Consider the following 72,089-nt stretch of genomic DNA (forward strand, 5'->3'; position numbering starts at 1 on the left):
TTTTGCTCACTGGTCCAATCTCCAGTGCCAAGAGAAGCATGCTGATTCAGATAGGGACTTACAGAATGAAGGAGTCAGGCAAGATCTCAAGAATGACTTGCCACTGTCACATGACCTCAAAGCATAGGATGAAGCACTTATGAGGTCTTGCCAAAAGACATACTTCAGTGATCATGTTATGCAGCCTGGGGGGAAAATGAAAAGCAGCCCACAAGCAATAAGCTGGTTCGGATCGAGCAAAACCAGAGGTTTCCGAGGCTTCCTGTGCACACTCCCTTCCCCAGGCACATTCAGTCTCACAGCAGTGATCTCGGGCTGTTCAGAACAGTCTCTGCATTGCCCAGATGTTAGAGTATAGTTGTCGTAAGGCCAGACCTGAACTTAGGCTCCTTAGGTGATGGAGGAAGGTCATTGGTTAAAAAAGAAAGAAACTGCCTTGGCCCATTTTATTGGTTAGAACATAGGTGGGTGGAGTAAACAGAACAGAATGCTGGGAGGAGGAAGAAGTGAGCTGAGAGATGCCATGCTCCCCTCTCCCAGGCAGATGCGATAGCTCTGCTCTCTGAGGCACACGCAATGAAGCTCCGACCCAGGATGGACATAGGCTAGAATCTTCCCGGTAAGCACACCTTGGGATGCTACACACTTTATTAGAAATGGGCTAGTCCAGGTGCGAGAGTTAGCCAAGAAGAGGCTAGATATAATGGGCCAAGCAATGTTTAAAAGAATACAGTGTCCATGTAATTATTTCGGGGCATAAGCTAGCAGGTGGCCGGGGTGCTGGGGATGCAGCCCCGCCACTCCTATTACAACACTTAGGTGCTGTACCAGTCACTGCCTATAACAGCTGAGATCAGTTCTCCACGTGTTCATCCTAGCAAACTACACATCCTAGTAATAGAGCTTGCACACGCCAAAGTCAATCGCTTGAATGTAGCTCCCATTTATTAATCATGTCACCTTGGTAAATCTCTGCCTCCATTACCCTTTCTCTGGTTTCTCTGGTTTTACCAGGGACTGGTGATTCCTGTTCTTCAATATTGGCCTGTACATGCAAATACCCAGCCATGCACAGATATGCACACACCAACATTGACCGTGCTCTCTGGATCACCAATCCCAGCCTGCTAGACCTTTGTTAAATGCTGTATGAGAAGAACTCATTGCTAACGGTCACTTTCCATGGGAATAGAATGCTACTGTATGAGAAAAAACTTTGGACAAGTTTAATTGAAGTGTTTAACCCTGGGAAGAAGGAGACATGATCAGGTACTCTAAGAAACAGAGCAAGGTCAAAGGTCTCTGGCTTATCTTGTGGTAAAAAGATGTTTATGGACAGAAAATTGGAAGTGAGGTAAGGCTGTGAGGTAAAGAGAGAGCCAAATAGCTGTGACTTGGAGGTTGCCTTATTTGGACCCCATTTAGACATATGATAGCCCGTGGTTAACTGAAGCTTGACTGCAGCTCAACCATGGTTACATTTGTGTATTCCTGGTTCAACTTCAGTTGGTTTGAAGGCTAAATTAGGTTTCAGTTTAGTGTGTAAAAGCTTGTATGGAGGCCCCCTAAGGCCAAATTTGGTTTACTACCACCAAACATCTAACCAAACGTAACACCTAGCATGGCTCTGACATGAACTTCCTTCTCTAAGTAGAATTTTTACTGCAATAACGAAACGTGGTTTATCTGAAGTATTTTCAGTAGTGAAGAACAGGAGTCACCAGTAGAATCTAAGACCTCTGTGCGTAGGTGAAACCAGTCAAGGGGCGTGGAGGAAGAGATTTGCCAAGGTGACATAATAACAGGGATTCGAGCCCAAGCCATTGACTTAAGAGTGTACCAGCTCCATTGCTAGGATGCAAGAAGAAGACAAAAGAAGGTGGTGTGTGCAGTGGTGGAGATGCCAATCAGCTCGTTGTGGGCATTGCCGTTGCCTCACATGTGCATTCCAGAACACACTGAGTTATATATTGCTCCACTGTATACCTTAAATATATACACTTTTATTTATCAATTATACTTCCATAAAACCGAGCAGAATGATGTCTCAAAATGCTAAGGTAGGATGCTGTGTGTTGAAACAAGAAAGGGGAGATCTCGTGCACTATGAATTCCCTCCGTGCCCCTCAAGCTGCCTTCTTTTCCTCTACGACACCCCACCCTGTTGTGTAAGAGAACATGTGCCCAGTAAAGGGCCATCTGCCATGTCTATGTGCAGTCCCATTGGCTAGGAGAGTCAGCAAATGCCTCCTGGCATCTCCATTGTTGGCAATGAGGTAAGAGCATGACCAAGAGATGCGTCCAAGCACCCAGGAGCTGCAACACCAGTGATGGTATCTGTTTGATTTTCCTATGGCCAATTAGCTTTGCTTTCCAAACAGTCTGGGGTCACAGCCTTCCATCGGGGGGCCTTTCCATGCCCTGCCTGCTGTCTTCAAGACAATGATAGACTTAATGAAGATTGACGGCCTGCTAAGACCCCGCTGGGCTGCCTTCTGCACGGTGGGGAGATGAAGCTAGGAGGAGCCTTAGGGGAGTGCAGATGCTACTGGGGGCTGTCACAACATGGCTGTTCCTCCCACACAATCGTCAGCAAACCCCAGGCCTCCCTGCTGGCCTGTATAACCAAGTTGAAAATAAGTCCCGAATGAATATGTCTGGTGACTTCAGCCTTGCAGCCCTTGGGCATCTTCTGAGCACCAAACAAATTCTAAAATGCAATGCAGCTCCCAGCCTGGATAACTTCTGTGCCAGCCTTCAGGATAGAAGCCGAAACTGTCCCACATTACTTCCAGGGGCAGGCTCCAATCTCTTTTTCTTTCCTTCTTTTTCTGACTCCTTGAGCACTTTCAACTACTCAGAGTCAACATTAGTTTCTAGGCTGTTCTGTCCTCCCGTCTCTTTATGGGGACCCATACTTTCTATGCCCAGATGCCCATGACGAAGCGCTCTCCTCCAAACTGCTTGACAACCCTACCCCGGTAGCTACCAACATCCTCTTTCCCTCAGCCTTTGCGGACCTGAGTCAATTCCCTCACTCCACAACCAAACCGCTCCAAACTCTGCCTGCACACATGCTATTTTAATTTCCCTTTGCCTTGTTAGCAAAGGGCTGGACATTCATTCTAAAATACATAGTGCAGCCATACATAAATTAAAGAATGGCCCTTCCCTGCACCTCCATTAGCACCAGCATGCCCCGAGTTACTCTGTGTCTGCATCACTCTCTGATAAGCAAAGATATCCATGGTGGGGTGATTTACTTCTCCTTTCGGAAGCGCCACCTGGCAGCAATCTGTAGGGGAGAGCTAGGAGTAGAGACTGGAGGCCACCACTCATTCTCCAGATTCCCATCTAAAGCCCGTAATCCTCCTTCTAATATCCCAGACTTGCGTGTCTTCCCTTAGCCCCGTCTCCTGATAAACCCCCGGAAAAAGGCAACATGAGATAAATTCCATGCCACGGTTCGAGCGCGGAGTAGCCTTCCTGCTGTGGTCGCTTGGCTGGGATGAGGTGAGAACTCTGATTTTAAATCTGTGAGCTCACGGGAAATGAGTAAACCCAGACCTCTGACCCAGGAGACCAGTAAAGTTGATCAGACCTTTTGGAGCCACTGGAGTCAAGGAAAGGACACAGCCAGAATCCCAAAGTTGGAAGAGCAGCTGAACTGTGCAAGACCAGGCAGGTCGGGTACCCTCCTGCCACTAGAGCTGCTTCTCATGGAGGAACGAAAGGAGCCAGATTATCCTGAGGGAGCTCTGTGTCTGGTCAGAGATGGACACGCAGACGATGATTGGACATCAGGGTGAGTCACACAATTATGGCCTCAGCGAGGAGCTCTCAGTTCTTGGATAAGTCGGGAGAGTTGTCAGAGATTATCTTCAGTGTGCTTTCCATGCGTCTCATGATTCTCCTGGCCTTTTGGAGACCAGATGGTCATTAACCTTAAACATATGGGATCTTGTCTTGGCCAAGTGTCAAAAGTTGACATGATCTCAAAGCACCATTTGCGGTCCACAGATCAGTGCTCACTTAGCCAACAAGGCTTCATGTTGAGTAAACAGGTGGAAAATAGCACATCATGACTCAGACACCAGCCAAGCAACAGCTCATGGCAGCACGGCCTACACATTACCAGGCCTTACAGAAATAGCCGCATGGCTCCAATATACGTGCGCTGGCCACTCCAGGACGCGAATAGTTTCTACATGATGTGCACACTCATTTGCAGGATCCATGGCCAGCCCAGAAGGAACGCAGCCTGAATCACTGAGGGACAAGCCAAAAGATCCTGGTGCAGATACCGATTTAAAGACACTTAGAGCTTTCTCCTGGACTCCATTTGTCCACATGACCGTAATCCCCAACTTTGGAGTCTTCCTTCTGAAGACCTTCTCCACACCTGTTCCCTTCCCCATCAATTCCTCATTTCCTTTCTTCCTTAACAGGTCTCCCAGGGAGGGAAATGCGAGTCTGAGCGAATGGGCCAAAGACTCTTCTGCCTAGGGAACATGTGCTGATCTTTCGATTGTTCGAAGGTCCCTAACTCCCAAATGGAGCAACCAAGCTCTTTCCCCTTCATTTCAGAGGCCCACGCACAGTTTAGAGAAAATGCACTCCATGTGTTTCTGATCCATCTCCAAGCAGCTCATCCAAACGCTGCGTTTTAATAGTTTGTAGATACACATGATCCATTTGGAGTCAGCTTTACAAGCCATCCCTGCTTTCATTTATACTGCAGGAGGAAGCTGGGCTGTGCCAAGCGTAAGTGTGCTGGCGTCTTCGAAGGGTCACATTAGGTCTGTAGCGCTGAAACCAGGTCGAGTGGAGGTGATCATTTGAGAAGAGGCTCTCTCATCTCTGCCCAGGCTCTAGGCCTCAAAAGGGACGTTTTCATGGGGGCGGGGTAAGTTCAATGTCTGCAGACTCTGCGAATTCGCCATCCTGCATTTCAGCTCTCCTCAGAGCTTAGCGTTAGAACAGAATCCAGCACACCCAGGGAGGCTCATCTGTCATTGTCTTTGGAGGTAGTTGAAATGAACTTTGAGCATAGAATCATTAATTTTGTCTTCTGGTTTGGAGGTATTGTGGGGGGTCCAGGGCAAGATGGGAAAGGGGAAACACTTCATGGTGCTAACAGGTACAATTAGCTCCCCAACTGTCAACACATAATATCCCCTGAGGGTTACAGCAGGGGACATCCTTGAGAATCAGAATCCAGCCCATTTTAACTTAGTATCAGTAGCCAAGAAGAATGGAAGGAAACAGTCTTTCCAGAGAGCTTCATCCTTGGAATAGAAAGAGGGAGGGGACACCGGCTATCCACTGTCTGCAGAAAACAGCAGGCTATGTATCCCTCTTTCATGTTGCAAGACCTCAGCCAAAGTATAAAATGTGCTGCTCAGGGCCCGCTCAGACTTTTCCTTCAGCTGTGAAACAGATGCATGAAATCTGTGTGGAGAGAGAAGAGTGTGTGTAGGCAAACCAGAATTTAAGGTGCTGGGAACCATTCTGCCTCACCCCTATCATGGAGCTGGCAGGGCAGACTGCAGGTATACAGCAAGGCTGGTAGTCTCAGGATCTAGAAGAATCCAGATTTGCCCCCAAATCTACCGTTTAGAAACTAAGTGAACTTGGTTAAACCTCTCCCTGTTCCTGCCTCTGTTACTTTAATCTTAACAAAGTAGCATCTTCAGTGATGGGAGGGGGAGGGGGAGGGGGCGACATAAATGGTGATATGTTGTGGTGACAGAGCCACCATTGGCAGGTCACAGACCATACTTCTGGAGAATTGTACTTTGATAGTTGGTTAAGGGTTCTTAGCCCATCTAAAGGGAGTCAGTGTAGGTCTTCTTCAGAACTTGTGCAGCTCAAGGAAGGGGCATTAATATGTGAGCCTAGGCCCCAGGCCCTAGGTTTATGTCTCTGCCCTGCAATGTAAGGCAATTTGCTGTCCCTCTCTAGTCCTTGGCTGTTACAACTGGATAAAAGAGGCTTATGGCAAGGATGACATGAGAAAACCAATGTAAAAGTGTCAGGTGCCACAAAGCCAGTGCTAACATGAGCCAAGCAGCTTTGGGAGCTCGGGATCACCAGTGGGAAGAAACGGTGAGCTATGGAAATAGCGTAGAAATGAGAAGAACACAGATGTCCTCCCTGTCAACACTAAGGGGAGCCTCCTCACTGTGGGGTGCAAGCAGCACAGAATGTCTGTTGTGCTTTGAATGGGAAATGTCCCCCACGAGCTCCCGCCACCGCTGGTCCACCATGGATGATGCTGTTTTAGGAAGTTGTTGAACCTTGCAGATGTGGGGTCTACATTGGTAGAACAGAGCTGTAGGCATAGAATTTGTGGGTTATTGGCCAGCCCGACTTCTGGTCTCTGCTTTCTGGTGGGCTGAGATATGAGTGAACCATACACGTTCCTGCCACCATGGAGCCGCCCACCACATGGCTTCCTTCTTGGTCTTAATGGACTTCACACCCTCAAACCATGAGCCAGATACCTTCCTTAAGTTGCTTCTTGTCAGATACTTGGCCACAGGAAAGAGGGAAGTGAGTAATAGGCCATCTCTGGGGAGCTAGAGTTCTACTCTTGGGACTTTGCCCTCTATGCTTTCAGAGAGCCACAGCCAAGGACAGATCTCCCCCTGGGCGTGCAAGCATCATCAAGTTTGGAAAACATAAGAGGATCTGTGTCTGTCAGTCAAGACATGGTCATGGTCGAGTCATTTCTTTTGATTTCCTATCCATAAAGAAGAATACCATATAAGATGAAGGAATATCACAAACCCTCAGCCTACTCCAGCTGGATTCTCGGAAGCTAACCTTTTTCTTCCTGAAAAATAAAAGTCAGACTGTCTTCCCCTTTTCCTGACGGTGATTTCTTTGTGGCCAAGTATACAAAAACCAAGCCAGGCGTGCCATGAAGCCGCCTGCCCACTGGAATAGGCCAGGAAGAAAATGAAGACCTGGCCTTGGTGGACTCAGATTGCTTTATTGATTCAATATAAAAATACATATCCGGTTGGGATAGGTAACACATCCCTGTATTTCCAGCACTCAGGAGGCCGAGGCAGGAGGATGGAGAGTTGGAGTTCAAACTGGGCTCTCTGGTGAGACCATTTGTCACCACCACCAACAAACTAAAGGGCTTTCCTCTCTCCCACTCCCCTGCTGCAGGCAGGGGCTGGAGGAGGAAGGCCCACTTCCTCACGGGAGTCAGGGTGGGGGGTTCCCTCCCTCCCTCTCCCTGGCCTGCCTTGCTTGAGAAGGCTGCCAGATGCTAACAGAGGCCCTATTCACAGCTGCCTCCGAAGAGCAACAGAGCATTTCCCTACTGCATGCTCAGGCTCACAGACACCAGGCTCACAAGGAGTTATTTTCTTAAGGGCAGATTTCTTCAAATTCCATTTCCTTCTCTCTTGTTGGTGCCCAACCCCCATATCCTCATGACTGAATGGGAGGCTCTGTGGCCAAGCTTTTCTTGGATCGTGTGAATCAAGATCAATAAATATCTGTGCCCGAGCATGACTTGCCCTGGCGCCTCACCGTGTTCTAGAACAAGGGCTCTGGCTGTGTGCAGCAAGTTTGCCCCTGCGCAACCTAGCCTGTTGCACGTGTCTGTGTTGTATAGAGATGCTGGGCACTCAGAGGGACATGACCCTTCCTGGGTGGAAATGAACCCAGAAGGCACCCTCCCAAGGGGGATTACTGCTCTCCATTTTCAGGCCATGTGTCTGAAACTTTCACTTTAAGATTTATGGAGTGTTTCAGGTGTAGCTACACAGATGCATGCTTACAGCCCAACGTGGCTCTGTGAAAGACCAGAGGAACCTGTCCTTCCTGTCTGGTTCCTGTTCCTGGTCCAGTCTTAAACTCTTCTCGCCACCTCGTTGATCCCACAGCCTGTTTGAGTCAGGGGCTTCCTAGGCAACCCACGCTTACCTGGAACTCCTTGCGCATCCCAAGCTTGCCTTAAAGTGTCAGCCTCCCCGTTAGGATTACAGGCATGAGCCATCATCCCTGGCTCAGTGACTGATTCTGTATCCTCATTTGACTTAACTTTTCAGCAACACTTTTTGGTTGATCTATTATTTATCCTTTTCAAACACTCTCCCCTCACTGTGTTTTCAAAGGGTCATGAAGAACATGGAGATTCCTCTTTCCGTCGTCACCGGCTCCATCTTCCCCTCTTACTGGTTGACCTGGGAATGCGTGGGTGACAGAGGACCGAGCCATCTATCTCTATACCTGCCCCTAGGTGATCATGAGCAAGCAGTTGGGCTCAAAAGCCATCACTCTCCTACATTAATCATTTCAGTCCCAGCCTCTCATACTGGCCCCATCCAAATCAACATGCCGCTGCCCATCTGAAGTTTCAAACTCAACGTGACCCCCAACGCAACTGGCTCCTCCCTCCCTCTCTCATCACAGGACTCAACTCCTTCTTTCTAAAATATACTCCTCTCTGTTCTTTGTTTTATCTGAATCTCACAATCCAAACTCTTGTTTTTTTTTTTAATTTATTCACTTGTTCCTTGTCTGTCTTCTTCACCAGAATGCAAGCAATTCAAAGAATAGGCCGTAGCATCTTATGCTCAGTCCCGTAACTCAGCCGTTTAAACAGTGTAGTGGGTAAAGTAAATACAGTGACACTCACTTGCAGATTGGTTTTTCTTTGTGGTTCTTGTTAGAACAATAAAGGAGCATCTGTAACATCGCTCCAACACATGATAAGTTTTCTTTAAAAAAAAAAAAGTCACAGTTCAAAAAAACTTGGCAGAGCAGTTTTGAATAAATGTGCTTTATTTTCATTGAATTTTTAAATATAGTTCCTTTCTACTTATGTGAAGTATTAATGGTTTCCTATTTATACTTGTGGCATAAAGTTCCCTTTCAACTTTATTTGCACAGGCACCAGCAGCGGATAGATTATAAAGTCTCTATTAAATAAATAAGGCAAAGTTGAATTTCAGTACCGCGTGATCAAAAGTAGCAGCCCAAAACTGGAAGTGCCAAGAAGTTAGGGACCAGATACTCTGGTCTATTCCATGAACCCAGATGCTGTAGTCTGTTCCGTGAATCCACATGGTCTCCTCAGTTTGCAACCAGTTATACCCTTGCCTAGCCATCAGAACTTGAATGTATCACAAGCTGAAAACACATTCACCCAGGCTCCTGAGCATTCTAGCTAGTCTAGCAAATTCTCAGAACATTTGCATTAGCCTACAGTGCACAAAATCATCCAGCACAGCCTGTTTAGTAGCACAGGGTTGACTGTCTCCTGTGACTCAGTGGCGTCTGCACTGAGCGTGAAAAGTGGAGAGGCTGTAATGGATATACTTTTACACTGTTGTAAAGTCAAGAGCTCTTAAGTCATCATTGACTGCAGTGGGTCACTCGGCAAATCCGGCTCTTCCACATCATCCTAGCAACAAGAACATGGAGACTGGCCAGCTACCTCCCTAGCCTAACATCTGCATGAAGCTGTATGGACATGTCCACCATCCAAGGAGACCTGACTTGGATCTGTCCTTAGATGCACTTGCCACAGAAGGGCAGTCTGCCTCTCCTCCACCACCACACCTCACCATCACACCTCACCAGGTTGCCCTGAGAACACGGCAATCTCCAGATACCTGGGTAACTAGACTTGCCTGATGATAGTCCTACCCCGGTCCTCAAGTTGGTAATGAGGTCCACTCACCAGCAGGGAAGTCTCCCTGACAACAAGGCGTCTGATACTTTCTGGGCATCATAAATGTACCATCGAGGCCAGTGAGAGATGACAAAGGCCTCTGTCTGATTCCTAATCCATCTACTCCAGAACCTTGAGCAAAGAGCATATGTCCTCTAGGAAACCTGTCTACACTGACCCCTCACGCATCTTCCTACAGCTCCACTGAGTCCAGACATGTATAGTAGGATCACAGAATAAACCATAGACTATGGGAATTTCTCTGTAGGCTGTTTGCTTTGTCTGTCCAAGTGGTAGCTCTGGGAAACATTGACTTTCTGGGGTCACTGCAGCAAGTAAGATCTGTGGACTATAAAATCTAGCCGAAGTGTAGAATATACCACTGACACCAACGGACCATCAGCCATGAAAAAGAAGGCCTCTCCTCATAGCCAGGCAGCCAGGACCAATCAGGCACCAGCTCCAGATCAGCTCAGGCATCATCCAGATGCTCTCCAGAGGAAAGGCCATCCTGAAGAATAGCAAGGGTGAAAGTCACAGTATCTACAGAGGAGATGGCTCAGCAGAGCAGGCACCCAGTGTGGAACACCATAAGGCAGATGGAGTATAAATAGGCCAGGAGGTGCTGCCTTTCTCAAGACACAGGTGTGGGAACCAGATGAAACAGGGGTGTGGGAAGCATGCAGGGTGGTTGCCTTCTAGCCTTGCCCACAGTCCAACAGCCCAGGTCCTCCAGAATGACTAGCTCCCTCTTCATGGGCAGACAAAAGACAGATGTTTGCTAGATAGGATTTCTCCCTAGTTAGTGGCAGCTAAACTGATCCATGACACAGGGCCCTCTCCGTCCTCTTTGCATCCCCCAGTTCTAACTACTACAAACTGAAGCAAGGAGCCGACAGAAGACAGCTGCAGGGGCGCTTTGGTCTCTAGTTGCACTTGGGCTGCTGCAGGACACAGCGGATAAAGTCCAAGGTAGTGGGTCACTCCATGCTGCATTCCTCCTGGGCTTTGTTAAGCACCCCCGGGACAGGCGGTGTAACACTCCTGAGAGGCCTGGCCTGTACGGGGGCAAGGGTTGACTTTCCTGGGGCTTACTTTAAAGATAAAGAGTCATTTTTCAGACCTTATGTTTCCAAAAGCATCTTTACAAAGTACATCCGGAAAGCAAGGCCAGATTGTTGCAGAGGGTTCAGCCCCACGTTGACAACTCAGACCCCACCATGCTATGTAACATGATGTATCTGCTGTTGAATCACATTGCTACCCATATTGCCAGTTAATCCTCTTGTTGAGTAATATATTCCATTATTTGGATGCACCATTCTATACTTATCTATTTATCATGGATAGGCATTTGGGTGGATTTGAGTTTTTAGTAACTGATATCAAACATCTAACCATTTATAGTAATCAAATATCTATAAACATTTGTGAACCGGTCTTCATATGGGGTTTTACTTTGTTTTCTCGTAAGTAAATATTAGAATACTTAGAGCCATCATCACTGGGTCCCATAGCAAGTGTAGCTGTAATTTTATAATTAGCTGTTACATTGTTTTCTAGAGTGGCGCTATTCTGTATTGCTACCACCAAAGAGCATTTCGGTGTGTTACATCTTCCTCTGCCCTGGCTGTAGCTGGTATTCTTTCCAGAAAGTCTGTGGTGTGTGCTGAATATTTTAGTCTTTTTTATACTTGGTGTACCTTTTTCTCTCTGCTTATTTTTTTGAGCAAATAGAAGCCTTTTTACTTATATACCCCAGAAACAGTGTGATAAATGGCAACATAACCAAACCACTCACCTGAGCATTTTGTCTCCGTTAATTTCATGTCTAATAAGAGGACGCTCTGTAGTTAGATAGGCCCATATTAGATTCATGTCACTTCTTGGGGTTACTGCAGATGCTGGATCTGTTACTTACCCTTTCTGCCCTTTAGAGATGGTGTAATACAAGCCCAGTCTTATGGATAAATATGGACATTCTTTAATTTATAATAGGCACATACTGGTATGTTAAAAATACATTAGTTGGCCGGGCGATGGTGGTGCACGCCTTTAAGCCCAGCACTCGGGAGGCAGAGGCAGGCGGATCTCTGTGAGTTCGAGACCAGCCTGGTCTACAGAGCTAGTTCCAGGACAGGCTCCAAAGCCACAGAGAAACCCTGTCTCGAAAAAACAAAAAACAAACAAACAAACAAAAAAAACCCACATTAGTTGAAAATGTGTTTGGCACTCCAAATGCCATAGTTAGCATAGCTTACCTTAAATATGCTCTTCATTTTCTTTGGCCTGTAGCTGGACAGGATAATTTAACAATGTCTACTTTATATAAAGAATGGAGTAACTCAGATATTTTATTGAATATTGTTCAGGAAAAGTAAAGAACAGAAGGGTTGTGTAGATTTGCTTTTACATCATTGTAAAGTTAAAAATATGTTAGACTGAACCATGGCAAATTGTAAGCAGGATCCTTCCCTTGATAGCCTATTTCTGAGTGATCTGTGCAATGGGTACAGTGTCTGTGTAAGGCTCCACCATGCACACTAAGTGTGACCATGGCAGGGGCGTGCCTGTAAGTGATGAGTTAGGAGCAAATGCACATGAACTGTGGACTCTGAAAGCAGAGAGGAAACAGGCCCCTTTGGGAGATGACACCTAAGGGATAGAAGGGGTTAGAGTTGAGGGATTGCCGGGGATAGGAACCAACCCATTGGGAAACCCGAGTGCTCAACCACCCACCACCCAGTTATTCTACAGCAGAGGGTAGAAATGGGTGAAGAACCTGAAGGAGAAAGTCCCCTTCAGTTGGCAGCAGTGCAGGGTTCATTTGGCCAGAGTTCAAGAACATTTACCTTGGTCCACATTTTTGTTGACCTTTTCCTTTCCACTATACCTCACCTCCCTCCCTTTCTCTCTTTCCCCGTCCCTCTCTCCCTCTCTTGACCTCTCTCCCTTTCTAATCTATACACATATGTAAACACATACCCCAGACAATATGATCAGAGTATATAGCTCCCATACCCCAGGGAAGAGGTGGTTATCTGTCCTTCCTGTTCACAGTGGACTGCATATTCTCTCCTCTCCCTAGACTACAGATGCATGGCTTAACCTCTAACTTCACATCAGGACCCTTACTCCCTCCCCTGGCTCTCAGTAAGCTGCAGGTGCCTGCGGGAGGAAGGGAGGTGCCATGCGCATCAGCAACCTTGGTCATCTCCTGCAGGTGAGCCAAGCAATCATGCCTGCTATAGAGGGCTTGGAAACAGAAACGTTCCTAGAAAACATTTTTAGAGACATGGCTTGACTAGCCCTTTGTTCTGGTTAGTTATGTCAACTTGACACAACCTCTAATCATCTGTGAAGAGGAAACCTTGATTTAAACAATGGACCCACCAGATGGGCCCTCAGGCAAGCCTGTGGTGCATTTTCTTGATTGATGTGGAAGGGCCCATTCCACTGTGGGTGGTGCCACCTCTGGACAGGCGGTTCTGAATGCTGTAAGAAAGCAGGCTGAGCAAGCCATGAGAAGCAGACCAGCAAGGAGCACTCCGCCATAGACTCTGCTGGGAGGGGCAAAATTAGTTTTCTCCAATGGAAGGGAGTACACCGTTGGTATGCTTGGTATATCAGCTACTCCAGGGCAATTCCCAGTTCTAGTTGACCAAGATAATGGACTCCACAGATTTGGGGGGTTGTTTGTTTGTTTGTTTGTTTGGTGTGTGTGTGTGTGTATGTGTGTGTGTCTGTTTTATTTGGTTAAAATTTGGTGGTTCTTTTCCATGTTTTCTTTTTGGGTGATTTTGTTTTCTAGGTTTAGAGCATTTTGTTTTGTATTGAGCTTTTCATTTGTTTTCTGAGAAAGAACTTGAAGTTGGGTGGATAGGGAGGAGAAGAGGAAGTGGATGAGCTTGGGGGAGGGGGGAATATGATTAGAACATTTTTAAAATTAAAAACTATTTCAAATAATAAAAAAAGAAAACACTCTGAGCAAACCACGAGAAGTGAACCATGAAGCAGCGGTCCTCCTGGGTCTCTACTTCAGTTCCTGCCGTGCACTCCTGCCTGTCTTTTCTCACTGACAGACTATGACATTGAACTGTAAGATAAAATAAACCCTTTCCTCCCCACATTGCTGGTACCTTTTGGCTTCTGTCACAGCGGTAGAAACCCCGAGTCTTACTGACGCCTTCTGATGTGATGAAGGCACCAGCTGACCAGGCTGACTTTGAAGAGTTTCTTGTCAGACTCCAGACAGAGAAAGAATGAAGCCTGTGGGCTAGAGGGGAAGCCGGAGCCGCAGAAGAGGAAAGGAACAAGGGAGGGCTTTGCCGGAGAGGAGACAAACCAGTTCCCATGGAAGGGCCCCTGCTGCAAGACCTTGGAAAATAAGTACATAGGGTTACCTAGAGAAACAGCAGATAGAAAGACTATGTATGAAAGGCGTGTTTATTAGATTGGATTACCTGATATGGTCTGGGTAACTCAATGGTGGCTGTCTCTTACAATGGAGAGGCTGAGGACACAGTGTTTGCTCAGTCCACAAGGATGGGTGTCTCAGCAGTTCCAACCTGTTACTGAATGAAAGCCTAGAAGATTCCCGGAGAACCACTGGTCTTCAACCCATACTGGAAGGCCAGGGAGGTTGTGTTCCAGTATCAGCAGAGGATGGTAGGGTAGATGGGCTAATGAGTGAGACTTGAAGGCTTTTCCTGCCGACCTCCTCATGTCTGGGCTGCCTCTGCAAGCTGCAGTGCCGTTTAAGGTATGTCTTCCCCCTTTACTTGATCTAGTAAAGAAAATCTTACGGGGGTGTCCAGTGGCTTCCTCCTCAGAGATTCCAGAGCCAGCGAAGCTGACAAGCAAGGTCAACCATCACAGTGGATGACATCATCGACTGCCAGTAGCATCCGAGTTGGGGTATCACCTGCTAGGATATTACTGAAATGACTTATTTTTTTAATGACCAAAGTCTAGTGCCCCAAGCATTTTCTGTGGCAATCCCCACAGGAAGGATAAAAAGGTGTCATCCCAAAGTGCTCTTCAAATTACCATAACCCACTCAAGATGGTGGATAACACACAGATATTTGCTTTCCACACTGAGACCAGGTTGCTAATAATTCAGCAATGAGGCTAGGTATTGTCCTGACACATGAAACCTGCTTTGAGAAAGTTTCCCTCTGAGTCTGGAAACTACAACAGGACAGGGGTTTTGGAAACGTTTGCTGAATAAATTAATTAAAACCGAAGCCAGTATGCAGCTCTGAAGCTCTCCCATGTCCAGCAGCGACCTAAGATAAGCTTCAAGCTATGCTGAGTGAAAAGATGGACAGGCTGTAAGTCCATGCTGTGGGGTGAAGGCGAGGCTGGAAATCAGATAGGCGAGTGTGAGTGTCTCAGTTCTCAGGGAACACGCAAAACATTTTCTCCTTGGAGCCCATCTCTCCGCAGTAAGGAATACCCAGCACAGACTTCAGAGGGTGAAAGCTTGTGCCATTATCATGTTTCCCGTGCTGCCTCTGGAACACCTGTGTGCATATGTGCGACCATAGGGTAGCAGAGCCAGGCAGGAGGCATGGGGAGACGGTCATTGTTGATTTTGCATGGTTGCTGGTGTCCTTTATGAAAGATACTGAGCCTCAAGCTTCCGAATTGGATGGAAGAAACAATCCTCATTAGGTAGAATTATTTAATAGTTTCATATCTGATACTTATTTAAAAGACCAAAGAAAACTTTATTCAAACCTTCAAAATTATAGTAATAAAAAAGAAAGATTATAGTTGACTCAAAATTCATGGGAATGAGAAGGCAAGTGGAGATTTGTAGTCAGGGAGAGGAAGTAGGAGAAAATCATTAAGAAAGTGTTGATTAAATAGGAATGTAGAAAAACAAGTATTACTGGTTTTCTGGTATCATAAGAGAATACCTGAGACAGGGTAATTTATAAAGAAAAAGGGTCTACTTAGCTTACATGTCTGGAGTTCAAGATTGGAAGGCGGCATCTAGTTAACTTCCAGTGAGGGCTTTGTGTTGTTTTATGGAAAGCACAATGTGGCACAGTACACACGACTGGAGGGGACAAATAGTCCGTGCTTTATTTATAACAGCCTGATCTTGAGGCAATTCACCTGTTCTCATGAGCAAGTTCTTCTTAAAGACCCAACACCTCTCAATACTATGACTATGTCAAATACATTTCAGTGTTAAGTCCAGAGATCATGGGATGTATCTCAACAAAGTGATGTGGTAAGCCCTTTGCTATCAAAGGCAAAATAGAGAAAACAGGGCTCAGGAAGGCTTGTCTAATTTTTTTCCCCTTCTTAGGGGAGAAAGCTTTGCCTGAGGCACAACTGGAGCTTGGGGCAAGAAGGGAGGGCAAGAACTGTGAAAGTCAACTAATGCCTTATTCACAAGCTCACACGCTAGTCCTGGGAACAGATCTAAAAAGGATGGCAGGAAAAAGAGAGCCCCCTGAGGACCCACTTGAGGTGAGTTGGATGGGTGGTTTCATGGGCCTGGATGGAGATACCCCTCTAGCACTGTCTTCAGCTGTGTCTACCAGTAACCCTTAAATTCTACCACCTAGGGAGAGAAACAATGGCTGAGGCCAGGGCTCTGAAAAGGGGACACAGTGACATTGCAGAGGAAGCCATCAGTCAAGAATGAGAAGCAAACAGGCTTTAGAATCCACATCATAGAACCAAGGACTCTTCTGGACCACCAAGAGATTCTGCAGGCACCATGGGCCTCTATGGAGGTGTTGAGGGTTCAGTGGTGAGCCCTCAGGAATGTTGTGAGTTGGTCTGGAGCCAGACAGCACTGAGCTGTAGTTGTTAAGGTCTATTCCGTGGTCAGTCCCCCCACTCAGGTGGGCTCTGTTCTTTGGGGCTGGATCTCCGTCACTGCGGTCCTGTGGAAGGATGACCCCGAGCCAGGGAGGTGTCTGAGGGATGGTTTATCTTTTCTCATATGGTAAAAGGAATGTTCCTTCCCTGACATTAGTGAGGATGAATGCTTTGCTTTGCTTTAAAAATTTGTGCTTGAAAAAAGGCACGGTTTCATGACATTTCTGCTGGAGTATTTTATTTCTGGGAGTCCAGCCAAAGTAAATAATATCAAACAGAAAACAAGCTTTGTGCACAAAGATGTTTATGGCAGTGGCTCTTACCTAAGTGCGAAATTGCAAACAATCTCAGTGTCCCACCACGGGAGCGAGGATTAAGAACATTCTGTCATAATCCACTCCGAGTATTTATTCAGCCTCTAAAAGTGTCGCTTACACATCCCATAACAACATGGGGAAACATTTAAAATGAATGAAAAAGTGGGTAACTGTATTGCACATGGTGTATGAGTCTGTAGTCACCCTTTAGTACCCAGGAAATCTGGTTCTCAGGCCTCCCCCAAGTACCCCAGTTCAGATACTTATCTTCATATATGTGGTATAGTATTTTAAAAATAACCACATATGTTTTTCTATAGACTTTTCTATTATCTCTGGATGACTCCTAATACAATGTAAATTCTATGTAAGTCATTATTAGACTGTATTACTCAGGAAATACTAGCTCCCCAAAGCCTGCACATAGTCAATGCAGACATATTTCTAAAAAACACTTTTAATTTGAGATTGGTTCATCTTTGGATATGGCCTCCATAGAGATACAAGCCTGACAAGAAAATAAACTCATTGCCTCCAGAGTTCTATAGCTTTAGATGCACCTTACATGGCCAGAAAGCCTAGTTGCCTCCTCACCCCTAAAAAGACACATGAACACATTCCAGAAGATTCTCTATTAAGTGCCAGTGCTGAATGTCCTAAGCCAATTTGCTTGTACACCTGACCCCTTAACAGCAGAGAGAATCCAGCAAGCCCTGGCAGTCAGCATGGGACACACTAAACCATACCAACATCGGTGGCCTTGTCTCAGTAGCTTCAAACCTTGTGTATTCCCTTGCTCAGATTACATGTTCATGGAAGGGAGACCAAACATGGACTTTGGTACTCACTGTCCTCATGCATAATGCAACCTTCTGGGCCTGGAATGTTGTGGCTTTCCCCTGCAGATGGTGGGATGATGGAGATGCAGGGGTTCTCTCGCCCACATTCAAATCTCCTATCCTAGAAGAAACTTACATCGTGTCCACTCCCATTCCACTGGTCACATGACATCATTCCTGCAGAGAGACAGCCTATCTGTGATGGGAAGAAGATGGCAACTGGCCAACTCTGTTGGCCAGCGAAGGACCTTCTGAGTGCCGCATGCCACCAAGAAGGTCCCTTGGAAAGTTTTGTAGGTTCTAAAGGCTCAACTTGACACTCTCTGCTCTGACTGCCATCAAACAAAGGTAGTGCCAGTCACTGGGTCCCATAATTACCAAGACACTACAATGGCTGGCTCGCCTCTCACCCTTGTCTTTGCTATCTGACTGCAAGGTGACAGCATTTAGAAGTTGGGCAGGGTCCACACCCAGAGAGCTTCACCTGGGCCAGTTCTCCCTCTCGATCCACCCCCAGTCTTTGAGTCAAACCAATCCCTAGCAAGGGTACATCAGGGGTTATGGGGGCTGGTTTATTGAGTTTATTTCATTCCTGTTACTGCTAGGGCAGAACGTTTCATATTCAGTTAGTGAAATGAAGATGGTGACTGTTTGTGACATAGTGCTGTGCCCGATTCAGCCCGATGATCCCCCACCCTCTGTGTGCACGCATTTCTGTGTGTCGGTGGCTTTCTCTCCTGATCTTGCTACTCCTGCATGACTGATTCTGTCTCTCTTCATCGGACTCTTCCTCACCTGCCTCCTTTTCCTTCCGCTTCCATTGGTGCCACCTCTATTCCATAACTGTAAAAGCTGTGAATTTTCTTCTGCCACAATTCCATTTCAGGTGTAGGTTACGTATCATCCCGTCCCATCAAGGCCAAGGGTCAAGATTCTGAGCACAGCCTGGTGAGATCCTCATGCAGGACCAGAGTATCTCTGGGCTGAAGTCATGGGATCTGTTGGCCCAGTTCTTCTCTTACATTCACTAAAGTGGCTCGCAGAACTTAGCACATTTTGGTCAGAGCCCTAGTCCCTGTTTGCTGGGGAGCTGCAAATCAGAAGCCATTCTCGTGTGTTAGAGCATCCTCAGTCCATGGCCACATGGACCATTTTACAGGCATGGAAGTCCATGGCCATGTGGACCCTTCCACAGGCATGGAAGTCCATGGCCACATGGACCATTTTACAGGCATGGAAGTCCATGGTCACATGGACCCTGTCCATTCTTTCCAAGGAAAAAATGGGAGAGCTGCTGCTACATCTTCACTGAGAGCTCACCCATTAAGGTCAGACCTTCTCTTAACAATCTCCCCCTTTTAATAACTCAAAGCCAACACATAAGAACTTAGTATCTGCAAAGCCCCCTTTTGTAGAAAACAGAGCCCAAACCCAAGTGTGACACTGCCTTGTAGCCATGGATCTTGCCGCACTCAAATGATGCAGTTACGAAGCAGATGCATCTGGGTTCAGCTTCTCCAGACCACTTCACCATTCACCCAGTCCTAGAGCCCTTCCTTACACAATCATCAGATTCAATGTCTTCAACAAGAACAGAGTCAGATAGCCTAGGCTACTGTTTCGCTCAAGAATTCTTCTTTCTTATTTGGAGGTCTTTGGTCAGAGTACATGCTGGGCTTCAGCACCCTCTCCCCACTTCAAAGCAGACAACTGGAGTAGGTAGGGCTTCCAATTCTCAGACCCTGCCCTACCACCCTGTTTGGCTAAAAAAAAAATAGACAAAGGATAGAGGACAGGGATCAGGGCCAACAAGCCTCAGAACCCTGGGGAAGCCACACTTTTCCTCAATCATCAGGGGTAGTAGAGGGAATGGGACTGGGAAGTGGCAGCAGCTGTACATGGGGCCTTGATTGCTGATGTGAGTGTTTCAGGGATGCACCTTCACCACTTAGAACCAGACCCCGTGTCTTCCATCTAGCTGGAGCATCTCTCAGAGGCTTTTAACACTCACAACCCTGACAGCATCTCTTCTGCTTAGAGACCGGAGACCAGTAACCAGAATTCAGGTTCCGAGGCAAGCCCAAAGCTTGCCTAGCAGCTGAAATTCAGTTCCAAGTCTCAGGGACTGTGACAAGGGCAGAGCCATTTACGGTTGACCCCGAGGCACATCCCAACACCTGGCCCAGCCTTTGAGGCTGGATACAGGATAAAGAGCAAGGCTGTTGGGGGAAGCCAGGGTTCTCAACCAGCAGGGCCTGTGTCCCTAGGGAACATTTTGTGCATCTGTGTGGCAGTGGCCCACTTGATGTGGTTCTGGAGTAGCTGAGGCAGAGGCCAACTGGACTGGATATATGATTCTTCTCCACACTCTGTCTGTTCAAGTTTGCCACCCACACTCATGATCATGACAGTCTCTGCCACCTGGAATCGGGACAGTCAAGCACAACTCCAGGGCCAGCAGGTTTTGTGGCTATCCCAGGCCAGCAATCTGAGTCTAATCTGGGCTTTCATTGCCCAGCTAGTATGCATAACAATGGCAGAGGGGAATTCATAAGCTTGTGGGACCACCTTGGGAATGCCAGATATGAACTCTATCTCCTGCTTCATTGCCTGATCAATGTGTGACTTTGTACAAGTCAAACTGTGTTATTTGCCTTAGTTTTCCACCTCCAAATGGACTATTTAAACTCGTTCTAAAACCCCTGAGGTCTGGGAATGAGCCTGTCCAGATCTGGGTTAATCTACTATCATTTTAGTTCTCTGTTTTTCAGAAAGATAAACTAATGTTTCATTGCCCAGTATCCAAATACTTAGGATCCCTCCCCAATTTACCCACTGGGTTGAAAATCTCTACCTCTACAGAAAAGCATCAAGCTTTTCAACTAAGCAGGCTGGGCATGAGAAACTCCCTCACTGAAGTCTGCTTCCTTTCACTCAAGACAAGACCTCCGCTTGAGCCTCTATAGGACAGAGAGCCTAGTACCTAGACCTAGAATTTTATTTTCCATCATTTCTGCCTTCAGTGTGGACTGACTTGCTGTTACCTGTGTTAGGGCCTTTGGAATAATTTGGATGACTGTATAGCACTTGTCCAGAACCAGCCTTGGACTGTGAGTAGCTACAGTTGATTTGCAGTGCAAGATAAAGAACCACAAATTCCACCCTGACCCTGGCAGTTTTGCTGGCTTTGGGCTGAGAAACAACCTCCTGCCTCTTCAGCCTAAATCTCCCTTTGCAAAATCAAGTCAAGAGACCAGTTTCTTAAAGATAAAGTGAACCAATCTATTGGACAGGATGCTATGGGCTGAACTGTGTCCCCATAAAATTCAGATGTTGAAGGCCTAAGCCCCAGAAACACAGCATAGGGCCTTAGTGTAGTGATTTAGAATGGGGTCCTATGGGTGGGGACTTCCCCTGTATGACTGACGTCTTTCTAAGAAGAGGCCAGAACACAGACACAGGGAAGTATAACTGTGTGGACACTCATTGAGAAGTTAGCATCTACAAGCTTAGGAAAGAGACGTAGAAGACACTTGCTTTAGCAACATCTTTATCTTGAGCCTATAGCCACCAGGGCCAGCGATTGGTTTGCACAGGGAGGTATCACGCTGTCCTGCTGCTGCTCCATTGGTGGCAATTCATCTGTGGCCATGGCCTGGTAAGCTAAGGTCCACCCTCTGGCCTGCAGTGCCTGTGCCTAGCATAGGAGAGTCACTGAGCCATGGGCTGTGGCGTTGACAACGTGCCACCATGGGCTTGTTTTGGTTGTAGGTGACACTGCCGAGAGGCTGCGAGTGCCGCCAACCTGTCTAACATGATTCCGCGAGAAATGTTGACTCTAAATTACAAGGACTTAATTTTTCCGACCACAGCTAGGCAATAAAGGACTCTGAAATGACAGATGGAAAGTTCGGTTCATATGTTTATCTTCTGGCTCCAAGGGCCTGGCCCCTGAGCAGTGCTTAGCCTGGTCAATCCTGGGGCATGGAGGATGCTATTTACACTCACGCACACACATGTGCACACATGCACACACGCACACACGTGCACGCACCCCCCCCCACACACACACACCAGACTAAATTCCATGTTCCCAAGGCTGTGCTGGCTGTTTCATTCACGTGCATGAATGAAAAATTACAGAGAGCCTTGGACTCTATGCCTCGCCTCAGGATAATCAAGTGGGTTATTCTGAGGGGATAATGGCCTGGCTTTATTCTCAACGTGACAAATCTTTTGAGCTCTACCCTGTTCATCTACAGAATGGTGTTTGAAAGCTTCCCCACAAGGTGCCTAGCTAGGGAGATGCCAGAAACAGGGCTCTAATTCCAAAAGCTCAGATCCAGCTAGTTTGTCTCCGGCCCAGCCCTGAGCAGTGCAGTTTGCAGGGTCTGCAAGGCCTTCTGGACTTCCTCAGCCCAGCTCTTCATCTCCACTGTGTATCTCTGCTGAGAGCTGCTATGTAAAGATGTTGAGTAAGAAAAGTCAGTGCTGGTTCTTCTGCAAAGCCTGTTGCCACTAAGCTTGGGGTACACGACCCCTGGTAAATTCCAGATGAAAGACTTCAGCAACCCTGGAAAGACACCAGATCATACCACTTGACTGTCTCTGGAGAGCAGGGACAGTGATACATCTCAATATCTTCCTAAGAGCCTCTTAATGGTCATCAAGTAGCCATGTGGTTTAGAGTTGACTCTGCCTCTGATAGCCTGAGTCTACCAGTTCTATGGAGTGTCACAGGCCAGATGCTTGGAGCTGGGGGAGAAGTTAGTGACAACTCCCCCAGAGTTACTACTAACTCTTCAGTTAGTAGCAACTGAAGCTTATACCCCTGGTATTGTTTAAGAAGAAAACAGCATTGTTGTGAGGCCCCATCCCTTCTCCTATCTTCTTGAACAGGTAGGAGACATATAATATGCTCAAGGCCATATCCCCTTGAGATTCTGCTCCATTAAAAGTCATCATCCAAGGCCACCACTATCTAAGATGTTGCTGTTTGTGACGACAGTAGGTGCAAGGCCAGGACTTGATGTGAGGCACTGGAGCCCCATTGATAGCATGGGACAGTGCTGATCACAGAAGTCCCATGGTCGTGGAAAGGCAGATGAGGCAATGTCATTCAGTTCTTAGTAGGGAGGTGCACGAATATATCAAGCACAGAATGGAAGTCTAACCCAAGACCAGTAAAGAGTAAGTGTCCATAATGTTTAACACTGTCAACTTGTGAGGATCTACACTCACCTAGAAGACAAATCTCTGAATATCGGTGGGTGTTTCTAGATTGCGTTATGGAATGACCCACCTTAATTTGGGTGGCACCTGTACAGAGGGACAGCTCCCAGACTGAATTAAAAAGACAAAGTGAGATAAACATCAGCACTCATCTATCCCTGCTTCATGGCTGTGGATATGCTGTGACCAGCTGATTCACACCCCTGCCATCATGACTTCTGGCCATGACGGACTAAGCCCAAAACCTTGAACAATGAACACAAATAATGTAGTGATGTTTCATTTGTATTTTAATAAATAAAGTTTGCCTGAAGAGCAGAGACTAAAATAGTCACACTGGTCAACCTTACAGACCAGGCAGTGGTGGCACGCACCTTCAATCCTAGAGCCACACTAATTCACCATAAAAGAGAGAAGGTAGTGGTGCATGCTTTTAATCCCAGCACTAGAGAGGAACATAAAATGGAAGGAGACAGCTCTCAGGTTCAGCCTCATTCTGAAGATACGTGGAGCAGAATCATCATTTTAGTCTGAGGTAGAGATAAGAGCCAGTGGCTGATTGCTTTGCTTTTCTGGTCTTCAGGTTGAATCCCAATATTTGTCTCTGGGTTTTTATTTGTGCTACATTTGGCATTCAATGTTTGGGATACAAATTCATGAAAAAGCCACCAGCACAGGCTGGAGCTGCACACAGGGTTCCAGTTCTGTCTAGCTAGGCATTGTTTTCTTTTTCTCCTAAGCCTCTGAGAGAGTTTTGGATTTTTTTCTGTTGTAGCCTTCAGACAGCCTCCAAGCACACATGTTTTTTCTGGACAGCACACCCATGTGTTTTTTCAGACAGCTCTCTGTCTCTCTGTCTGTCTCTCTGTCCCTATCCCTGTCTCTGACTCTGTCTCTGTCTGTCTGTCTGTCTGTCTCTCTCTCTTTCTTTCTCTCTCTCTCTCTCTCTCTCTCTCTCTCTCTCTCTGTGTGTGTGTGTGTGTGTGTGTGTGTGTGTGTGTGTTTCTCTCTTTCTCTCTCTCCACTTTGGGTTGCAGGCTCTTCCTGAATCTCCTGAATTTTGGGATGCTGCCAAACTAGGTAGCTCCCTTGAAATCCAATCAGTCTTTTACTGTCCTATGCAGCAGCAAGAAGCCTCACATCTTCATCAACACCGTCAATAGATTTGGTAAGACAATTGGGAATTCTTAATGAGATAAATTAGTTAAAAGAGAAAGTTTTTCCCACATTAAAAAATTGGAAAAACCATTACAATGGGGGGATTTGGGTCTCTGTATGATAATATGCTAGACAGTTTGAAAATTGAATGATTAAATGAGAAGATATCTAATTTAGATGGGATTTATGTAAGGTCAGTTGTAACATTATCAGCATTATCATTTTTGTCTTATCACTAAAAATAGTTGGTTAATCTGAGTGCTAAGATACAGGCCTTAGTAAAACCTAATAAAATAGATGACAGAGATATTCAAATACAGATAGAAGAATTTAATGTAGAGCCAATTTCAGCACTGCATTATAAGCAAGAGAGGAACAGCCTAAGGTTTTCATACAACCAAACATAATACATCTAGTAACCTTATAGGAATTGCCAAGTGGCAGAGGCCCTGTTATAGCTAACTGGACTCCTGTGCCAATGATAGATTTTAAAAGATTCGTGGAAGAAATAGTCTCATATGGCATGCATTCACCTTTTGTGAAGCAAATGTTAAATTTATGGTTTGTTTGTAATTGAATTATCCCTAATGACTGGATAGAATTTATTGAACATGTTTTAGAGCATGGCCCACAATTACAATGGAGTACTTGATTTAGAGAAGAAGCTAAGATTATTGAACAATGGAGTAAAGCTAGAGATTATTGAACAATGGAGTAAATCTCCCAAGAGCAAATTCTTGGAGAAGGAGACTTTGCTACTATAGGAAAGCAAGCAGTCTATGATAACTGCACCCTGGACTTATGACATGCAACAGCTTTGAATGCTTGGGACATTTAAGAAAATTGAGTCATGCACTAAATTATACTGGGCCCAAAGGAAGTCTTTATGGATGTCTTACAAAGGTTGATTTCAGCAGTAAATAGAATGATACCAAATTCAGAAGCTAGACAAATAACAATTGAATTTCTGGCTTCTGAAAATGCCATTTCTCTATGCAAAAGAATAATTAGGCCAATAAAGACAAGGTCAGCACCTTTGAAGAAATGGATTCAAGGTACAATTAATATTGAACCTCATGAGCATGATGATGCATGGATAGAAGAGGTAATTTCCAGGGATTTGAGGAAAAACCAAAGTGTTAAATGTTATAATTGTGGCAAACAAGGTGACCTTAAAAGGGACTGTAGACAGGGCATTCCTAGAAACAAAGTTTTTTTTCTAAGAATAATCCATTCAGAACCCCCCTCCCTTCTGGATTATGTGAAAGGTGTGGCAAAGGCAGACATCGGACTAATGAATGTATGTCAGCAAGGGATATTAATGGTAAACCTTTGCTGTTGAGAAACTCTGTGAGGGGCCTCTGGCAGGCTCCTGTGCCATATCTAGTCCAGTTGTTTCCTGCCATTGTAGAAGAAACTCCTTTCCAAAGCAATGAAAGAATCTAATGTCTGTTGTAAGAAACCATACTTCTCTGGATAATAGAACAGCTATAGAAGAGAGAACAAAAAATTCAGGAGAAAACATAAAGCAAGTATTTTGGCAAACTTCTATAAAAAACAAAGACTAAAATGAAAAATACAAATAAAAGACATTGTCATTAGAAGTCTGGCAGACATAGGTGTGGATAAAACAATAATTTCACCAGGATCATTGTACCCAAAGTGACCTCTTCAGGATGTAAATGCTCAGTTTTTAGGGATTATAACTTTATCTAAGGTAAAGCAGAACACAAGATGGATTGAATGTATAGGGCCAGAAGGACAGAGATGAATATTAAAACCATATGTGGCTACCATAGCAATGAATTTGTAGGGACATGATTTGTTACAGCAAGGGAATACTCAGATTAACATTCCCCCAATCTTAGAAACAAACCATAAATTAATGTATGTTTCTGTGAAAAATATTAGTAGGTTTTATAAAGAACAGTCATGGACCACTCAAGTGGTACAAGAACAGAGCACAATAAGTACTGATATTTCAAAGGCACAAACAGTCCTACCTTTAAAATGGTTGACAGAAAAACCTCTATGGGTTAAGCAATGACCTTTAACAATAGAGTAACTTCAGGCTTTAGAACAGCTGGTACAAGAGCAATTAGATACTCAGCATAATGAAGAATCAACCAGCCCTTGGAATTCTCCTGCACTTGTTATTAAAAAGAATCTTGAAAATGGAGAATGGTAACAGACCTAAGAACAATTAATAAGGTTATTCAACCAATGGGCTTTCTACAGTCTGGCATTCCTTTGCTTTCTCTATTGCCTGAAGGATGGCATCTTATAGTTATTAATTGCCTCTTCACTATTCTGTTACAAGAAAAAGACAGAGAAAAATTTGCCTTTACAGTGCCTACTTTCAATAATTCATAGCCTGATAAAAGATGCCAATGGAAGATTCTCCCACAAGGACTGTTAAATAGCCCCACTCTGTGCCAATATTTTGTAAGTTGGCCATTAGAAATTATACATAAGCAATTTTCTGAATCTATGGTTTACCTTTACACAGATGACATTTTGCTATTTGTTTCAAATGTAGATATTTTAGAAAAATGTTTGAAGAAGAAAAATTTGCCTTGTTAGGGAATTACAAATTGCTCCTGAAAAAAAATACAAAATAGGAGATTCTATTAATTATTTAGGCTATAAAATGGGTCTACAAAAAATTAAGCCCCAAAAGGTGCAAATTAGGAGAGATTGATTGCAGACTCTTAATGACTTCTAAAGATTACTAGGAGACATTTCCCATATATAGCCCACTATTGGGATAGGTTCTGATGACCTGATTAATTTAAATAAAACCTTAGATGGCAATAGGAACTTAAATAATCCCAGGGAATTATCAGATGAAATTGAGAGAAAATTGACTTTGGTTGAAGAAAAATTACAGAAGGTACATGAGGGCTGTGTGGATCCAAATCTTAACTGCATTTTGGTCATATTACCCTCCAAACATTCCCCTATAGGAATTTTAATGCAGAGGAAAGATATTACCTTAGAATGGACTTTTTTTACCATATAAACTGAGTTTAAAAAGTTGGAAACTTATGTAGAAAAGGTCTCCGAGTTAATACTAAAAGAAAAATAGAGACTTCATCAATTAGTAGAAATAGACCCAGCAGAAATTATAGTACCTTTTAAGAATGATGAAATTGACAAATCATGGCAAGAAAGTGAACCCTAGAAAAGAGCTTATAGTAATTTTGGGGAGAGATTAGCAACAACTCTCCAAAAGCAAGAGAATTCAACTTATAAAGAGAATTAATTGGATCCTTTCTTACATTATATGAAACTGGAGCCCCTACATTCTACACTGATGCAAATAAATCAGGAAATAAAAGTTACAAATCAGAAAATTTAAGCAAAGTGGAACAAAGTTCTTATGATTCTGTTCAAAAGTCAGAATTATATGCTATTCTCATGATACTAAGGGATTTTAAAGAACCTCTCAACATAGTTACCAATTAACAATATGAAGAGTTGTTTTGCATGTTGAAATCTCTGAATTTATACCAGATGATACAGAATTGACTTTATTATTTATTCAGTTACAAAATACAATCAGGAATAGGCATCATCCCATATACATAACACACATCTGATCCCATACAGGTCTGCCAGGTCCTTTAGCACAAGGTAATACAGAAATTAATCAATTTTGGGTTTGAGCATCTATTAATTTTCTTCAGTGAACCATGAGCATACCTAACAGCTACCTCTGAAGTCTCCATTAGGAGGATGGGACCCCAGAATGACAATTCCTCCAGGATGATGATAATACCACTAAACTGAAAAACACCACCTAAAGATCATCTTTGGACTACAAACTGCTCAGAACAATTTGAGGTCGCTAGCTGAGATGATCTAGCCCAGCAGACTACTTTAGCCATAACTTGAGACAAGCCTTGCGCTTTCCCATTATGCAGAGACTGAACAACAAATGATTCAGCCTCCTCTCCCAGGACTTAAAATTTAACCCAAATATTATTTTTCAGAATCCACTAAAGATATTCTTGTCCCAGACAGCAGGAAGTAAATTTAAGCAGCAAAGGGTGGGGCAGGTGTGGGTTTTTTTAGCTATTCAATGGATTATGAATATTTGTCATTATTGAGGGGCATTGGTTACAAGTTGTTATTGAGCCCTTGCCTCAACTACTGACAGTATGCTGTCCTAATGGATCAAGCAGGACACAAAATCGAGTGATTGCCAAACCTTGTCCAGACAAGGTGGACAATCCTTCAAAAAAAAAAAAAAGCCTGCTTCATAGAAAAGCCTGTCAGATATTCTAAACCCGTAGGCCGTAGAAGGATGTCCCAGCATTGCAGAGGAATCTTGGGTTCAGGAATTTCTCACAATTTTTTAAAGTCACTTGTTTGCACTTCCTGCTTACTCAATGTTATTTCCTTCTTGGGTCTCTGAGGGAGTTGAAGACTAGATAGTTATAGTTTTCCTTGTTTATCTCATACAGAAAGCAAGTTATGATAGAAAGTAAATTAGGTACAAGACTTTGAACTCACAAAAATAGGATAGATATGGAGTATTTTGTCTGAATTTGTCAAAAGCAAATGAAGAAGATATTGTTGATGCTTTTATTGCCTGTATATACTATATATAGTCATTGTACTTATTGTTTATAGTTTTTCTTGTATTAGTTATAGTCTTCTTTTTATTTTAGATGAAAGGGGAAATGTAGTGATATTTCATTTATATTTTAATAAATAAAGTTTGCCTGAAGATCAGAGAGTAAAACAGTCACACTGATCAGTCATACAGACCAGGCAGTGGTGCACACGTCGTTAATCCCAGTAGCCACACTAGTTTGCCATAGAAGCCAGGTTATAGTGGTGCACACCTTTAATACCAGCACTAGAGAGGAATATAAGACAGAAAGGGACAGTTCTTTGCTCAGTCTCATTTTAAGGATTTGTGGAAGCAGTACCATTTCCATCTGAGGTAGAGGTAAGAACCAGTGACTGGCTGCTTTGCTTTTCTGATCTTCAGATTGAACCCCAATATCTGTGTCTGGGTTTTTAATTATCCATGTTACAAATAAGCTCTTTCTTCTTAAAGCTGATTTTGCCATACGAAATAAATGTAACTAATACAGAAAACTGGTACCAAGAAGTGAGGCCATTGTTGTGATAAAACTAATGATTGATTTTAGGCATTTAGAGCTGGTTTATAGGAAGAATGTGGAAGTGTTCTAAACTTTGACCTAGACAAACTCTAGAATGTTCTGAGTTAATGGGCCTTTCTGATGGGAATTTGGGAGACTTTAATCACGAAGGAAATGTGGAATTTGACCTAGAATATTCTGAGTTAATGGACCTTTCGGGTGGGAGTTTGGGAGACTTTAATCTTGAAGGGGATGTGGAAAATGAAGGGCCACCTCATGGCAAGAACCCTACAGGGAACTTGGTTAGAGGTCAGTAAAGTTCGGCCTGACAAAAAAATCTGCTCCATTCCACTCCTCCCCACCCCAGAACATGACTGAGGTTGAATAGAGACATAAGGGGCTAATTTAGTTGGAGGAAGAAGTTTCAAGGCAGGAGAGTTGTGCCATGGTCGCTGTTCTCACTGCTCACTCCTGTTACCCAGCCTCTAGTGAGAGAGAACAGAAAGATGTGCTTTAGAGTTGCAGAGGATGATGAGCAGAGATAGCACCATCAGCAAACAACCTGCATCGAGATGAGACCAAAGATGCCCTGTGGGCAAGACTCCACCCACTGAGGGCTCTGTCCTGTGAAAACACAAATTCATTTGAGAAGAGAGAACACGACCTGAGAATGCCACCAAAGGGGTTCCCTGCTCAGAATCAATTCCCTGGGAAACTCTCCAGGGTCAGCCTTAGAAGGTAAACAGAGTCTTCAGCAGCTGTGGTCCAAGGGGAGCAAGCTACACACCAGAGTTGATTGCAGAACTTAGCAGCCTCATCCACATAGTATTGGCTTTAAGTGGATGGGTACTTGTGCCAAGGCTCTAGAAGTCCACTGATGACAGGCAATGTGTGCCAGAGCTGAATTTCCTGCAAGGCGGCCGTAAAGAGCCACTGTGTGGAATTGGGAGGTAAAGCATAGGTCACAATGGAGGTTCCAGGAGACGGGAAGATAATAGGATGTCTAGTTGGGAAAGTTGCATGCACTGAGTGGGGTCAGTTCAAAGGAGAGTCTGTGTGCACTCTGGAAGGCAGAGCTGAGGGGATGAGGCTAAGCAAGTGCTTTGGAGCCCAAATGATTCAATCATGAACTCCAGATACCGGAAATAGTGCTGCAGGATTTGGTGTTTGCCCTGCTAAGATTTTGTCTTGCTTTGGTCTCTTAATTAATTAGTTCATTTTTATGGGTGTATATGACGTATGCACATGTAGTGTGCATATGTGTGCATGTTCATGTGTGTGAGTGCGGGCACAGGCATTTGCGTGTTTGTGGAGTTTGGAGGATAATCCTGGCAGCAGTTCTTCCTTGCTTTTCACATTATTTAAGACAAGATCTAAGGTTCGCTGTTATTCTGGCTGGCTCTCCCTTTCTTCAAAACCAGATCTGGCCGGGTGGTGGCGCACGCCTTTAATCCCAGCACTCGGGGCAGAGGCAGGTGGATCTCTGTGAGTCCAAGGCCAGACTGGTGGGCAGGCTCCAAAGCTACAGAGAAACCCTATCTTAAAAAAAAATCCAGATCTGTGCATAGGGAGAAAGACCAGTAAGGTTCTACAGCTGACCTCACACATGCCTCAAAAGACATTCCTAGGTACCACCGCTTTGCAAGCATGTGACCTTGCTGATTTTTAAAATATAGCAGCCCAACCCCTGGGACAAAGAAACCATTTTCTGTCTTTCTTACAGGACGCCAATCTCCCGAATCTTGATTAAAGCATAAAAGCTAAAAGAGGAACGCTAGGTCCTAATCCCTGTCATCAAATTCCTTCCAGCCAAGAACAGCCAGCTTCCACTTGATTCACCCCTGTAGGAATGTGGGCAAGCTAAAAGAGATGCTGTATTTCAACTCAGGATCTTTAGCCCATCCCACTGGAGTGAATGACATGCTTTTCAGAGAGGGGAGATATTTAATAACTGTGAAGTGGGTAGCAAAAATGATTCTCCTGGTTTTTTCCCTGAATATCTCAGCCCAAATAGAATGCTAGATTTAAATGTCTTCATTTATTAGATATTCTTTAAGAAATTAGAATTTTCACTGGTCCTATCTCTTTAATTTGAGGTGAAGCCAGGAGGCTGGATGCTGAGCTGAACTGAAAGCAGGGCTTCACTCTCCTCAGTCTAAACAGAGGGGAAGCATTCATATAAGCACCCGAAAAAGCATTTGATTATTTTTCTTTAAGTGCAAATAATATTTTTGGCTGGTAGGGAGTTAAGGATAGGATTTTGCCTTTAGCAAATAAAGTGCAGCCTAAGACTAAAGCCAGACTCACCACCAATTTAGACTCTTTTAAAAATTCTTAGGACTTCTTTGAGCCCTTCCAGGCCATTGGAACTGGTCTGGAACCTTGGGGTAACATCTGGAAGAAATGATGTTGACTGATGCCAAAAACAACGTTTAAATATCCATCGTCCAGTCTGAGTTCTGGGAGGGAGACGCTCCGGAGAAGGGGTGGAAAGATCGGGCTCTTTTATTGGCTTGGAGAAGAGCCTGCCCTCTAATACATCCTGTGATGGCTGATGTCATGTAGCCGGGAGGTATGCTCCCTGAGCCAGCCTGGGCTCTACCATCTCTGTCAGGATGAGCCTCTGGGGATGCAAGAAGATGCCCCATTTTCAGGAATGGCAGCTTTTCCATGGCGCTATGAATAGAACCCAGGCCCTTGCTCATTGAGGCTATATGTTCTGTTTGGTTAGATTCCTGGCCAGAGAATACACCCATTTTTGACATGTTCTGAGGTGATCTGGCAACCCTTAGCTTTTCTGTGACTTCTCAAAGGGCAATGCACCATTTAGTTCAGCTGATGAAGCCCAGAAGGAGGACAAGAGCCCAGAAAAACCTGACATTCCAGACAGGAAGCAGACTGAACATGTAGTATGCCTGGTTTTAGCAGCCTGGTCCCCGGGATCCTTAGCAGCCTTTCAGTTTGTGCTTGATTGCCTTCCAGACAAGTACTTCGCTGCTTCCTAAACTCCCAAGTCTTCCCAATACTGACATGGAACAGCGAAATAAGAAAGAGATGAAGAAGTGCCAGGCCGAAATCTCCTCACTTTACTGTCCTGTGCATGGTACGTCTTTCCTCAACCCCTACATGTCCTTCAGAGGAAATCAGTGAGGGTGAAACAGAAAGGGGGCTGTTTTTGAACATATCGATGTTGGTGGTTCCCCTTTAAGGTGCCAGAGCACTCTAGACTGATCCATAGGACCGCCTTAGATCCTCTGTGCCATGCATATGAGCTGGGAGCCTGGAGGAACTCAGGCATTATGTCCATTGGAATTCCTGAGGGACTGCGAGTTGAAGGATTATGGAAGGGTTTTCCCCACAGTGTTGTATTTATTGTCAAGGGTAAATGTTAGGATAACAGGAGTGGACTGTACATGCTCTCGGTCTACTCAGTATTCAGCCTTAGTTCTGGTGTCAGTCACACAGGGCAGGAATGGAGCAATCAGTGAGCTTTGGTTAGAGATCCACACAACTCAGTTACATAATGAGGACATTGACCAAATGCTGTGAAAAGAATTGGGTTTGTGGGGTCAGGAGAGGATCAGAAATTAGAAGTCTGCCCTGCTTCTCTGGGCAGGATAGAATGTGGTCCAGATCCTTGTGAGATGCACAGGAGCACAAAAATGCATGCGTCCAGCTGCCCGTGGTGCCACCTGCATCAGAGTGGTCGTGGGTAGAGCCCACTTGCATCAGAGTGGTCATGGGTAGAGCCCACCTGCATCAGAGTGGTCATGGGTAGAGCCCACCTGCATCAGAGTGGTCATGGGTAGAGCCCACCTGCATCAGAGTGGTCGTGGGTAGAACCCACCTGCATCAGAGTGGTCATGGGTAGAGCATCTGTTAGTCAGGGTAGTCCTAAGAAAGAGAACAATGGATACATGCAGCTATAGAAACGGAAGACCTATTTTAAGGGACGAGCTCACAAGATAACGGAATCTGGGAAGTTCCAAGACCTCCACTTGGCAAGCTGGAGGCCCAGAGGAACCAAGGATACAGCCTCAGCCCCAAAGCCAGCAGACTGAGGATCTGGGAAGAGCTGGGGATTCAGAATTAAGTTTTATTGTTCCTATTAAGTAGATGAGTATTTGTGTGTGTGTTTCTATTTTTATTTTGAGCCTGTGCCTATTTGCAAAGCACACAGTAACATTTTCACTATCTCTGTAGACAAAAAAATAATAAACATGAAAAGAATAAACAAACTAAAATAATCTTTCCCAACACGGGTATTATATTATGAAGTGTGTAATGAGGAAGTGGGGAAGTTTAGCAATCAATTGCCCTATGATCTTACACAGTAAGCAATTAAACTGAAAATTCCACAGAGTATTAAATTAATCTTCTCAGAGATGACTAATTAGCTAAACATTGCATACACCCATCTCTCATCTCTTAGTCCACGGAACCTCAAAATGACCCTACTAATTATAATGCAATATTGATAAGAAGTGCAGATGTTTTCAATTAATATCTGTAGGCTGGGCCAATTTGTCATAATGACAGGACAATAGTTTAGGTGCTGCCAGCCATAAGAAATTTTTTTAAATACATCATTTCTGGGAAAGATACCAAGTTTCAAAACATGAGACTTTTGAATTCTGATTTTGAAAGGCAGAGGCTTACCCGTCGTGATGCAGCAAACAGAACTTCATTATCAAATAAAGCACAGCCAGTGGTTTGGTTTGCATCACACTAAACACAAAGACCTCTCTTGAACCAGAATGCCTGCCCGGCTCTCCTCTTCTGAAGTGGCATGCACCTTGGAATCCGCTAAGATTCTTAATACCTGGCAGAATTACTAAAGTCCAAGGTGAGTATAAAAATCTGAACCCTTAAACAAACACAAAGAGAATAAACATTTGAAACAGGGCTGAAGAGATGGGTCAACCACTAACTAAGAGCACTGACTGCTCTTGTAGGGGATCCAGGTTGCATCCTCATCACCCACATAGGGCGACTCACAACCACCTGTAATTGATTCCAAGAGCATCTGAGACCTCCAGTCTCCACAGACACCTGTACTCACGTGTGTATTTCCACACAGAGACCCAACACTGAAACACAAACAAACACACAGTTAAAAATAAATCTTTTTAAAAAATCTAAACTTACAGAATTCTTTGTGGTGATCTCATGGGTCAAAATCACTGCGGGTCAAGGGACAGCTAGGTTTATGCTTTGATCACAGATCACATCTAAATCCTGACAGCATGTCTCAGCAAAGGTTTGTTTATTTGTTTGTTTGTTGTGCTCCTATTTGTTCGGCAGAGGGCTCTGCTCTACTAGGTCACTCTAGCTCGTAGTCCCTCCCTCCTGTACACAGAGCTTCTCGGAACTCTGCACACTTGTCTTAAAACTCACCCACAAACTGTTCTTTCAAAATGGAAACACAACATTTTGTCCCATGAAATGTGGCCTATATGCTGTGACTGTGCAAACAGCGATAAGTCATGTCTGACCCTAGGTCATAGAAGGTATTGTGACTTCTTACTTGTTCTGTCTTAGAGAGCTTGTTCTTGTGAAAGTCAGCTGCCGTGTGATGAAGATGTTTAGATTGTTTATGGAAGGGTCCCTGCAATGTAGCATGGAGCCCTCCTTCTAACAGTGAGAAATAAAGTCATGTCATCAAACGTAAAAGTGAGCCGTCATACATGTAAACATCCTCTTGTTCTTGTCAAGACCAGCATCTTTTAAAAACAGTTTAACTGAAAAAATTGTTTTTTATATACAATATATTTTGATCATGTTTTCCCTTCCCCAACTCCTCCCCTACACACCCCTGCTTCCTAATCCACCCAAATTTTTGTTCTTTTCTTCTATCTTTAAAAAAACAAACAAAAATCAAAGAAATGAACAAAAAATCAGAAACATACAGAAAAACCACAAAATCAGAAATCAAAATAAACACGCGAAAGAGCAATAAAACAAAAAAAATCCCCCACCAAAGGAAAAGGAGACAAAATGTTTACAAAAATACAATTGCATTCATTCTGTGCTGGACAACGCCTCCTAGGTGTGGGGCCTGCCCTGATGTATGAGACCACATGTCTTCATAGTAAGTCCACGAGAGTCTGAGGTAGAGACACCGACCACCACTGTGGGTCTCTACATTCACATTCCACAGTGATTATGGAATATCTAATGTTTGTTGTTATAAACTACTAAATAATCAATGGCATAGTTATTGATAACCAATGCTTGGAGACAGGATTCTATGACTTGGATCTGAGATGTTCCCCATGAGTTGATGTTTTGAACACTTGGATCCCAAATGAAGGTTACTGTGGAAGGCTGTGGGAATGTCAGGTGACAGGGCCGATCTGAGGGAAGTAGGTCACTGGAGTGGGTCTTTGGGGGTGTATTTTCTCTAGCTCCTTCCTGTCTCATGTCTTTGAAAAAGTGCAGAATCGTTTTAGTGCCTGGTCCAGCACAGCCCCCTGCCATGGAGTTGTTCTGCTCAAGTGTGCTTGTTCCAGCATACTTTCCTGTTCTGATACTCTACTGTAGCACACAGGGCCAAGCAACTGCGGGTCAAACCCCAAGAAGAGGCACCTTGAACACTGGCATTCAGCCTGTGAGTCAGAATTGACCAAATAGCTAAGGGCATCGAATCTTCTTATATACTTAACAGAGAGGAGGAGCACACATGAGCAGCTTCCACGAGACTCAATTACAAAACCTTTGAGACACTGAAGATAGTTGTGCTCTTAGTTAAATACTGAGAAATGTTGCTTAAGTATGTTTGTATGATATATAAATGCCTAGAAATGTTTAATTTATTATATTCATAACTATGAAATTACAGGAGAAAGGCATGGTCATTAAAATGATGATTTTATTTATTTGTTTGTTTTAAAAGACAAGGTTTCTCTGTGTAACAACCCTGACTGTCTTAGAATTCATTTTTGTAGACCAGGCTGGCCTCGAACTCACAGAGATCTGCCTGCCTCTACCTCTTCAGTGCTGTGATTAAAGGTGTGAGCCACCAATACCCATCAAAATGTTGTTAACATATAAAGCTATCATTTTGAAGAATCCTGAAATGTATTACATTTTATTAAGCCTCCAATGTCCAAATATAAACATTCTCACCTTATACAAAAGTCCTTTGTACTTTAAAGAGTTTCCCAGCCTACTCAGAGGTAGATGGACAAAAGTTCACAAAGAACAGGGTGTTTCTCTAAAGGGCAGGAGCAGACCTGACTTCTTAGAACAATCACCAAGAAACAGGCCATGGCATCCTTCTCATGTCTTCTTGGTGAAGGGCTTTCTATCCACAGTGTAGTTGTAGCAGGACATAGTCAAAGACGACTTTCCTTTTCCTTTTTGAGAAAAAAGGTGCTTAGAATGGAACCTGGGGACTTGTTACTACAAAACACTCTTACACTGAGCTGCACCCCCAGGCTCTTTAAGACAATTTTATGCTTGGGCCATATGATATATTAGCTTATAGCTAAAATGATACCCAGAAAGAATCATCCTGTTTAGACACATGAAGATGTATGTCTCATTTCCTGACTGCCCCTCTTGTGCCAAGAAACTTAGATAACACCAGATGTAAACGATGAAAATGCAAGTAGGGGGAAAGCCCTACTGACTCACCCATGACTCAGAATGACTCTATTGGACTGAACAATACTCTAAGAGATACTTTTTTTTCATTTTTACTAGGGTTGTTTTTTTTTTTTAAGAACACTGTACAACGTATTTTGATTGTATTCAACCACCACCTTCCCAGATCCATTCCCCTTTCCCCACTCACTCAACTTTATGTCTAAGGAAAAGGAGCTATCAAGCATGACTTGTTTTGCCCATATACTCTTGGATGTGTGGCCTTCACTGGAGCAGGATCCACCCACCCGAGGCCAAATCCTTAAAGAAAATTCCCTCTTGCAGCAACTGTCAATAGCTCCTTAGCTAAGGGCTGGGCTTTGTTTCCATCACGTGGGGGTTTCATCTGGCTTGAATTTCGCAGATAATGTGCACACTCTCACAACCGCTGTGAATTAATATGTGTACTGACCTGCTATGCCGCAAAGTCAGCTCCCTTGGAGTTATCCACAAACTCTAACAATATTTTTGATCGCCCACATCCACAATGATCCCTGAGCTTTTGGAGTTGGAGATGTGATATGATGCTCCATTTGGTGTTGAGTGTTCTTCTCAGAGGAAATGAAGATGTTTCCAAGAGCCTCTAGCTTTTAGAAAAGGCCACGTTGTCCTTTTACTGCTTTTTGATTGTTTGCTTGCTTTGGTTATTTTGGCTTCCTTCAAGGCCAGTAGAGAGAGGATCCCAAGGCTTTATAGTCCTTCTCAACTGTCTAAATAGGGCTTAGGACTTGTGTTCTGTAGGCAGGTCTGGCCATCATGGTTCCATTTGTCTGTCTGTCTATCTATCTATCTATCTATCTATCTATCATCTATCTATCATCATTTTCTGTCTATTATCTATCAATCCAAATCTATCTATCTATCTCTCTATCATCTGTTATCATTATCTGTCTATCATCCATCTATCATCTATCTATCTCTGTATATGCACACACTGCATTTGCATGAGTGTTCATCTATCTAACTGTCCCCTGTGCATGGGCACTTACATGTGTTCCAACAACTTTGCCTTCCAGTGATGGAGTCAGGTACATGAGGCTTACCTGCACTACCAATTGTATTCATTACTGGATGGAAGGCTCCGAGGTCACACTTCCGAGATCAAAACAAATTCCTTGATAGCATAGGTCAAAGAGGTCTGTCTTCTGTCAGTCTTGAGATGCTTCCTCAACCATTTATAAAGCCTTTTAATCTTATTTTCATCTCATTTTTCTCAAAACTATTAGACACAACTCTGGAAGGAAAGGGGGTTAAAGTTTTTGGTCCCAACTCCCAACAACTAGGCATGGACTATAATTCCAGTTCGTGACGTGGCTACTGGGAAAACTAATGACATTGTAACATTTTTTTGAACTGCTTGTACTCAAAATCATCACCACTCTTTATTTGGCAATGTTCGAGCCTTAGGACAAGGGGCTCATTTCTGAGAACCACATTAAAATCAAGTGACAGCATGCGGTGATGAAGACGGTGAGTGGAAAGGACAGGTCACCTGGGAGGTGGCAGAGGAAACTAAAGTTCTGTAACCTATAAAGCTGTGGGTGCAATGGAGACGTGTTGATAGCCTGAGGCATTTTAAAGTCATGGGATCTAAACCTGGGCACTGGCCAGGAAAGAGAGCAGTTTCTAACAAAGGACGAATGTTGCTATCAAGGGGTCACAGCTAGGTGCTGAGACCATTAAAGTTGCTGAAGAGAGGCTTGGGGGACAGTTGTTAGGACTAACGCCAAGGAGTGTGACTGGGGACAAACTGAGCTCATGACCTGTGGATTCCCTTCCTCACTAAGATCCCACAGTCCTGGATCTGGCTCCCACAAAGGTTAAGTGGATGCGACTCTTCACTGTGAAGGGACCCTGGCTTCCTGTGGTTGAAAGTTAATGCTCGTGAATAACTCATTCTTCTCAGTCCTCAGTTATGGAGAAGGTCAGATGTCCTAGCGCTTAGACAACTAAGCAGTCCCCACCATGGAAATGTAAGGCTTTGTTTCTGAGCCAAAGTAATTAACTATAAATGCATGGGTAGCCTAGCAGACTCTTCATCTGCATGCAAGGAGGAGATGGTTTACTGTTGAGGTGGTAAGGTCCAAAGAAGAAAGCCAAGACTAAATACACAGGAGGGCAACTGTGAACAAGGGCTCACAGCTGCTGCTGACCTTGGGGAAGCAAGACATAAACCTGCTTTTGACAAGCCACTGAGATTTTGAGGCGATTTGTTATAGTTATGTGTTATTGTCATCTGACTTTCCAACAGAGGACATACACGCTTCCTGTTGGACTGGGGAGGGTGGAGACAGGTGGGTGACATAAAGCTCCCCCAGAACAGTCAATTTCAAAGAGCTGTGGAACACATCCTATGAGGTCCCTCAGTGTTCGATGCCCTTGACAGTTTGGATGCCGAGGAGCTATAGATAGTGAGCTGAAAGTCAGGCAACTACTTTAGGAAGTTAAAAGACACCCCCTTTGTGAGAAACCCTCACACCTAGTGTCTGTATGCAAAATTACATCTGGGGCTACGTCATCTCCTGATTTTACATCATGTGTTTTTTCAGCATGGTGTGGGGGTCTGCACACGAGCATGTATCTGCACTCCAGGGCATGTGTGTGGAAGACAGAGGACAACTTACAGGAGGAAGTTTTCTCCTAACACATGGGATCCCGAGATTAAACTCAGTTACTCAGGCTCAGCAGCAAGCACCTTTACCCGCTGGGCCAACTTGTTGGTCCTCCTGATTTAAAGAAGCCCATTCCTTCCAAAGAATCCGAAAGAGCTTTATTTCCTGGTTGTAGAAGCTGAGGTCCCTCATACTATGTCTTCTCAGGATGCCCTGGCATAGGGGACTGCACAATGAACATATTTCTTCACAAGGGAGTTGAGAAGCACCACCCCCTACCCAGTGTCAACAGCCTGGCTGGAAGGGGACAGCAGGGCTCCTCACAGAAGCTCAGTTTACAGCAAGGCTCCCCCTGGGCCACAAGACAGCTTTGATCAGTGTGAAGTTTCCACAAACACAGAGGCAGAGGGGGGCTAGGTTTCTAAACTGATGCACATATGTGAGGAAGGAGGGCTCCATGGTCTTCAGCGAAAACAAAAACCTCCTTAGCTCTCCTACCTCAAACAGCTGTCAGCTTGCGCCATAGGTTTAAGTCACTGTATATTTGGTTTCTTTTTAGTACATTTCATCGCATAATTGAGACTTGATGATAAAAGTCCCCTGCGGTTTTCAAATTCAAGATGGCTTGCTTTCTGCTTACTGTGTGGCTTTGGGTGGGTGACCCAGCCACTCTGTGCTTTCCCTTTTCTTAACACTCCATCAATTTGGTATCTCCAAGTGTTGCCAAGCAGCCAGAATAATTCATAAAGAAAAACGAAAGCATAACTTGCTAGAATTGAGGGACACTGCTAAGGTAGTTCTAAAAAGAAGAATTATAGTTATGAGCATTTGGTTAAAAAAATCAGAAATATCTCAAATAACATTTTCCCTTATATGTGAAAACTATAAAATTGTGTGTGTGTGTGTGTGTGCATGCATGAATGTGTGTGTGTGTGTGTGTGTGTGTGTGCGAGAGAGAGAGAGAGAGAGAGAGAGAGAGAGAGAGAGAGAGTCATAAAAAGGAAGGTCATGAGAATGGAAGAAGAGATATCCTGGCCAGAGTGAGAAAAGGGGAGGATGATGGAATGGAATATATATACATACATACATACATATACATACCTGCTGGAAGGGGGAAGGAACACAGGGAAGCACAGCTGTTGAGGGGAACAATTGACAACAAAGTCTAATGATATATATTCATGGAAAGGACAAAATGACACCCATTACTTTTTTTTTTTTTACTTTTTATGTTAACCTAAAATCTACTTTAAAAAGAAAAATATACGAAATAAGCAAGGAAGAAATAAACTCAAGAAGAAAAAACTACACGCAGCTGAAAACCAAGACATATCATTAAAGAAAGGCACGGTATCTTATCAATGAGACAATTTTGTCTATCAAGCTGGCAGACACTTTAGAGGAGCGGTCACTGATGCTGAGCTGTGAGCAAATGCGAGCTGTCTCAGGAGCACGAGGAGGAACCCAATCTCGCCCTCTGAAGGACACCGTACCCAACCTGGCTGGAATGCACTTGTGTGCACACAGCCGTTTCCCCCTGAGCACTGTGTCTGGAGTCAAGTGGGCACACATAATGTGTGCTACTTATAGCAGGTAGAGCAGTGATGTGTGTTCTGTTCTGGAGCAAAGAACACACATCCTACAGCATAATCCTATAGGTTTCCATATGCTTCACAGCCATAATTCCTGAGGTTCTAGTCTCACAGGACCACAGATGGGTGAATCTGTACCATACAATTGCAAATAGTCACGTTCAAGTGTTCAGGATGGAACAGAGTCATTGTAATAGTCATGACCACAGGCTTCTAGAATGTTTTTTCTTTTGTAGAAAGGCTGGAGAGAGCTCAGAGTTAAGGGCACTCACTGCTCTTGCACAGGACCCAGGTTCAGTTTCCAGCACCCATGTGGTAGCTCAGGATCATCTGTAATTCTGGTTCCATGAGATCTAATGCCATCCTCTGGCCTCTGGGGGCACCTGCACACATGTGACCCATATACATATAAGCAGACAAACATATAAAAACAAAACTGAATTAATAGTCTTTTTATTTATTTACCTTTAGAATTGTTAGACATTTTCTGTGTAGACAACATTCAGGATGCTGTTAATCAGAAAAAAAAACCCACACAAGAATGCAGCTCTTTCCATGTGGTGGTGAAGAACGGCAAGAAGAAAGCCTCCCATTAGCACAGGGCAGCAGTGGTGCACGCCTTTAATCCCAGCACTTGGGAGGCAGAGGCAGGCGGATCTCTGTGAATTCGAGGCCAGCCTGGTCTACAAGAGCTAGTTCCAGGACAGCCAGGGCTGTTACAAAGAGAAACCCTGTGAAAGAAAGAAAGAAAGAGAGAGGGGGGGAGGGAGGGAGGGAGAGAGGGAGGGGGGGGAAGAAAGGAAGGAAGGAAGGAAGGAAGGAAGGAAGGAAGGAAGGAAGAAAGAAAGAAAGAAAGTGTCCTACCTGCAGCCTCGACTGCAGAAGGCAAAGAAAGGGGTGCGTGCTTGGCTGGAGCAGAGCTGCTCCTGCAAAGGCTCCCCGGCCGGTTAGCTAATGGATAATGGAGCATCCCGCTAGTGTCAGATCAAAAGCCTCCATCTGAAGTCCGAGGCATCACTCTGGAAGGCCATGACTCACAGCTCACTCTGTTTGGGTAATGATCCAGTGTAGGCTCAACTCATTTATTTACTGAGAGGTACATTTTAATGACTGGTTTATATTGGAGTGGTCCTCAGGAAGCCACATGAGTTAAAGTGAGACATCCCCTTCAGAACTTTACCAGGGTTTTTACGAGGAAAGGTGGGCATTTGTTAACACCGTTTTAGATTTCCCAACAGAGAATTCTTGCTGTAACAGAAAAAAAATCTTGGGACTTAAATATATTTTGCTTGTTGATGAAGTGAACCTCAATTTATACTTTTAATTCATTAATTCTCCAAATATCCCTTTAGCTTGAATTTGTGCCAGATAATACATTAAGAGATAGAGACACAATGGTGTTAGATACTGAATTGTGTCCCCCTCAGAATGTATATGGTAAGATCTGCTGTGGTTGAGATGTTGGATTTCTTCCCTAGGGATTCACGTGCTAAGGTCTTGGTTCCCACGGTAGTACCTCTGGAAGGAGCTGTTCTTGGCCTTACACTTGGGTTAAATGGCTCTTCTACTTTGGTTCTTGATGCTGTGCCAAACATGGTTCTCATTCCTTTTCATCCTGTGTCTTCTCTGTCCTCTCAGGGAGAAGCCGGAACCCTCTGGTCCTATGCTGCTCCACCAATGCAGCTAACACTCTCTGGCTAGGACAGCTGGAGCCCATATTCAGTCTTAGCTCCCTTGTAATGGAGATAGGGTTTATAACCCTGGTCAGTGCCTGCTGAGCCTCTTAGACAAGCACTGAGGTGGATCTTCACCATGTTGACCCTGGTCACAGTCTATAAAATTGTGTATTGCAGCTATTACAAAATTACTGTAGAGGGTCACAGTCAGAGGTAATTTTAAGGTAGTAGAAAATATTAGCAAATCAACTGATGAGACATATGGTAAGTGTGTTTTTAAATGTTCATTTCAATTATCTCTATGCAGGGTTTTGTCATTGTTATAATTGCACCTCTAAATTCACATGTTGAACCAAATGCCCAGTGCCTCAGAAAATGGTTGTATTTAAAGATGGAGACAATAGCCTGAAAGAGAGCACTAAGTTGAAAAGCTACTACGAGGTGCAATGATTGACTGGCTTGAGTTGTCAACTTTGCTTGTCTGAGTTGTAGTAGAAAACAAGCTATGAACACCATTCACTAAGTATGCAAAGGTATTGCCAAAGATGATTGGCATCCAGGCCAGGGAACTGAAAGGGAAGGATGCTGAATGTCAACGATTCTATTAGATAGGCTCTGATCTGAGCAGTCAAAAATGGGGAGTGGAAAGTGCCCCTGCTCGTGTTCTTGACCCTTCTTCAGCAGATGTATTCTATGTGCTTCTGCTCTTACCTGCAGAAATCTGATTCCTGATTCAATGGACTTGAATCAGTGGCTCTCCTAGGAGCATCCAGGCCTTTAGTGGGGACCGAATAGTAACATGGGTCTTCCTTATTTTGAGGTTTCTAGTTTCTTTAAGGAAGTAGCTACTGGTTTCCAACATCTTAGGCCTGCAGATGTTTACTGTTGGAGAACAGCCAGCCCGTGACTGAGCAAGCCAATCAGATAAATCCTCTCCCATAATTGTATGTATTCCCTTGACTCTGGAGAACCCTGACTAATTCAGTTTGGTAGATCCTAGTTTAATATGACTAATATTCTAGTAAGAGAGAATGGGACAAAACACACAGGGGAAAGTGTAGCAGGCTTTCTTTTGGGTCACCAACCAGGTCCCAGATAAAGACACAGAGACTTCACATCAGTTAGGAGTGTTCGGCCACAGTCTTAGCTTATGCTTGTTCCACTAGCTCTTATAACTTAATTTAACCTGTTTTTGTTCATTTACATTTTTCCTGGTGCCTTTCACCCTTCCTTCATTCTGTAGGTCCTACCCCATATCTGGCTGATTGGTGGCCCCAGGCATCTCCCTTTCTTTCTCTCTCATTCTCTTCTTCCCCTTCCTCCCATCCCAGCCTAGATTCCTTCTCCTGTTTATTCTTTCTGCCCCTCAGCCCCACCTATCCCTCTTCTGCCTAGCTATTGGCCTTTCTATTTTTATTAGACAAATTGGGTGCCTTAGGCAGGCAAAGAAAAGCAGCAACACATCTTTACATAATTAAACAAGTGCAGCACAAACAAATATAATGCATCTTTACATAGTTAAAGTAGTATTCCACAACAGGGAAGACCCATAAGAAGAAGACATAGAAGACTATCTTCAGGCCAAAGAGCAAGGCCTTGTAAGAAATCAGCCCTGTTGACTCCTTAGTTTCCAAAATTGAGAGAAAATAAATTTCTGTTATTTCAGGATCCCAGTTGGTGGCAGCCCCAGAAAACCCACACAGATACCTGATGCAGTTTTCATAGGGCAGACTCAAGTGAGTTGGATAAATCACTGGCTTAGAGCATCTCTAGGGGCTTTTTAAGCTTAAATCTCATTAAAAGTTGATAGAAATCAATTCCTGATCTTTAGATTACAAGCAACATTCCCCTTGGGTCTACAAAACATATCAATTTTCCTTATGAACGGGTCCAGTACAGGTCTCACATGAGGTGGGCCTCTGAGTATCATCAGACTTTGAAGCCCATGACTATGGTTTCCCATCGTCATGAAGGCAAAACGACACAAGGTATGTGGGAGATGGCCTTAGGAGTACACATACCAGACAGAACATTGCAGCAAAAGGGCCAGAGCTGGGCACTGAAATGCCCTGGCTTCTCCAACACAGAGTCCCTTGTGTGATGAGATAGCGTAAGTGTGGCACTAGGTGTTCCTGGGTCTCATTCCACTCTTTCCATCTGTCAGATCCTGAGAGCATCCCAGCATAAATGAGGCCAAATCCTCTTCCTGGCTGGGGCAACAGCACACTCATCATACCGTGTGCCAAAGGTGAGTCTGTAAGTTTTATTCCCAGAGCACCATTTAGTGGCGACCTCATCTTGGCGGGTCTATTTCAAGTGGTCAGGAGTCTCGTTCAGTCATTATACAACCTCTGATGCCTGCTGGTAAAAACTTTCCTGTCTCAAAAAAAAAAAATCTTCAGATGATGGTTAGCTTAACCCTGGCATAATTCATCTTCTGCAAATAAGTGTAAAGGAGCTAATGCCAAGGCCCTGGCACATCCACAGTGCAGGCTTGGAATAGGAGACGGCCATGACCTCAGTCCTTGGCAGGGAGTTACAGGCTAAAAGAGGAGCCAGAAAAGAGGAGGGAATACATGGCATAGGATGCCTGGCAAGGATATTTCCTTCTGGCTGTGACCAGGAGAGACTACAGCTCTTCCATCATTTAGATAGAATGCTGATTGTGGCACTTGAACTGGCCACATCTTCTTCTCTGGGTGCCATTGAAATCCCATTTTTCAAAGGGCATCTTAATGACACAAGGTCATCAGGTTACTGTCTCCAGGCTTTCTATCCTGGAGAACAACATCTCTCATGTCTCTCTTCCCTCATTGGCTCAAGAGAAACCAAAGGGCTTTGGGCATAGTTCCAATTCAGGTTTTACTTGAATCTTATTTCTAAGATTAGAAGTGTACTGTATTTATTAATTGTTGTAAGGAGGCTGCTTGTTTGTTTCCTAGCTACCCAAACTCCCGAAATAGTCACACAGAAACTATATTAATTAAATCACTGCTTGGACAATTACTGAAATGTATTGCTAGCTAGCTCTTACATCTAGAATTAACACATCTCCATTATTTTATATTTTAGCATGAGGCTCGTGTTCTACCAGCAAGATTTCAGCATGTCTGTCTCTGGTGGCAGCTCCATGGCTTCTCCCTGACTCTACCTTCTTCCTCCCAGCATTCAGTTTAGTTTTCCCAACCTATCTAAGTTCTGCCCTATCAACAGGCCAAGACAGTTTCTTTATTTACCAATGGTATTTAAAGCATACAGAGGGGGATCCCACATCAATTAATAAATAAAATAAGAAAATAAATAAATAAAATTTTAAAAAGAATAAATGAATAAATAAGAATGCTGTGCTTCTCTGGGTGCAGGCTCTTTTTCTATAGCCCTCTTCTCACTCATTGCTGTGGGACAATGGTCTTTCATCTTGTCACTTGTATTATTTTTAATAAAATGTTGAGTGGCCAGTAGCCAGGCAGGAAATATAGGTGGAACAACCAAGTAGGAAGTAGAGGTGGGGCTACCAAACAGGAAGTAGAGGCGGGACAATGAGAACAGTAGAATTCTGGGAAGAGACGCAGTCCACAGTGGTGACCCAGCCATAGAGGAAGCAAGATGTGACTGCCTCTCCGAAAAAGGTACCAAGCCATGTGGCTAACATAGACAAGAATAATGGGCTAGTTTAAGATGTAAGAATTAATTAATAAGAAAAGCCTGATCTACTAGATTGATCAATTTATGATTAATGTAGACCTCTGTGTGTTTATTTGAGACTAAATGGCTGTGGGACCTGGTGGGATAGAAACCTCTGTCAACAACTCATTCAGGGTATCTAAAGCATCTGAGCCTTGGGGGAGATAAAGGGTGGAATCTACAATGAAATGGGAACAGTTTATTCAATGTCTTCAGCATCTCACTGATCTTTATAGCAGCCCCAGTTCCAGAATCAACAGTTAAAACTCCTACTTTGCAGACAGAGAGACTGAGTCCTGGAGGATACCAAGCATATGTAGACTCCAGCAAAGCTTATCCGTTAGTCAGGGCCTGTGACCCTCATGTTTTCCATGTAACAGAAACTGGAATGATGACATCATGCCCAAAGGAGACAGAAAAGTGTGGGGAGAGACTCCAAGCCAAGGAAGCTTCATAGGCTTCCCCAAAGCACCGGGACAGGCTCAACCACAGACCCTGAAGATGATCTATGGACAATCCCAGGTTCATAAACACCTCAAGTGTAGTGAGTTCTGACCTTTGAATGATGAACTGTTTAGATTTTGGACCTGTCGGCCCACTAGGGAAGCCATGTCACATGCTGAAAAACTCAGAGCTTAAGATGAGGTATGGCCTGGTGACTTAGTAGCTGGATCACCCCAAGTACGTCTGTGCACTTCTCAGCCCCTTCCTCATCCAGAACGTGAAAATAACACCTTGAATCTTCTGCTGCATTTGAGGTGCTTTGCCCTGTGTTGAGCAACCCCTCTTCATCACTCTACCCGTGAAGAAGGCATGTGTGTGCCAGGCTGTTTCCTCCCTCCCAGCAGTCAGAGGTGTTGAAGCCACATGGAAAATGTAGATTTCACCACAGAGCTTTCCTTGTTTGAATGAACTAAATCTTTACTTTTCTTTTACAAGCAAAGAGCTTTTTATTAATTCGTGCCAGAACGTATAATATATTCCGCAGTGTTCTTCTTTCATTTAATTTTCTGGATTTCCAAGAAAGTTTCACAGTTCGGTTTGGTGAAGGATCCCATGGAAAGAAGCAAAGTGAGGAGTTTCTTTGCCGCTAAACTTCAGTGTAAGGATCTCATGAAGAGATGAGTGCAGCTGGATGTGTGTGGGGTTTCCCTCAAAGGTCTACATCTAGACTCTTTCTACACAATGCGAGGTTGGCAAGACCTCCACTCAGAAGTTCAGTGATACAATAAACACTTACTTGTTTTATTGTGGATCATTAACCACCAGTTAAAGCCTCGGATGGAAGGAAAGAAATAAATAGTCACTGTAACCGCCCATAAATGTGGAGCAGGGAAGTCAAGCTTGTGTGTCTGGAATATTCTCCTAGAGCAAGAGAGGAGAATCCTGCAAACCAAGTCTATTGGAAAAGAGGGAGCAAGATTAGTAGAAATCCATGAGATTGTGCTAGGAGGATGGAGAGCACTGACAGCCTTGGCTGCCCATCCCAACATCGCTTCACAAAGCTGTTTCTGTATGATGGAAGGATGGAACACATGCAGAGAAAACCCCCCTACACTAGCTGGGCGCAGACCAGTAAGCCATGGCTCCCTCCAGGTTTGTGACCCTGATTAAATGATTAGCCAGACCGCTGAGAATGTTTCCTCACCCACAAAATGGGGACTAAGAATAGTCCTTACTTTGGGGAAGGTATGTGAAGACGCTGACACTTGCTGGGTGACTGACCATCCAGAAGTGTCACTGACGATAATATGGAGGACAGAGGTGCAGACTGGGGGCTGTTGGCCAAAAAAATGCAAAATTTAAGTTAGAAGGGAGAGCTACATTGATGAGGCTAACAATGGCTAATGCAATGACTGTGATTAATAAAGTGATGTATAAAGTTTTGACGTTCTAGGAGAAGGTTCCAAGGCAGAAAGAAGGGGCTTTGCAAGAGTTTTTTTTTTTTTTTCACCTTATGGGCAGTGACATGTGAAGACAGGCTGCTTCCTCCTCAGACATTCTTTGGACAAGTGGTTCTCCACCCCAGTTCTGCATTCAAATCCGTAAAGGTTTAAAATGTGAGAAGCCTCCCAGTCACATGGCTGGCATTTTTCCAGCGTCCCATGTGTGTCTTTTATGTACGACAGGGTCAAGATGCCTGAGTTAGGAGCTTCTAAAGCTATTGCTCAGATTTACTCAAAATAGGGGAGGCCAGAGCTACCAAAGGAGTCCAGGAGACTTGGATTTGAGGCCCCAGCATGGTCTCCCCAGAGCCCACCCAGCAGTGAGCTTCTGTTGTTTCTTTTCGTGGATCCTGAAAGCTCTCAGGTGTGGACAGTAGCCTGGTGGCCCCAAGGCACAGCTCAAGCATGGCTTCTCACCCTTCCCCGATTCCAGTGATCTGTTTTGCTCTGACACTGAAGATTCTTTCATTATATATCCTACCCGAGGCCACTGGGCATGGAGTTCCCTGTACCCCTGACCCAGAATGCTGTTGGCATGGGAGCTAATCATGAGTGACCTTCGGGTCCCTCTTTCCACACGTTTGTCACTCAGCTCGAGGCCTGCCCTGGACAGAGACTCCCACACACAGGCAGGAAGAGGAGCTCCCGGCATCTTCTTTGTGTCTTTATGAGCCTGTTCCCCTCTCCACTACAGAGAGTGCAATGTCTGAGTCCTGAACAGCACACTGGTCCAGGCAGGGCTTGCTTTTGCTCTCAGAAGCCCGAGGCCTCTTTCTGGCTATTTGGTGTCCTACCCATGCAGAGAGACTATCCTATAAGACAGGGACAGCTGCTCAGATCAGCATGGGATGGGGGAGGGGGTCATGAGTGTTACTAAGGATCAGATTCGCAGAAGTGAGAGAACTTGTCTGTCAGTTCCTGCTGCTGTAGAAACACAGAGTGGCCCAGGTAGTCTAAAGTACAGCCACTTATGTCTCATGGTTCTGGAAGCTGAGCAGTCAGAGGGAGAGTTGCTGGACTGAGTTATAATGAAAACTCAGAACTGGTTGGCCTTGTCAACTTGACACAAACTCGAGTTACCTGGGAAGAGGAAACACTTAAGAAATTGCTTCCCTCAGATTGGCTTGTCTGTGGGCATTTTCTCGATTGATAATTGATGTCGGGAGATCAGCCTACTGTTGGGAATACCATCCCTGGGCAGATGGCTCTGAGTTGTACAGGAAAACAAACTGAGCAATCCAGCGAACAGTGTTCCTCCATGGTCTCCGCTTCAGTTCCTGTCTCCAGGTCCCTGCCTTGGCTTCCCTCTCTGACAGATGAGAAACTATAAGCCACATTAATCTATCTTTCCCCAAGTTGGTTTTGGTTAGTGTTTATCACAGCAACAAAAGCCGAACTAGGACAGACTCTCATCCCAACTAGCAGATAACTGCCGTGTCACTGGGTCTGAACACGGCAGAGAGAAGTCTAGTTTCTCATAAGTACATCAATTTCATCAGAGGTTCTACCCTCATTGACTCAAGGAACACCGAGTACCTCCCAAACACCTTCCCCATAGCCACCACAATAGGCCTTAGGTGTTGTGATAAGGAGCGGCAGGGCTGCGTCCCCGGCACCCGGCCGCCCACATGGCTAGCTTATGCCCCAAAATAATTACACAAAAACTGTATTCTTTTAAACACTGCTTGGTCCATTAGTTCCAGCCTCTTATTGGCTAGCTCTTACATATTGATTTAACCCATTTTTAATAATCTGGGTAGCCCATGAGGTGGCTTACCAGGGAAGATCTTAACCTGCATCTGTCTGGAGTGGGAGAACCTTGGAGACTGCCCTGACTCAGCTTCTTTCTCCCAGCATTCTGTTCTGTCTACTCCGCCTACCTAATTTTCTGTCCTATCAGAGGCCAAACAGTTTCTTTATTACTTAACCAATGAAACAACCGATAGAAAGATGACCCTCCTCCATCACTTAGGGACTCAACAAATACATTGACCATTGAACTTAGGGACATTAAGGCATGAGAGCGGTGGGGAGAACCAAGTGATTCAGGAGAGCATCGGCATGTTTGAATTGATGAAAAGGGTGTGGCGACAGGACTTTGCTGTCAAATCTGTCGTTCAGGCTCCTTGACGCAGGTGTGTAATTGCCATGAAGGTCGAAGATGAATGTGGGATTGCCTGGTAGACCTCTTCGTGTGTGTCCCCCTGAGTTATGTGAGAACAGAATGGTATGCTTTCTTTCGAGGAGTTGAGGACCAATATATGACTTTATCAGGCTCCTTACCAATGTCCTTCTGGATGGTCCAATACTTACTTATCAGTCAGCGGTCATTTCATGAGTGATGGTCAGTGCTGTGTGAGGTACTTCATGAGGAGGAAGGCGTGCTGGAACCCATCCTTGTGGAGTGCCCAGCACTGAGGATCAGGGAGACAGCAATCATACAGGACACAGAGAGGAAGTGTACAAGCTGGGCAGGATGCTCGGCGCCTTCCCCCTGGGTTTCCCTGAGGAGAACATGAAAGAAGCACAGGGATCAAGTGGTCAAGAGCCCCTCCCCAACTCACGACTGCTTTAGCCCCGGCTGGTCACACTCCTGTAGAGGACAGAAACAAAAGTAGCTAATCGAAATCTCCTTCTCCCTAAACTGGGCAGGTAGAAGGTGAAAGGCTGGTGAGGAGGGTTTCTTTAGGCCCTGCTTGATGTTGCTACTGGAGCTGAGAGAATGGCAAGGTTATTTCACATGTCCACATGCGAAAACATTTTTCACCTTACATCATTGCCTTAAAGCAGGAAAATTCAGAGACCAAGTATTCTTGGGGCTATCTGAGTTATGGAAGAGGCAGGCTAAAGTAGTTAAGTGAAGATCTTCATACCGTAGGAGTCTTTTGTCATTTTACACAAGATTTGAGTTCCACATCCCAGACAGGAGACCTCTGAGTGTTGTTCTCTTGCCCAGATGCCCCCTTTCTCAGCCTCCCCAAGACCCCCTCTCTACAAACTTTGGCTTCCTCCCAGTCCTGACTTGGCCTCTTGCCTCTTGCCCTAGGCCCAGCTCACTGGATCTGTTTCCTATGATTCTGTTTTTTCCATCTTTGCTCTGGAATTGGAGCCAAGACTGAGGATCAAGCACAGGAGCCGAGAAGCAGTGACCCGGGTAGTATGGACCAGGCCTGAAAGCTACCTTGCTGGCTTCACAGGCCATACTGGCCATCACTGAGGATCTGACTCCTATCACTGTCCCGAGGGAAACACAAGTCAAGAGTGAGGGCGAGAGCCCCAGTTTTGTGTAGAACTGAGAATCCTGCTTTGTGTAGAGCCTGTAAGCTGTTCTGGCCTTTAGCTGTTAAAACAAAAAGGAATCTTGTTGTACCCCAAGGCATCCATCTCATTCAGGTATGTGTATGTGTGTAGGTGCAAGGAAGTATGCATGTGTGTAATAAGTTACATGACTATGAAAGAAGATTGTTTATCACTCCCTGTCCAGGTTAATAATCTACCGCCTTCAGGTCTTGACCATGTCACAACGTCTTGGCAACCATAATGTTCAGCATAGGTAAGGACCCTCAGTAATACTGGCCGGAGATCTCAGAATAAGAGAGATTTAGAAATTGTGATTACAAATACTAATAATGGCAGTGGCCGGCAGTTTAGTGTCATATATCAGTACCTATATGTGGTCTTTGTCCTGACACTCTGGCAACACTCAAAAGCAACATATTCATGAGAAACTACACAATGACAATGCTGGGGAAAGGGCTTCATCTGTAGAACAAGCCCCTGTGTCCTTCAGAGGGCCAGGCGTGCACATTAGAATAGAATTTTCAACCCTAGAAGCTGGCTCTGTTTTGACCTTGGCATGGCATGGGGAGAAAATGGACACCATACAAAGAGAATAAGCCTTGAAACATGACTTTTCTCCCCTGAAATGCAGCCCAGGAAATGATGCCCCTTGCTGCCAGCATAAACATTTATTTGTAGCCTTGGCCTTGAGCCACCAGTAATAAAACATAAAACACCATGAGTCTCAAATCAACAGGCAGAGTGAGCCAGGGACTGTGATGGGTTCCAGTCTGGCCTGAGGATTCTGTGGATGCTTCTCCCTTTCCAGATCTTTCCCATGTCCCTCTGAAAGGACTTTTGTGCATAGGACAAGCAGGATCAGGGCATTTCCGATCTCTGCATGAGGAGAGGGGTACTCAGCTATTGGACAAGTGGCATTAATCCCAGGCATCCCCCCAAATCACTGGGCGTTTCAGGAAATTGAGTAGCCATCAGCAGGCAACTTCTACTCCATGAGTTCTGTGTTTAGAAACATAATTTGGAAATGTGGGAAGAAAGGGCTAGCATCATCAGAGACTACAGCATACAGCATTAGTGTTAAAGTCACGGTTGGGGTGACAGCTGTTTTCCTGCTCCAACCAATGGAAGTGACCCCAGTATTTACAGAGTGAGCTTGTTGGACTTGTTCTAGCCATCGATTGCTGTGCAATAAGCTGCTCCAAAAGTAGGGATTTAGGACATGTGTCCTTCTTTTCCATGGTTACATTAGTTGACTGGGCCCAGCTGAGCCATTCCCTTTAACGTACTGTAGGTGTGTGTATTCACGGCTAGATGCATCCCTACTTTTACCTAGGCTGGACTTCCAAGATGGCCTTCTCACCTTTGTATCTGGTTCCAGACTGAGATGGCAGGGAAGACTCGGACTAGCTGGGAGTTGCTCTCCACCTGTGGCTCCCTAGGGTTCCCTCCTAGCATGGTTGCTTTGAGAGAGTTGGACTTCTTAGCCGTTGTCAAGCTTGGTGGGGAATAGATGCAGATGTGAACAATGGAAAGCATGGTTTTTGAGGAGCTGTTTCTGGAGACCAACCACTACAAGTGGAAAGGGAGGGACCATGGTTGGGGACAATTTGTATACATTTGTTTCTTGCCGCACTAGTCATGGAGACAAAAGGAAATGAATAGTGGGTACACCATGTCTGACTGACAGGCTAGGACTCCTGCAGCCCTGAATGTTCTGGTCAGATACCCCAGTGCCTGGGTTAGCAGCCATCAGAGCATTCTGATTTATTGTTTCTAACAACCATCTTTGTTTCCATACAACTTACTCTTCCATTGCCATAGCGACTTCCCGGGGCTGATCCTTGGCCCTGTCTTCCTTATCCCTTCCCTTTCCTTCCCCCGCTGTCACTGCCTCTCTTGGCTCTGCACATGGGCTCTGTGCCTCTCAGAACAATCCTCACCAGACACTGCTCTTTTATTCACAGCCCTTTGCAGAGGAAAAGAAACATCCAGTCCAAGGGAGAAGCCCAAGAGAAGGAGAATGCATCCGCACGCAGGCAGTCAAAAGTCTTGGAGTCTTCCGTGGGAGTCTCTCTCTTTGGTTTCTCTTGGTATCATAAGTAAATACAATTTATATGACATACAATTCACCCTTTTTAAAATACACAGCCCAAGGGTTCTTAGTGAACTATTTTTTTCTTCCCCAGATTCCTCACTTTGGGGAGATAGTTCTCAACTTTCTCCCTCCAGCCTCGCTTCACGTTTTGTTCATGAACTGCTATCGACTCTTCCACACCCTGGTCAGGCCTGCCGACTTGCAGTGGCAGAAACCCTTATTTCTTTTTTCTAACTGGAACATGCTCCCCATCCCTTTATGTCAAGCCACAGCCTTTCTTTAAGCTGGAATTTTGAGTAGATGTGTAATTACTTAGAAGAACAAAGCAGAAATAGAAGTCCAGGAAACACTACTACAGGCTGACTTTACCTCTTGAAACTGTTTGGAAACATTAGGAGAAAGAAAAGCAGAAGAATGAAAACCACATGTGACAAAACTAGAAAACAGACTCACACCTTTGGGCCCCAGCAAGTGATGCAAGCTGTGCAGCCACAGGACGGTAAAGGAGCATCTTTTCCTTCAGACTGACAACCGGGACACAGGGTTGCCTAGTGCCACGTGACAAGTGGTGCGAAGGGAGCCTGCAGAAATACATATGCATGGGTCTTCGAAAAATGTGGGTAGCATGGCATATACCAATAAGGTGAATGTGTGGTAAAACTTCCAGAATACCAGAGGGAAAGGAACCACACAGTCAGGTGGATAAAGATTCGGGTGTAGGGCAATTCTATGTACGTATAATAATGTTATGGGCTTACCCTAAGTCTGAAAAAGCTCCTAACCAGACACAGGTAGATATTAGGGAAGAACACAGTAAATCCACTAAGAGTCAACTTTATTATATTCTAGACTCTAGAGATGTTTGTGTATACTACATCATTTAAGAACCTCAGTAATTCCCTGAGATGGGTGCCATTTTTAAATAGGTCCTCCACATGAAGTTCCCAAGATCTAGAGAGAGAAGGAACTTCCTTAAATCCACAGACCTGGAAATAATAGAACTGAGTAAAAAATAAAAATAAAAACAGAAATCTGATGAGCTTTCTTTCCTAATCATTGTTCTATGTTTTCAATCTGCAGGAAGAAAGCACACCACAGTTCAGCATGTACCAGAAGACACGGAGCCCAGTGTAAGAGCTGAATGGTACAATGTAATAAGAAAGAGCAATGTTGTTCGTGCCGTTCATTTTAGCACAGGGTGGGCACAATGTGACTGTGGGCAGAACTGTCCTCTGGTGAGGTTCATCAGCTGTAGACAGTTGCTAAGGCAGTCTAGTGAATGCCTACTGGTATGCAACATAAGGATGTATTCTGTTTTCATATCCAATCTGTTATCCCACGTCTTTTTATAGATGAGTTGTGTCCATTTATATTAAGAGATATTAATGACCAGTGACTGGTATCTCCTGTTATTTTAGTTTTTATTGTTGGTGATGTTAATTCGTGCGTTTTCCCTTTCTTTGGGATTTGCTGTTGTGAGATCATAATTATCTGTGTTCTTGTTGGTGTAGCCAACTTCCTTGTGTTGGAGTTTTCCTTCTGGTACTTTGTGTGGGGCTAAGTTTGTGGCTAGGTAGTGGTTAAATCTGTTTTTTTTTTTCATGGAATATTTTGTTTTGTCCTTCTATGGCAATTGAAAATTTTGCTGGGTGTAGTAATCTGGGCTGGCATTTATGGTCTCTTAATGTCTGCATAATCCTTGATCTTCTGGCTTTCATTGTCTCCAATGAGAAGTCATGTGTAATTCTGATAGGTCTGCCTTTATGTGTTACTTTTTCCTTTGCAGCTTTTAGTATTCTTTCTTTATTCTGTATGTTTAGTGTTTTGATTATTATGTGGCAAGGGGACTTTTTTTTTTGATCCAGTCTATTTGGTGTTCTGTAAGCTTCTTGTATCTTTGTAGGCATATCTTTCTTTAGGTTGGGAAAGTTTTTTTTTTCTATGATTTTGTTAAATATATTTTCTGTGTTTTTGAGTTGAACTTCTCCTTCTTCTCTATTATTATTAGATTTGGTCTTTTCATGGTGTCCCATATTTCCTGGATATTTTATCTTAAGCTTTTGTTAGATTTAATGTTTTCTTTGACTGATGAGTCTATTTCCTCCATTGTATCTTTAGCGCTCTTGTATTCTTCTGTTTGGAGTTGATCATGGTTTTGTATAAAAATTAACTAATATAGGTAATAAAATATCATGAGACTAATCAATTCTAATTTTGTTTTTGGAGGGAAGTGTAGAGAAAAGAATGTACTAAGAAATAGTAGCTCTTGAGATCAAAAGTGATTCAGACTCCCCTGCCCTACTATATACACCAGTTGTATTTCCACCCAGAGAAAAAGAAATGACACACAGAAACAGTTTGATTGATAGGATTGTTTTTGTTTATATGGCAAATATTTACCTTATTTGGCAGTTCAGTCTCTGGCTGGAGGCTCAGCTGCTATGATTGGCTTAAAAACACTTGCTTGATTAGAAAAGTTTGCTCAGGTTAAGCTTACAATTTATTTGCATACCAAGATTGTTTACAATTCCTACATACAGGGTATTGTTTGGGCCAAACTTTGTCTATGGAGACAGGTTTAAGTCACTAATAATTCTGTTCAACATTTGCTTGCCATTCCATATAGAGGGCAGGAAGAACAGATGAATATGTATTGCCCAGCCTTGAGAGGAACAACTCACAAGGCTTGTAGGTTTTGTTCCACTGACAGATGATGAAAGTTTGCCTGTCTTATGGTGTCCATTTACATAGTTACATATTCTGTCTGTCTGTCTGTCTCTGTCTCTGTCTCTCTCTGTCTCTCTCTCTCTCTCTCTCTCTCTCTCTCACACACACACACACACACACACACACACACACACACACACACACTCAAGACAGGGTTTCTCTGTATAACAGTACTAACTGTCCTGGAACTTGCTTTGTAGATCATGCTGGCCTCGAACTCACAGAGATTCATCTGTCTCTGCCTACCATGTGCTGGGATTAGAGGCACACACCTCCATACCTGGCCCATTTACATGTTTTGTAACTAAGAAAAGGATTGATTCCTGCAGAGGTTTATGTATCTGCTGCCTCCATCTCCATCCAAGTTTAGTTTCCATCTTCAGTCCTGGACAGTTTTCTAAGCATGCTGTGGAAACAGAGTGACTCCTACAGTAAGGTCTACCTATACTTTACTTAATGACCTTCCCTGGAGATGGGAAGGGCTGGGCCTTGATCCCCTGGGGATGTACCAGGCATCCACAGCTCAGACATTTCTTCATCACTGTGTTGAGCCAATCTAGGTTTCAGCCTCAGTACTCTGACAAGGCTGACTTTGAACTTTGTTTTCATTCTGGCTCCTTGACTTTGAGACTGATTCTATGACGCCCACAGTTCTGGAAATTGTCTCAAATCTTTCACATCCTGACAAAGTCAATTTTTCTGGACATGGACAGGGGATTCTCTAATCCGGTCTCCAGAACTTCCTAGCACATCGCTTCTCGGAGTGAACCTGCTAGGGAACCCTGCTACTCGGAGTGAACCTGCTGGGAGCCCTGTCTGCCTCAGTAGGGTCCCATGAACAGAGAAGATCACGTTTATCAGTGAATCAAAAGCTTCATTTAGTCCCTGCCTGAAGGCATGCACAGAGACACGCTTTCTTGGGCAAAATTAATTATTGCGTCAGAAGTAAAAACACGCTCTCATGTTAGTTTTGGGGAGAGTGCAGGCGTCGGCAAGGCTTCCTGTAAATTTCATTGCCAGTAATGACCTTTTCCACGATCCTGAAACTATGGGGTTATTTTCATTCTTTTTATGTTCCTCATCTAAATAGTGAGGGAATCTATGAAAGGCAAGTTTTGCTGTCAATTTTTTTACAAATTCGAGGAGATGTATGACATTTTGAAAAGTCCTTGAGAAGACATACCATCTCAACAAATCCTGAGTGCTAAAAATTGGCCCAGATTTCCAGAGAGAGAACTTCCCTGGCCTTCTAGAACAGGCAGTCTTATGGCTTAGACATGCCCTTTCTGGATCTAGTGGTTCACTTCGGACGAGCATCTATACTCTACAGCCTGCTGCCCCTGTTCCTCCTGTCACAGATCCTCCAAGCCAGGCTTCACGCAGAAGTCACCCTGGAAAATACAAGGATTCTAAAGCCTTCCACATGCTCAGACCACTTCTATCAGACAAACACCTGAGAGGGGCCGGAAATCTGTTTTGTTGATGCTCCCAGCCCAGGAGATTATGGTATAATGTCAAAACTGAGACCCAAGACTCTGCTCCTGCTGATCCAGCAAATGTTGTCACTTGAACAGGACTGGACAGGTTGTTGTTCCCACACCTACGTGAATATTAGAATGTCCTGGAAAGATTAAATAACCCGTCAGTATCTGGATCCTACCTTCATAGGTCCTGACTAAATTGATCTGGGACTTGCTAAGGTTATGTATAGTGCTGGGGTTGCCAAGCTCAGTCAGTCCTTCTCAGGAAGCTCTTCTTGCTGTAGGGGTTCAAAGGAGCTAAGAGTGCTAAGCAAGATTTGAATATGCAAATAGCCCCTTGCAAGAGCTCCACCTGTTTCTGAGTTCAGCTAACAGGCTAGCCCAGGCTCCTGAATTGTATAACTTCTCCCTATGAGTCCTCAGTTCCTGATGTGGTAGTCCCTTCTGAGTTTGGGGCAGTATGAATGCCAAAGACACACTTCTGGTTCTGGGGCTGGGGGGGGGGGGGAGAGTGGTGCTGTGGAAAGGTGACCTGATCCTCAGGAGTCAGAGCCTCCTGAGTAGTTATTAGCTCACTGGTGCATGCACATGAAAGAGATTATGGGATCTTGGGACCTTACGCCACTCACTCTACCCCTACTTCCCGGATCATAAGTATAGGTCATTTTTTCTACCATGTACTCCCATGATAATGTTACTCTTGCTGGAGGCCCAAAGCATTGTGAAACAGGAGCCCCTGGCAAACAGGGAGGGTTCAAATGGAAAGAACGTAAAGAAAAACAAGAATGACATGTATAAAATAACATGTATAAGAACAGAAACCTGTAACCTGTAAATCACATAGTATCTGGGTGGCATCAACAGCTGTCAAACTGGGATTTGTGTTCAAAGAAAAACAACCCCAGCTGTAAACATCACGCCTCACCTTCTAACGCATACCCCAGTGTGACAAACAACTGAAGTATTCCTTGTCAAATAGTCCTGATTTTAAAAAAGCAAAAATAAAAGCAGAAACAAAACAAGCAAGCTGTGTGGCCCTGTACCACAGCTCCAAGTGTCAATATAAAACTCACTTGAGCCGGTGGTGGTGGCGCACGCCTTTAATCCCAGCACTCGGGAGGCAGAGGCAGGCGGATCTCTGGGAGTTCGAGGCCAGCCTGGTCTACAGAGCTAGTTCCGGGACAGGCACCAAAGCTACAGAGAAACCCTGTTTCAAAAAACCAAAAAAAAAAAAAAAAAAAAAAAAAAAACTCACTTGAGAAGTTTGCACTCCTCGAGTGTGAGCTTCCATTCCACAGCAAAAGTTTCTCCTGACTCCAGACTTTGTCTAGTCAAGGAATTCTTTCTCTGAAAGTACAAGAATTTGGAAACATTGCCTAGAGGTCCCTGTATGGCCTATCTATCTTAGAGACCTCCCTGGCCTTCACTCCAAGCAACAGTGCAATCACTAGATCATTACTGGATCTTCCAGAGCCATTAAGCAGAACAAATACTATCTTTTAATAAGATAATTGCCTCGGGTATTTTGCTGTAGTAATCAGAAACACGGAGATGCTCAAAATGAAACTTCAATAAAGTATGACCTGGTGTAGAAGAAGAAGTTTAAAAGGATAAGTCGTCCTCCAAGAGGGCCAGAGGGAGCACAAGTTCTGATTGGTCTTATTAATAAAAATCTGGAGTCAGATATTAGGGGATGAAAGATGAAAGATCAGAGAAGCAGAACAGCCAGCCACCAGAGTTCTTATGTCTACAAAATCCTCAGACCAAAAAGAGGCCGAGCTCCTGTCTCTTCCTGCATTATATTCCTCTCTCCACCCTGCCATATCACTTCCTGTCTGTCTGTACAGACCTCCAGGCCTTGATGGTTTACTAGTGGCTAGCGCTGCCCTCTGATCTTCAGGCATGTTTTATGTGTTAAATAAGATATCACCACACTAAATTATGGTGAGGATTTTAATATCCTGTGACCTTAGAGGGTTGGGAAAAGAAAGGTTCTCAGACCTGGACATAGTCCAGAGTCCTGGGCGGTCCTTCCTGAGAAAGGGTCATAATAGCGGCATTTTTTGGATGGCAAATTATGAAAGATGCAACAGCCTAAGACTTCTAGTGCTGGGTTGAAAGAACCCTCACAGCTTCTACCTGGACCTCACTGATGACTTGCCCATGGGCTACTCTTCCACCTATCTGCCCAACCACATGGAAACATCACAGGTGGGTGTTGACAGCTCCAGCTGTGTATCCTCCCAAGGACCAGCAGCAGCAACTGGCCAGAGCCTGTCTGGCCGAGTTCTCATGCACTCCTGCCCATTTTCAGGGTGGCCTTTGGCTGCTGCTTTATGGCAGCCCAAACAAGAACCACCAGCAAAGCCAACCAGAGCTGAAGGGATAGAAATCTTAGAGTGTTCCTTTGTGTGCTAAATTTGGTATGATATTAAACAGAGGCGTTTCACAGACCTTCAGGGAGCTGTGCCTTTGGGCCTCCTGACTACGACCCGAGTTCACACACTTTTCAACTGTGGCTCCCTCTCATTCCCTCAGCTTTCTATGCTGTCCCAGTGTTGTGGGATGTTTGTACACTATGTAAAGATGTATTCTTGTGGCTGATATAACGAGTTGGATGGTCAATAGCTAGGCAGGAGAGAACAGGCAGGACTTCTGGGCAGAGAGAGGACTCTAGGAAGAAGAAAGGCAGAGAGGCCAGTGGGAGGCAGGAGAAGTAGAATGTGCAGTGTGAGATGAGGTAATGAGCCACATGGAAGAACACAGATTTAAAAAACGGATTAATTGAAGTTATAAGAGCTATTGGAAACAAGCTTAAGCTAACGGCCATAGCTAATAATAAGTCTTCGTGTCCTTACTTGCAGGTTGGCGGTCCTGATGAAAATGTACGATCACCTTTGGTGCTCCAACCCATGGCACAACCACACAGACAGAGAAGTCACACTAGCCAGTGCCACCTCACAAGCTGCCCAGGGACTGACTGTCCATGAGAGCTCACAACAGCTGACTGACACCCATGGAGACTCTGAAAAGCGGGATCAGCAGCTTCCCAGCTGGCTCTGGGCTGGTACCTGCGGCCATGAGACTAGACTGTCAAGGAATCGAGGAGGTGGAGCCAGCTGACAGGGCCACTCCACAGTGGTAAAGCAGCCTACCAGTTTAAGATTTGTCTCTCATTGGTGAGAGAATGCTGCAAGTAGCAGCTGCAGGCATGCAAAAAATCAGATCCAGACTGAAAAAAATCTCCAAATGGGTACAGCACACTTGAAAATGTACTTAGGTACCGAAAGAAAAAAAAAATGGATACATACAGTAATAAAAAAGTAAATAAATAAATAAATAGTTTAAAAATAATAAAGTTTTTAAAGAAAGAATAAAGGAATTAAAAATAACTTACATAAGGATGAAAAATTCAAAGGTACTTGAATCCTATATGTTGCTTTTGTTAGCTTTAACTTTTTTGAGTGCTGATAAGTGAAAGACAAACACTTCAGAGAGTACAATGGATTGAAGAAAAAACTGCTAAATTAACCCAACCTTGGACCATCAGTATCTTGTCTAAAAGATGGTGACTGCTGAACATTGTCAAGACAAGATAGGACAGTCCTTCAAACTTTCTGATTCACAGAAAAGTCTACCAGATAGTCTAGGCCTGTAGGTCAAAGATGGATAGCCCACCATTGCAGAGGAACCTTGGGCGACTCTCTAGATAGCCAACTGCTTCTGTAATTCCTATAGTTTTAGAAGTTGCTTTTTCTGTTCTTTCTGTTTACTCAAGTAATATTATATCCTTCTAGGTCTCTGATGGGTTTGAAAGCTAGATAGTTATAGTTTTAGAGTTTTCTTTGTTGCCAAATTCAAAATAGAAACATACAAAAGAGATTTAAAGTTTATAAAGGTTGAAAAACATAGAAACTGAAATTATTTTTTAAGAAAATATTTTGAAGTCTAAAAAGATATTTTAGGATGATAATAAAAGTTATGATAGAAAGTGGTTTAGGTATAAAACTTTGAACTCATCAGGTTAGAATATATAATAATTTCTTCAAATTTGCCAAATACAAATGGACTGTACGTTGTAAATGAAATTCTACTTATTAATTGTTCTTATTGTATAGTTCTACTGTATTAGAGTTAAATGCCTTTCCTTTTTATTTAGACAAAATGGGGAAATGTTGTAGGATATTTTACACCATGTGATGTATTGCTGTGATTAGTATAATTAAGGCTAAACCATCAGTAGCTAGGCAGGAGAGAATAGGTAAGACTTCTGGGTGGAGAGAGAACTCTGGGAAGAATCCAGGTGAATTTGCCAGCAAGAGGCACAGGAAGCAGAATGTGTAGTACAAAGATGAGGTAATGAGCCATGTGGCAGAACATAGATTAAAAATATAATCTAGTTGGAAACAAGCCTAAAATAAAGCTTTCATAATTGATAATAAGTTTTCATGTCATTAATCACAGGCTGGCAGTTTCAAGGAGTAAGTACAACTATATTCTAAAAACTCAATGTCACCTAAGAGGCTCTTCCCATGGTTCCATGCAAGTACAATGATAATAATTAATAAGTGTGTGCAGGACAGTGACATCAGGTGTCACCTGCTCATACCACTGTCACTCTGACGTGATGGTAGGAGTAGTTGATTTCAAGAGCATCTCTCAGATCTAAAGCTAAAATTCTGAGCTCTTCCAAACTTCACCACCATATCCCTACTCAGACAACTTTGAGCAGACAGGTAGGAACCCTACATCCATCTCTGTGACATCATGTGAAATCTCCCTTGTACTCTACATCATCCTCCAGCTTGGGTACCAATATAATTGCTACCTCTGCTGCTTCACTTCTTATGATAATATTTTTGGAAATTATAATATTTTTTGGAAATTGTAATAGGACATCATTTCCCCCTTCCTTTTCTCCTTCCAATCTTGCCCAAGATTCCTCTTATTCTCTCTCAAATTCTTGGTCTTTTTCTTTGGTGTTACTATTAGTTGTATGTGTCTTCCTAAATGCATAATTACCACCATCTTAGCACATGTAATGTTACCTGTGAATATAGATAATCTCAGGACTTATCTGTGGACATAAGGGCAAATATTTAGAAGTGTAGTTTTATTGTGCTGGTTGGACAAATTGGACCACAGCATGTAAGCCACTCTAATAAATCCCATAAATATGTATGACTGTAAAGACTATTCAAATAGTAAATATGTATATTAATGTAATATAAGTATTATATATATAATTATAATAATATATAATAATATAAGTTATATATATATATATTTTTTTTTCTCTAGTTCTTCCTCAGAGGAACCTACAACCTTGGACCAGAAATTATACACTGAGGGAAAGGAATCAAGCAGACTTTATGGAGTCTACTGGATACTAGTTCAGATCTGACAATATATAATATATATTTATATATTAATATACATAATAAGTATCTGGAATAGGCTTTCTAATTTCTAACAACCTATAGTTACTGAAGCCTATCCAGTTACTTAAGCCTGTCCTGGAAGCTCTGAGAATACTAATCCCATTGTGTGAACTACTTTACAAACTTAAGGAGACAAATGCATTTAATTATCCAGATTCATCAACTGAGAGGCAACAGATTTGCTGATTCTGTATATAAAACTTTTGGAGGCCGGGCGATGGTGGTGCATGCCTTTAATCCCAGCACTCGGGAGGCAGAGGCAGGCAGATCTCTGTGAGTCCGAGACCAGCCTGGTCTACAGAGCTAGTTCCAGGACAGGCTCCAAAGCCACAGAGAAACCCTGTCTCAAAAAACCAAAAAAAAAAAAAAACCTTTTGAAAATTTGTGAAAAAATGAGGGAAAAGATGATGTGAGCTGTTGGTTCTAGCATCTCTAGATAAATAGCAAAGGAAAGGAATGAGCTCTCTGATAAAATTAACCAGCTTTTAGCATCTTAGAGCACAAGGAAGGACAACATGAACTAAGGGATAAAAGTGACCTGCTCCACATATACATAAACAGTCTAAAAATTTCTAATAATAGATAATCTTCTGTCCAGCAGCCATGGAGTTCAAGCTGCAGAAAACCAAACAGATGCCCTCAGTGATAAGACCAGCTGAATTACAAGGAAAATTCAGATCTCAGCCTCCGTTGAAATAAGGGTAGTAACTAGCAAAGAATGAGTTCTCTGACTTGGGGTGGAGATGTGTGGGAGGACCCTACTGAGAACTTTGAATCCTCAGATTCTCAAGGGTTTATGTCATGGGAGGAAGTGGTTTCTCCACCCTCAGAAGATGTATTCCCACCCCCAAGCCTGAAATACTGTCTTTCGGCCTTTGGCTGGGGAAATTAATCCTTCATTGTATGCTAAATCATTAGTGACTGTTCCTGAAGGAGACACCAGGCAAGATAATGCTGGCGTCCCTTGGATCCAACCAGTTGCCTCTATACCTATAACCAGACTCAAGGCTAAGCAGGCTCTTAGAGGGGAGATGGAAAGTATAGTCTGTGAGGAGGTATTGCCCCACTACTAAGGAGTTTAATGAGATGCTGCTGCTCAGTTGGATGAATTAAATGCAAAGGACCCCAAAGTTGGGCCTGGGGGCAGCATTAAATTACCAAAGGTATGGTAGTCGTAATTATCCTAACGGACAGTGTAAACGAAGCCAAATCCATGATAGCCTAACCCATAATGGGCAGCAAAGGCAAAGTGATTTTACTTGTGGCATGGCTAATCCTATTTTGGTACTGGCTAATCAATCATGTTGTTTCCAGTGATAAAACAGGTAAGAGAACTACTGTATTTTTGTTTGAGCTGTATAAGCAGAAACTTTCTCAAACTAATGAAAGAAGGGCTATGTGGATTCATGGCAAAAGGGAATCTCAGCCTGTGAATCCATCTCCACACTTGATCCAGGTTGCAAACCTAAATCCTTTGAATGATGGGATAACCAGGTTCCCCTGAGGAAGGATCTTGACAAAAATCACTGCTGAGTTTTACTGGTAGCCTTTCTCTAGTCCTTCCTCAGAGGAACCTACAACCTTGTACCAGGGAAATTGCACACTGAAGGAAAGGGAACAATCAGACCTTATGGGGTCTGCTGGATACTCATTCAGATCTGACAATGATACCATGATATTCCAAGAACCTTTGTGGTCCTTTGGTTAAAGTAGGAGCTTGTGAGGGAACGGGATGGTGGGGGGGGGGGTGTCACAGAGTCGGGGAGCAATGAAAGAGAGATCTTATTGTGGAGAGCCACTATGGGATTAGGGAGAAACCTGGTGCTAGGGAAATCCCCAAGAATCCACAAAGATAACTCCAGCTAAGACTCTAAGCAATAGTGGAGAGGGAACCCGAACTGGCCTTCCCCTGTAATCAGGTTGGTGAACACCCCAACTATTATCATAGAGCTTTCTGACAGAACCAGATGCAGAGATCCAAGCCAAACTCCAGGCCGAGCTCTGGGAATCCAACTGAAGAGAGAGAGGAAGGGAGGTCAGGATCATGATGGGAAAATCTACAGAGATGACTGAACCAAACTTGTGGAAACTCAGGGATTCTAGACTGACAGCTGTGGAGTCTCCATGGGACCAAATAGGCCGTCCATATGTGGGAGACAATTGTGAAGCTTGGACTATCTGTGAGGCACCTGGAAGTAGGACCAGCATCTATCCCTGGTGCATGAGCTAGCTGATTGGAGCCCATTTCCTATGGTGGGATGCCATGCTCAACCTTAATGCAGGTGGGATGGGCCATTTATGGATTCAGTGTGATCCTAATCAAAATCGCCACCTCATTATTCACAAAAATAGAAAAAAATAATTATCCTAAAATTCATATGGAACCACAAAAGATACTGGGGAGCCAAACAATCTTGAGCAAAAGGGAACGATGCTGGAGGGATTACCATCCCAGACTTGAAGATATATTACAGAACCATAGTAATACAAACAGTATGTTACAGGCACAAAAACTGGCATGTAGACCAAATGAACAAAATCGAAGACCCAACCATGATTTTGCCAGACTGTAGTCATCTAATACTCAACAAAGATACCGAAAACCGATAGTGGAGAAAATACAGCATCTTCAAAAAAAAAAAATGGTGCTGAGAAAACAGAGTATCCACATGCACAAGAATGAAATTAGACTGTATCTATCATCCTGCACAAAAACCAACTCCAAATGGATCAAAGGCCTAAATCTGGCACTTTCTCAGCTTTGACCTTCAGGGCCCTACCTGTGGAGAATGGTCTTAACATCATTCAGAGGAAGCAATGGGGACTGGCAAGGCTTCTTGGCTTCAGCATCTGTGAAAGGGCCCTAGATCTAAGGGAAGATCTGAGGGTTAATTAAGCCTGATAGGTGAGACTGTGTCTGCCACACTTCCCCGGCAGAGGTGGCTCTGGCAGGGAGGCTGAGCTACTTCTTTAAGGGAAGTGGTGGTCTCCAGTAGACTTACAGATTAACCTAAGATCTTAAAATACAAAGGGGTTTGGAACTTTGGATGCCAATCGAGGTAAGTACAAGCCAGGGCTGAGGTCCCCTTTATTTATAACCCTCCAGGGACCAGAGAGAAGAGGAAAAAGAAAATTCACCTAGGCTTTACAAGAGACCCTAGAGGCAGGATGTCTTGAGGCAGGAAAGAGACCATGATATCCCACTCCATGCCCTCCTACACAATTTGAAAGATGTTCTCAAAACTTTTGCATTTGCCCTCATCGTGCCTGGGAGCAGGGAAGCCCTGGCTAGAGTTCTGCTTTCTTTGACTTCTCATGTGACCCTCACTAGTGTTGGGGCTTTGGGGAACTCAAGCTACAACAAAAGTACACTTCCAGCAGCGCCTCAGGTTCATCTCACATTTTCCATTTAGAATTAATTTGGCCATTAAATGTTCAGCAATGTTAATTGCTGCTAAACATTCCATGGGCCCCTCCACTAAGTTATGCACCCTCATATGGGGTCACAACCCACAGTTCAAGAAGCTGGACTCTGAAGAGCAGATCTGTGAGGCTAGGCTAGACACCCTCCCAGGAAGTATGAAGTCTTGTGGGGCTTCCTGGGATACCAAAGACAGCATGTTCCTCCGGGGAAGCCACAGCTGAGGCAAGTGAGATGTTCCGTCCTCTGTGGACTTACAGGTCCTCATGGACAAAGCTGAAGCATTTTATGCAGAGCTAGTCACACTCTGTAACCACTTGAAATGAAGCAAGATGACCAAATGGCCTCTCTTTCCAGTCCAGCTGGCCTCCTCTAATGGATTACTCCAGAGAGCCTCTGGCCTCAGCCCACCGAGCCCCAGCTCTCTAGGCAGAGCTCTGATCAGGCACAGCCCACAAGGTCCAGCGTCTACTTCCTGGCTAGCTTATTGCTCCTGATGGAGCTCCATGAAAACCCAGATGGCATCTGACTGGGATGCTAACAGTAGGACATCCTGCTCGAGCCTTTGTCCTGACACTGGCTCAGCACAGAGCAAGGAAGAGAGAGGCACTGTCAGCCCTGTCTAGGAGGGCTGGCTGTCTACGACGTGTAAATATCCCTGCCATACAAACAAGGCCTTTCCACCAGCGAATGCTGGTCCTGGCTTGTTCTTCTGGTTCTTACGTATGCTCAGGAAAGCTACATGGACTCTCTAATCTGAATTTTTGAAATCTAAGAAATGCTCTGAAATGTGAAATTGTTTGATCATCAGCATGATGCCACAAGCAGACATTTTCACGAAATGAAATATTAGTTTATCCTTAAAATAACTGAGATTATTATAAAAAAAAACCTTACAGGTTCTTTGGAGAAGATGGAATGAAACATGGATGATTTTCATGTTTCAATTTGGTTCCCACCTTCAAGATAGCTCATTATGTATATGCAAATATTCTAAAATCCCAAGCACTCTTTACTCAAGGATTTTGGATAAGGGATACTCGCATGGCACAGGCCATTGGTCTGCAACTCTTTGAGTCTCTAAAATGCTTCCTAATTAGTAGAGGAGTGTATGGTCATGTGACCGTCAGGTCTTCTGCACTTGAGGACAATGATGACTAGGGACAAGCACGTGGGATCTCTAAAAACATTCTAGCTTAAGGAATGACCTCCCCCTGGATCCCCAGTTGTGCCTGCATGAGGACCAGCCTGGGGAAAATGTCCAGAGCCAATAAATGACCTGCAGGAGCCGATGAACCTGTACAGCTCTGTGTTTGAGCTCAAGTCTATTCTTACCCAGAGCATCCACTGATGAGGGACGACTGATCTTAGTGACTCACAGCTGCAACTCTGGCACAGGACAGGAACGTTTTGTGTGTAATGAGTCTAAGTCCCACTCCCTGCCCCACGCTGCCTTTTATTTGGTTGTCAGCATGATGCTACAAGCAAATATTTCCACCCAATAAAAATAACTGAGAAGCCACATAATATCTGAGCTATGTTCTCACCTTTAAGAGTGGTGATGATGGCAATGCCATGTGATTGGTGGGACAGGAATGTGGCTCTCTAGTTAGAGTGCCCTATGCCCAAGCTTGCCATGCCAGCACTGGTGCCCAGGGCCTGCAGGATGGGCTTCAGCAGCTGGAGCACTCGGCCCGTTCAGCACCACAGAGGGTGGTTGCCCCGGCAATCTGAGCAGCCCTTTGAAGCTGGTTCTTTGGCAGGAAGGAGGCAGGCTACAGTCTAGACAATGTGGATACTTCATTGAAAACAGATGCCCAAGACCAGAGTGTCCTTTCCTGTCCTCACCAGGCTCCCAGGCCTTCCTTTGTGAGAGTCCTCCAGAGCAATGCAGTCCAGATGGGGCAAGGAGCACAAAGATCTCTTGGTGGTGTGGTTAGAAGCTGTGTGGACTTCTGGCCTCAGTGCTGGGGAGTCTACCCCTTGTTTGTCCTGATCCTGGAGCGTGGGGCTCTTTCCCACCATCAGAACAAGTTCTTTCACTACATGGTGTCCCTCATAAAGTGAACAAAATAATATTGCAGATGTCATAATGTCTAAGATGAGAAGACAGTAAAAATAATTCAGTCGTCCAGAGTACAACCCTCTATTATTAACAAACTAACTTTGGCCATGGTCAATGGTCATTGCCTTGCCTTACCACCTCCCATCTCCATTCATGGATCTTATGCTTAGAGAAGGCTAAGGCCAGCAGGCAAGGAGAAAGCTAGGCCAAGACTCAGGGAACCTTGGCCCTGGGCCAGATGAATATGGACAGAAGTGCTGGGAGAAGACTTACTATAAATACTGACGGTGTCACAGATCACCAAGTATGCTTAACAGAGTCAGTGCCTTATCTGGGCATTAAAAGCCAAGTCCCCTTGCATGGCTGAATCAATGTCTTGAATCTTACCACACTCAAAAGTGAAATCCTGAAGTCTCAAAGGCAGAACTCTCTATGGTGGACTCTTTAGCCTTGAAAGACAATCAAGGAGAGGGCCCAAAGTCAAGGCCTTCTTCTGGACTGCCTAAACCATTCCCACAGGGGACTGAGACCATGGAGATGCCTATGACAATACAATCGAAACCTTCCAGCTGTAACACTCTCATATCTGGCCTATGCCAAAGATGCAAGGGGGGGGGGGGTTTCTACCCTGCTCCCTCCCTAAGTCCACTTCCCAGCCTTGGAGGCCTATGGTAGCATGTCCAGGCTCCCCATAACCATTGTGGTACCCACCCCTGAATGTGTATAACTGACATACGCACAGGTCCAAAGAGGCACACACAAGTATGATGCATACGCAGTGCACATGCACACACACACACACACACACACACACACACGCACACACACGCACATCTCTCTAATACATACTTCTGAAGTGCTAAGTTTGTTTCCATAAGAGTCATATACCAGTGGTGAGCATAGGCCTCTGGCATCCCAGATGGAAAATATGCCTCTAGCCCCCTTCCTTCCTCTTCTACAGGTGGGACTGTGCTTTACAACGTGATGACAGCTCTGTTTGGGCCTCATCATCACCTGCCTGCTTTGGAGATTGGCATGGTTATTGGCTGCAGTGATGGCCACCTGCCTTGGCCTACCTCATCCATGTCATCTCTACCACCAGTCTCCCCATACCTTTTTCTTATGTCCTCAGCAGGGCTCAGCAACTATATGCTTAAAAGGAAGAGGTCCATGGGTATTTCCAGGCAGTCAGATCTTCTCCAAGTCCAGACTGTGGAGGAGGACATCCTGTGTGCCAGTGGAGCACTGGTGTAGACTCAGCACACAAATGTCAACTCATCCATTAACCTACCCTTACAGCTATTTCTCCATCCATTTCTGATTTCCCCAGTATTCTCTGAGATCCTTCAGTGAGCCCAAAGGGGCCATGCTCTAAGAATGCATTAGTCCTAGCCCAGTTGGGCTCTCTGAGGAATGAGTACAAAGGCAGAGTTGGGAGTATTAATCTCTCCCGCTGTGCCGTATGAAAAGATGACGGACCCAGACAGGGAAGTGTCTCTGCCAGGTACAGAGTTCCTAGGAGCTGGGATTAACCATTAAGGCGATTTGAACTGGGTAGCAGCAACTATGTCTGACCATTGCTTTTCTCAGTCATTGGCCGGGGCTGTGCCAGAATGTGATTGGCTATAGTCAACCTTCAATCAGCTAGGAATGGACTATACCTCTGACAGCTGGGCGGCAAAGTAAGGACAGTGTCTTCAATGCCACTACATGGATCCTGATGATGTTGTGGCTGGGACAGAGATGGGGACCCCAGTGCTAGAGGGTCAGAGCTAGAGGCTACCAAATGAGTGGGAGGTACCATGGAGGGCAAGGGGGGAGCTCTAGGGCAAAACTCAGTACATGTGTGTCAGAAGATGACTATCACAGCATGATCTTAGAGATGCAACTCCAGGGACTTTGGGAACTGGGACCCTAGTCCCTTTTAAGAGTCAGGCAGGAGCTTCCCCCATCAGGCCTTATTGTTTCTGAAACCAGAGAATCCTGAAGCCGTCCCAGTTTCACCCCTTCCCCATCCCTATCATTATTTGGAGTCTGGGACAGGGATGTGCTGGCCCCACAGTGGAGCTCTTGTTTCTTGTAAACAGCCTTGTCTGCCCAGCCAGCAGCCAGAGGGTGCTCTAGATGCCAGCAGAGCTGGTGATGGGTAGGTTACCAGCCAACCAAAACTGCTCTTCAGACGAAGCAGGAAGGAAGAGATACTGTTTGAGATTTTTATTTTGCTTTCTTTTTTAAACTTCAAGCGCTGCCCCAAAGCCTGGGCTGGTTTTGTTTACATAACCCATCAGAAGCCCATGTGCTCAGCTTCTGTGGGCCCAGTTCACAGACAACGGGGACAGAACATTGGCCTGAGGAGCAGAGGTTGGGCCAAGCTGTGTCCTAGCAATACCTTCAGTGACAATAAACTGGCCTGCTCTAGGAATGGGGAACTCAAGTGAGTGCAAAGTCCTCAGATCCTCCTCATATCTTCCACTGGGACACTGTCCAGATGTTCCAAAACTGTGACTTTGGGCAGGTCAGCCTTGGCGTCTGCCCCCCTCTGGCACAGCCAGGTCTGTGCTACTGCTTGCTTCCTCTAATTCAGACCCTGTAGGGGCTCACCAAGAGAGGGCAAGAATTTGTTTTAAATTAGAATTTATTTCATTGATGAACATAAGCTTTGAGCCTAGTAGATACAAGTAAAGGACTCCTTCCATCAACCTTTTCCTTTGAAGCTGGCTCATATTTTGACACAAAACCATCTGAAAACAACCAGGTTCCGTGTCTTTCACTGATCAGAAGCAAGGGGCCTGGCAACTTTCCCTGCTGTGCAGGCCAATCTCAGGTTAGACCTCCCAATAGGCAACTTAGGTTTAGAAGCCTGGAGTGAGATGTGATGTGGGATTCCCTCCTATATGCTGTGAATATGTTTTATTACAATTGGTTAATAAAGAGGCTGCTTTGGCCAATGGCACAACAGTATAGAACTAGGCAGGAAAACTAAACTGAATGCTGGGAGAAAGAAGGCGGAGTCAGGCAGATGAAATGTTACTGCCAAAGAAGAAAGATGCCAGAACCTTACAGGTAGACCACAGCCTTGTGGTGATACATAGATTAATAGAAATAGGTAAGATGTAAGAGAAAGCTAGAAATATGCCTGAGCCATCGGCCAAACAGTGTTGTAATTAATAAAGCTTTTGTTTGATTATTGGGGT

The sequence above is a fragment of the Microtus oregoni genome, unplaced genomic scaffold (genome assembly GCF_018167655.1).
Source record: "Microtus oregoni isolate MIOR12 unplaced genomic scaffold, Mior012 000013F_ref0000133, whole genome shotgun sequence".
In the NCBI taxonomy this organism is placed as follows: domain Eukaryota; kingdom Metazoa; phylum Chordata; class Mammalia; order Rodentia; family Cricetidae; genus Microtus; species Microtus oregoni.